We start from the raw sequence: 72089 nt of genomic DNA, 5'->3' as shown, positions 1-72089 counted from the left end.
CCATGGACTGAAAAGTCTCACAAACATCCTGAACATGTGCATTAACACATTGGTTAGCTTAATAACACAGTTTTGTTTCTCTTTAGTCTTTTCTGGTGTTTATGAGTAAATTTAGCATCCATGGAAGTAAAAGATTAGATGGTCTAGATCAAGGAATAGCATGAGCAGGTCCCAATCAGCATTCCCAACAGAGCTGGATGAATAATCTGCTCTGCAAATTTGGCCTCTTGTTCTGTTCTCCAGTTAACCACAGGCAGATGGTGATTTTGTTGTATTTATTCACTATATAAATTATTTGCTGAATAACTTCAGTAAACAATACTTGCTTGATAGGTTGCCCGTGAACAGTTCACTGAGGCTGCTCAGCACTTGCTCTGGTTCAATAATGTGTGAAGATCACCTGGGATCATTGCTGGGATCAAGCAGAGTCCTTACGAACAGGTTCCCAAAGGAAATCACTGTGATTTCAGTTTCAATATTCTCTTTCTAGGAATATTTTCCTAAACTTTCCTTTTTCCCAAGAGCATTTTGAAGGGTCATCCCAGTGGCCAGAATTATCCTAGGTAAACTAAAACAGAGATATGCCCAAGTACCCTAGTTCCCATTGCAGCTGCAGCCCTGGCCCTGCAGGTCTCCTAGGCACCTTCCTACCCAGGCCTAAGGCTTTTGGCTCTTCATGTGGAGGGCAGTCGCCATCCACCCATGGTTGCACTTTCTTTCCTGGCTAAGCAGTGATCTTACAGAATTTTCTCTGAAAATAATATTATCCTAACAAATGATAGAWGTTACCTTAAAAATAATAAGGCTGCTCAGCATAGTTTACCTTCATCTGGGTCCTTCAGCCTCTCTGTGACTGCTCATCTCTCCACAGGTCTTCTGGCACCTGACCTTCTCCTTTTGCTGGAAGAGGCTTTTAGATGCTGAGCGTTCCCCTGGCCTCCAGGTCCCTCAATGTAGCAAAAATATGCTTGCTACTTACCACTTAGCAGTGTTAAAAGACAGATATAGACCCTTGAATCTGGAATGTTATCTGTTGTCTGTCAAGTATATGGGCTAACAGATAATATCTGAGAAGCTGTTTAGCTTCATGCTTGAATTCTACTAAATCTGAGCATCAGTGAAATATTACAAATACTCTACTACTCTAAGACAAGCTAGATCAATAAAGTTACAGAGAAACTGCCATTGCATATCACTGCTCACATAACAATTGTAACTCTCTAAACGGGCAACCTACAATATTCATAAAGTTATTACATTTCCATATTTTTTGATTAAATACTCTTTACAAATCTCTTTTTATTAGTTATTCTTTACAAATGTCGTATATACATGAATGCAGAAATATGAGGTAAATCCAGGAGCTAAAGCATGTGATATGCTTGTTCAGCCTTCAGGATAGGATAGGGCAGGAACTGAATATAGGTCTACGGCTGAATTACCAACAACTCAGGTGTTTGCAGCTCTGTGTTACCTAAGCATGGATGTCAGACTGGGAAAGATCAAGTTACTTCTATGCTTGGAAGGCTGGGCTTGGAACTGCAAAGGTCTGGACAACCATGGAGACCTACCAGCACATTCTCAGAATTAAGCTGTGCAGTGTTTTTTTGAAAGAAATTTCACTGTTAAGCAGGGGCTTTTCATAATATCATATGCTAGGGTTCAATGATATAGCAAACTGCAGATGACGCTAGCATGCATTTGTGGAAAAAGCAGTTAACAGTTTCTCATTTCAATCTTTTCTCATTTGGATGCTACAGGTTAAGTATACAAAGGCAGGAATTTATACCACCTAGTTTGAGATGACTAACTAGTCTAATCTTTCTCTCTCTCTAATTAAAAGAGAAATTCAGACAGCTCCGAAGGAGCATTTCAAAGCAGGAACCTAATTTAGCTGCTCTAAGTCACACCCCAAAGGAGCTCTCCCTACCCCTCATTGATTATAGAGGGAAGTAGAGAAGATCAGCTACCTAACTTACTTACTTGATTAAATTAGATGCCTAAAATCATGTGCTACATGTGCCCTGAAAAGTGCCCCAGAACAGGAAGATTAGCACAATTTCCAGTGCTGTGTAAAAAACCTTGAACTGTATCCAACACAGATTACACAATCTTTCAAACTGCTACTGTTTTTTGATAGCTGACACTRCTAACAATTCACTGCACGAAATATTAAGTACCGTAGAATGCCTTAGCACCGAAGCAAAATAAAAAGTCACGATTAATACTGAAACCTTGTCTAAAGGTTTCTTTCTTAGTAGTACTATAATTCAAAATAGAGCAGGAGGGTTACAGAGCAGCATAACGGATGTGCTAAAAGGGAGAACTTCTGGCAAGTGTAGGTGTTTGAAATGGAAAAATTGGACTTAAGAAAGCAGTTTGCAACCTTGTTGGAGGATGAATCCTCTTTGCAAGACAAAAGACAATGTGAAAAAAGAGTAAATAAATACAATTCAAAATAAAAATAATAAGCATGATGTTTAAGCTTTCAGCTTCTATTGCAGCCTGACAATGCATCTGATAAGTTAACACAGAAAAAAAAAAGAGTATCTGYTTTTTCTAGGGGGGACTGCATTTTGAAATCACTGAAGAGTTTCTTATCGACTTCAGTCATACTGCCTCATGAACAGTCTTCAGGTAAAAACTGTGGGATGTAGCTTCATGTCCTTCAGAAGACATTAAACAGCAAGTCATTTGCTCTCATATACAGATACCACATAGCAGCTTTACTCTTTCTTCTACCTACTACCTCGGTCTACCTACTACTAGAGAAAAGTGTCTGGCCTAAGTTCAGCTTGCTGTGTTCCCACAGAGAAAAATCCTGTATTCTTAAGTATTTATGGACATGTACCTGCCTGTATTAGCAGAGACTCTAGAATGAATGTCTCAGCTGTTTCTGCTAATTGCGCGCCCGTTGGCACTGCTAAGACACTGTGCCCTAGAAAAATTCTCCCAAGTTGGCTCTGCTTTCATGGCTCTTCTCCTCTTCTTGTTTCACCCCTGCTGAGCTGTAGCTTAGAGAGGATCATTTTACAAAGCATCTCTCTGTTGACTTATGTGGCCACCAAGCTGTCTCCGTTCACTGGAGCTAAAACACTTTTCTTCCTGCTCTCAGTTCTTCAAGTCCTGTTACCAGAAATGAAGCTACAATGTCTAAGGCACTGGAGCAGTTGCTCCTGCCTGTGGAAAATGGAAGCACTAAACTGTTAAATTAACAGCTGCAAACAGCTCATGGAATCAGAATGAAAGCAAATGAACGTGACTCCAAACATACTTCTTCTGAGCAAAGTAGACCTCTGTACAACCCCGGACAGAGGAACCGCCAACGCTTGCGGCGCAAAGCAATCGCCTGGAACGCACTGCTGCAGGGACTATCATTCCCCATACCAATCCAACCCCACCTCTGAGACCAAGTAGTTTGGATAAAAACAGTTAAGGACAAAAAATCATCTTGCCACTGATGGAGAAACCTTAAAAAAACATTGTGAAACTCAGTTTGTTAAGCCCCACATTGCTGCTCAGCTGGGGGTATTTTTTTCTAGACCGTTTCACCCATCCCTATATGATGATATAAAAGTCAGCGCTTCATTGAACTTTCTAATAGCCAGGACATATTTCCTTTGCAACCCCTGTGCTCTCTCTCGCTATGAGCTTTCTTCTGAGCAGCATGACACAACATATTGTAAAGGGAAAATGATAATTAGAAGGAACATTCGAGCAGAGGAACTTGTCTGGAAAAATGCTTTAGTTAAATGAAGCGATAAAGATTGTTTTTAACTTAATCTGTTAAACATACACACTCACACACACACATACGCAGATCTATCCCAGTACGAGAATGTCTGTTCACCGTAAACTTGCAGTCTATATGTCGAGGACAGACAGACAGGAGCAGGAGAAATTAATTATCATTTTGAATTTGCTGTGGTTAAACTGAAGTACAGACACATTAAGGGCACATCAAGTACCCAAACTCCAAAGYGCCGCATGAGACACTTACGTGACCCACTTCTATCACTATTTGCTTCTAGACACAAACCAAGAAGACCACAGAAGACCACAGAGTGTAGATGTGCTGGCTTCATCTGCCACCGATTTGGGAATCTCTGCACACTGCACAACTGTACAAGGCACCATGCCTCACAGCCCCAGGGGAAACCGCATCACAGCCACGAGCACAATTCAGTTTGCATGCCTTAATGTCGCCATCGTCCTTCCTAAGGGCTAGCATTAAAACCTTTGGTATTTTCAGACAAACATGTAATAAACACACATCCAGTACTCATTACAAATACTGGAGAGAAMAGTAAATGGAAAATGATGCCCTGAGAAGATGAAAAAAATCTATTGTCCTGACAACCAATTTCTGTTTGTGTCTTTGGCCGGCGCAGAGGGGATGATGGGAGACAGTGGCAWGCAAAAACATGCAATTTTTCCGTTAAAAATATTCCCAACCATATTCTTATCTTTTTCTACAATACATTGTAGAAATTCTTAGAAATTTTATAGTTTTTCTTAAATGTATATATATGTACAAAGATATACATACATGTATCTCTATAAATCCCCCTTTATAGATAATGCCAGGGGTTCAGAGATCATTCAGTTTGACCATGGCAGCTTCTGAGTAGCAAAAATACATATTTGCTGTTTGATAAACATTAAAAATCGCCTCATACAGTTCTGAGTGTTTCTGTTTGCCATCTCAACTGGGTTCTGGTTTCTTTATGATGATGTTTTTTCYGTGTTTGAAGAAAGGCTGCCCTAGTATTACTTCTACATTACACTACAGTGCAGCCTGTTGTAGGAAAAGCCCATCTCTTCCGTTAAATTCTCTCAAACCACAGCAAAATCAGAGAGAGAATCCCTGAGAACAAAATCCTCACATTTGGACAGAGATTCCTGAAAGAAAGATCAGAAGTGCTTGCTTTGAAAACCATCTCTGTTTGAGGAYGGGTGTAAGTTAATCAGTTGTATTTTCCTAACCAGATCACCACAATACTAATATGTCCTACGCTTAGAAATGCTTTGCTATCTCTTAGAATAAGGAACTACACTTATTGTGGAGTAGGTTAATTTTGGTGTGCAGGGGGAGATAAGCATGGAAAACCACTTTTTTGGAAGCATAAAGACCAAATCCCCGYTGAGGAAGGTTAACACTTGAAACCTGTGGTGTTTAAAAAGCTACAGATACATGGCTGTCAGAAGTAATCCCAAGTGAAGGGGGGTTACAGAGTGCAGGTAAGGTGGCCAGAAGTGTTTAGTAGATAAGGTTTGTCAGGTAAATCTCCATCACGTAAGTCTACCAAAATGATCAAGCAGCTTCTCGTTGTAGAGCCTTAAGAATAAGCATTAGCAGTGCACAGCTGCTAATGATAAACAGAAGTAAGAAACCAGTCCTGAAACTGCAGTGAGAAAATGAAGGAGAAGGAGTTTTCCTACTGTTTGTGGCTCTGTCTGAGCTTGCAAAAGTTGTGCAAAAAGAAATTTGTACAGTAGTGTGGGTATCTTCCAAACAGAGACATTTTCTCTTTTTCTTATTAAAGTATGATGTCTTTTCTGGTAACCTTCTGCTTTCTTCTTTCAGCCCTTCATTTCATTTTGTCTTCAAACACAGAGAGAGTTCTTTTTAAAGAAGAGCTGTATTTCAGCTCTTTGTTGGGAGACATAGGCCTGGGCAGCATAACTCGTTTGTGCTCAGGCTCCTTTCAGTAACACTGTGAAGTCAGGCTGTGACAGGACAGCTGGTGGGTCAATGTTATGACCATTTTTTCTCACACTATTATTCTAAATCTTTCAGATAAACGTTAAAATTGCCAGTGTGAATAAGATTCAGYGACCATTTCACCTAGTGTCCTATCTCAGGCAATGGTCAACACYAGAAGCCTCATAGGAAAATGCAAAAATCCTGCCACCCAGGAAAGTAATTTAGTCAATCCTCAGTGCACTAGCATGTAAGTCTAAAGAAGAGCCACRAAGACTGTAACACATTCAGAACCACCCCTTGTGATTAACCATTACAATTTTGGATATTTTAACTATTGTCGTTGAATCTAAAATCATGAATATCTGCACAAGAGATGAAATAAGGCTGGCAGTCCTAGTTATATCTCACCCACTGCATTCTTCTACCCATTGCTCAGATAAAGTGCCTTGTCCCACAACACATTAGAGACAGAGTGCTCATTTATCATAAAGCCTGTCTACAAATCTGCTCTTCACATCTATGTAAAYCTGAATTCATTCCACTCCAGAAAAGAAATCAGGTCCTTGCATCCAAATGGGGAGACAGGATGATGCAGCAGTGCAAAGATGGACTCTGATTAACTAGTCTTTGAGTCCTTCTGGATGAGGACACTAGAGGCTCTCCTGCCTTGGGAAGAAGACAGTCATGGGAGAAAATATTCTCCAGCAGAATCTCTGTTGCAGACTATCAGCACAAAAGATTCATTTCTCCTTGTTGGATTTTACGTTTCCAGTAAATTTCGTGCAAGTGGAAAGTGTCACATTCATAGCCCTGGAGACTCAGGCACTATTTTAGAGGTTATCTCTTTTCTCGACATCACCTAAGAACAAGTTTCTCTCTTTTTCTATTATTTTGCAAGCTCTCTCACTACAATGATGTTCAAGTTCACTCTTTATGCAAACAAAATACGTTCACACATGAGAGGGWGAAATACTGGCTCTGCTCAGGTCAGCAACAACCTCCAATACCTTTAGTCATACCATAATTTCATAGTTGTGCTTCAAATGCAATTACTTCCTGTGGTTTAAATGTAATATAAGATTAGCAGCAGAGTTAAAGAGTTAACTGTCTCCCTCAGTTTGTTCACAAATGCTAGTTGTTCCCAAGAGACTCTTCAGTTCCTGCTACATATTCTCTCAGCTTCAGCAGAACTAATTTTCCTGTTTAGAAGCAAGGGTCAACAGCCCAACCATCTGAGTTGTCTTCTGAGTTGTAATGGAGTATTTGGGTGCTGCAGGATGGTCGAACTGACAGGAACCTCCTGTTTGTCCTGCCAATGTAAGTACYTGTTCTCAAGAGGAAAAGATACATTTTGATTGTTCAGTCTGGATGACCCACTCAGACCTTACCCTTCCTGCTCATGCGTTGCTTGTCTATGGGGCTTCTTGCTACAGAATGCTTTTGAATGACAGGGAATTTACTGTTTTGTCTTGTTTTAGTGTGAAGCAAGTAAAATGTGTTTGGCTTTCATCGTGTTTGAACTTACTTAAAATCCAAAATGAGGTTCAGGTCCACGCGAGTCCTCTTATGTTACAAATAATCAAAATGGACTCTTGAGACTTCTGCACTTCTTGACTTGTGAACTGGTTTCTGGCATCTTGTTGGTTTCACATGGCAGGAAAACATCCATGAAGATGGCAAAATTGCTAATAGGGCACAGTTAAAGCCCTAAAACATGACTATGCTCTTGCATCTGCAAGTCCCTGGCATAAAGGCAGCACATATCAAAACTACTTAGCAGATATTTTCTCCTTCTAAAATGACTTTTCTGTTCTTGAACTTCGGCCATTAATATTAGCATCTCATTCTTGGGAGCTCAGAATACTCAAAACATGAACTTTTTTCCAGAAGACTCTGTAGCAGAAGGTGCTGAGGCAGCATTCCTCCCCCCTGACAAAATTGCATAGYCCTCATTTTTAAGGACAGTATGTCAGCCAGCCAGGCTGAATAAAAYATAGCTTTGAAAATATATCTAGCAGTGTGGATACCAAGTCATCTCTGAAGGCTGAGAAAGTCCATTTTCTGCATCAATGACAAGAAAATAGTACACAGAATAGTCACTGACTTTAAGAGGAATAGAACTGGACCTAGCTTAAAAGGAATTTGCTCCAGATGATCAGTCTGAGCTTTTGATTTATTATTAGTTGTACAGCACTAGTGTTGTARCAGATACTATTTCTGGGTGAAAGCCTACAGGATGCCAAAGACATGTTGCTTGTGTGCATTCTCTTACATAATAGGAGTAAGCACTTTGCCACTCTGTCTCCGTGGCTGTACCAGTAAATATTCCTAGGTAACCATCAATGAAAAATTTCACACTAATTTAARCTTCCTCCTGTCCTATTAGGATATTACAGATTCATTCAACAGTAGTTAAAGAACTTCAGACCCATAGTATTCATTGTTAGGTTTGCTTTCTGGATGGAAAGTTAAAAACAAAATTCAAGTTCAATAGCCACTCTTCTTGCAAAACATATKTCACCTATAAAAAGCCATGACATAYAACTATGCGCTACAGCTYTTATTTACACTTTGTCTGCAGCTGGAAAACTAAACCCTGGAAATAAATATACCATTACAGAAAAGTTAAATGGAAAACAAGCACTTTCACATCAGAGGAACTTCTATTTTACCACCATCATCTCCCCCAAACCACTACACAGAAAATCCTCAAAAGGACTTCAGCTTTTTCTTTAGCCCARGTCTGCAGCACCTAGTCAGCTGACTCTAAGATACCATTCTTCCTTTCCACATCCCTTTCCCTCTAAAATCTATCTCTGTGATGTGCAGAGCAAGTAACTGTATTATGGTCTTTATTYTTGCTTCTAAGGGAGTCCTAGTTGGTCTCTTCTCCTTCCTGCACCTGGAGRGGCAGGAAAGTGAGCATTAAATCAAGATGTGCTCTTCTGAAGACAACACTCATTTTTAAATTTAAAGGATGAGAACTAATCACTCCCATTCTTTCCCTTCTAATAGGAAAAAGTCTGTACTAGACAATTTTTTATAAGAGAAATATTGGTAGATAGGTGAATAAATAGTAGGAGTCAACATAGTTTTTGTTGAGTCAGATTGTGATCAGAAATCTACTGGAGTTCTCTGAAGGCATTAATGAGGTTGTGAATAAGAAGGATTGGTCAACATAGTGCAGCTGGATTTCTAGAAGGCTTTCATTAAATTTCCTCACTAGGGGTCTTAAAGAAATGAAACCACCATGGGATAACAGAGCTGCTCATTTTATGGATTAATGACTGGTTATAAAATAGGAAATAAAAGGTAAGGATAATTCTATCAAGGGATGTTACCAGCAAGGCCTTAAAAGGATCTCTGCTAGAACGTCTTTTATTCAACAATTCTATGTAACCTCAAAATGGGGATAAACAGTGATATGACAAGTTGCTGATRATACAAAGGTATTTGCAATAAGTAAAATTGAAGTTCCTTGCAAAAAAGTGCAAAAGGCTCCCATGACACTGCATGACAAAAATGGTAGAAGAAATTCAGTGGATGGGATATCTATACACTCAACAGGATCAATTTATAATTACTTGTTTTCTTAGAGATTCCTTGCCAGCTAACCTGCTATTGGCCACTGTCAGGAACAGGACAGAGAGTTCGGTGGGCCTTTGATCCAACCTCGTAGTGCAATTCTTCCATTTTCATGACCACCACCTCCAGAATCTGCTTGCTGGGCAAACAGACTGCCTGAAAGGGATCTGGACTATAGCCAGTTTTGAATAGAGGGAAGAAGATTAAAACAATTCTGGATTTAATAACTGTTTATACCTTCTATAACAGTCATTATGCTTCATTATACCTTCAATATACCTTGCATTATACCAGCCTTGCATTCATTTRTTTGTAATGGTATGACATAACATCACATAGAAAATGGTCAAGAACTCCAAGTTAATAAAAGATTGCCTACCTAAATAGAAAAAAGTACGTTCTCATCTTAATAGAACTGTTGCAAGTTGCTGGCTAACTGATTGTTCTTAGCTGAAAGGAGGAGACTATGGTAGAGTCGGACATTGTGGGAAACTGGAGATGCTTATCTCTAGGGAGAGACATGGGGTCTACAAGTAAATCCAAGACGAAAGAGAGACACTATTCACCAGGACCATAAGCATGATATCTGCCTTATCTCAATTCTAGCTTTTTCCTTTCCTGTTGTTGTAAGAGGATTAGGAGTTTCTTGGAAGGTTTCTGGGCTGTGAAGGGCATCCAGAAAACATCCTTCTCTTACTCCTATTCAAATATCACTGAAGTCAAAGGGTCTCTTTCTGTAGCATCTTCTGTTTGGGGTTCAGTCCCCAGAAAAGATTACCCATGGAAGATAATTGTCGGATAGCAGTGCTATGCTCTCTCTTTCCTAACTCTGCTTATAGRGCCAGAGTAGCTGCCCATACCCTAAAGTCAAGAACTGTTTGCAAATCTCTGACCCTGTGTTAGTTCTTGCRCTGAATCTGCACACAGACTCATGACACCCATCTCTCACCCCTCCAGCACAGTTAAACTGATCAAACTCAGACCATTTCTTCAAAGCTTCTAYATAGTTCTGAGTTGTCTGCTGAAAACCACTCCTCTGATAGTTATCACTTGCACATTATTAATAAAGAAAGATATCATCTCTTTTCATGCCAGCTATMAGCTCCATCCCATGAAAGTCTGCTTTTTTCAGAGTTATTTAGGAGTGTGTGGGTTGCCTTGTCATGTTGGYTGGGTAATGAAAGAGTATAGAAAACAGCCTGAGACCCAGTACTGGAGACATGTAATTATTTCTGATATCAAGAGAGCTTGTAAGTTGGATTTTKTTTATTATTATTTGTGCTATGACAATTGTATCTGAGTGTTTACCTTTTAGCCTCATCTCTAATTTAACAAGCTAAAAAGATGGATGCATTAGCAGGGTTTCTAAGGGGAAAGGAGTGTAATAGAGTTTCTAGTATCCTTTGCTGCTACATGAACCTTTCTGAAAGCATGGGCCACAGACGCTTGCAGTTTGTCTGAGTAACTGTTTAAGTCTATTTTCATCCTGAGTTTTTTTTCTCACTGCTGGATGTCAMGCAACAAATGCAACGTGGCACAAAGCTGTGTTCTGATATGGCCCCTTTCATACAGTTTGAGCAAAAATATACATGTTTAAAGTCCAAATACAGCACCACTTTCATGTCATTGCAGCATAACAGCTCAACCCATTCTGAAGCCAGACAAGAATATCCCAGGCTCTAGAAGCCATGGGTTTCCCACAAGATAACTGAAATCTTCACAGTGAGTTGGCGCAACACCCAACTTCTCTGCCAGGAATTATCAGAAAGAAGACATCAATGTTGACATACAAATGCACATTAAATATATCAGTGATTTCCACAACAGAGGGAATACTACTCCGTGTATCTACTTACAGGGCAGAGATCTATTAACGCTTTCAGCTTCATCTCTGCATCCCATAAGCCTAACTGGAGTTCATTGGGGATTGCAAAGTTCACACTACAACGTCCACTGAGACTTGCAAACATCAGAGAAGGTTTCATGCAGTGTGAAAAAGGATGAACCCATGACTTTCTTTTTTTATCTGATACATCTCCTGTTTCTTGAAACAGACCAAAGACCTACAGAAATGTGTAAGCATGCTGGYGAGAATAGTCTTTTTTTCAGAGGTATTGTTCACCAACAGATATTGTTGGAAGTAATGAGGATTTTGTGCATTCACAACRTTCAAAGATACTTTAGGTGTCTCATTTCCAGCTGATAGGACTGAGCAGATGCTACTTTTAAGCACTTGTAACAATTTCAGTGCAAATTTCCTCCTACCCTTTCCTGTCTCCAAATTACACTACGGTGAGTTATCAGTTAGGTGACTCAAATGAGATAAAATAGCCCTACCTAGTTAAAATATTCTTGAAGTTCAGATGAGTTTTTTGCTTGTCTGTTTCTAAAAAACAAACAGAAAGACAAAACCTTCTTTTTAATATACATATTTTCCTTCTCAGGAAAAGATCCAGTATATCTGACTCTGGTGAATTTCCAAAATTGAAGCCACTCCACTACTGTAATACATCCAAAAATCTGCCCATTTTCACCTTCAGCCATCATCTATTAACACGCTCGGCTGTTACATTACAATAATGCATCTGGAAGGCGTCACTAGTTTTACCCTGGATTCCTGTTACGCACTTGGCTATCTGCAGCTGCACTGAATAAGGGTGTCCTAATTGATGGATTCTGAAGGTAAACAGCATACTTTAAACAAAATGCTCCAGAAAAAAAAGAGCTAATCATCCAGTTCTTCCCACTGAAAAGAAGAGTCCCTCTTAGACATGGTTTGGTCAGGAACTAAGGGGGAAGAAGGCCTCTGAGTAGAGAAAAAAGCAGACTGTGTGACTAACTACGGTGAAAACGAGCTCTGATCCATCGGGAGTGAGAGTCTGGCACTTGCCTCACCTTCAACCGTGCTGTTTCCTCTCCTGCTGCTTGAAGATAGCCAAGAGCTTCCTTTTTAATCAAGGACCATTGGAAAGTACCAGCAGGCTTCCACTCACAACGTGTTGATTGGCTTCCAACTGCAGTGACAATTGCATCCTGTAATCAAAATAGCAATCATTAATGGCACAATTATTCCCCCCCCTTCCACACACAGACACACATTCTTGTACCACTGAGTAATGACTCAGAAATGCAGACTACAAACAATGTGAAATGTATAACTGGCTCTGGGAAATGCTAGGACCCTCGGCCTCGCACCAGGCAGCTCTTCTTTCAGAATGTCAATTGTGCTCGCAAAGCAGGTGTTGATGACAGAACCTGCRGATCAAGTGACTAATTAGAAATGGAAAGGCAAATCTAAACGAATTGAGATGGGAATCCATCTTTTTATTTTCACCCAGCCTCTCCCCACCCCATCCGTGTCGCACCCATATTTTATCAGACTGGCTACCATTCTGCTGGGAGCTCCCTTCCAGCCGCTTTCCTTCCCCATCTCCATGCCATGCTCTGGGGCCACAGAGGAGGTAATATTTTTAGGATGTCTGATTTTTCTGGCTGAAGTGAACGCAGAACTGGGGTAGTTTGTTCTGAACCCACTTAATTGTGCTGCCAGCTTTTCCTTTTCATCTTGCACCCTCATCTACCTTCTGCTCTTTTCTGCTCTCTGACGCATCACTATTGTACTTGCCTCCCCCTCTTCTGTACCTACATCCAGGACATGGACAAGGTCTCTTCTCCCACTCTGGACCCTGTGCTCAACAGCTTCATACCTATCTCCTAGGATAGCCTTCTCCATCACTGGCTCAGGACTCCTCTAGCATAACTGCCTTTTCCCTTCCTTTTGAGTGTGAAATAAATCTCTGCAGAAGCATTTCCAGCTGAATGATGAATTCCTTTAACCTTAATACTGGCAAAGCAGAATAAACAAGTATAGCTGCTACAGAATCAATTAAGTGCCACCTTCTTCTTTCAGACTTCTGATTTCTTACGAGAGCTGGGTGGGCTTCACAATTTGCAGTCAAGGAAGAAATGAAAAAACTCCATGGATGCATTTTTCATGGGATCGTATTTGATGAAATAAAATCAAACAGAATTTTCTGCCAAATCTTTTCTGTTTTTAAAGAAATATTTACAATGAAAGTTAGTTTTTAACAAGTTGCTATTTTATAACATAGAGGTTGCAAAGTTCTATTCTGAAATGTCAAAAAGAAAAGTATTGACAGTCACAAAATTCTCCTCTTGGCTTTTTCCTTCCTACCAAAGGTRTACACTGAATTGAAGCCTATTTTGTGCATAATTCTCTTCCCTGTAATTTTCACGTTACTTCTTTAAGATCTGGAGTGAGATGGAGAGTTTAYGAAATATTATTCATAAATGAATCTTCTGGACAATAAAAATACRGATTCTATTTACTCTTCTGCAATGCATCCTTTGGAAATGCTCTCATAGTGTCATGCTTTGTTTCCTTCTTTCCCTTCTCAACTGATTTGCTGGTATCTACCAGTGGTAGAAAGAAGACTTTCACAGAGCAATCAGTATAAGACAGAAGCACAGGTCCCCATGTTACAAAAAGTGTCTTCTTGTCAGCCTGCATTAGACTGGCTATTTAGCAAAGCATTAGCAACAGGCAACTCTCAGAAGTTTGGCAGTTTCCTTCAGTTCATTTCAGATAAATATTTAAAGGTGTTTGTCTTTATTGCTCTTCTCCAGGCTTATTCTAATATGTTTGGCCTGGAAATCAGACAGAGGATTTTGGAGTCTCATACAGCTTGACAGAGCCCACAGATTAAACGTAGAATAAATTAGTAGTGCATAGCGCTTGCGCTCAGAAGCTTGACGAGCAGTGGCGTTTAAAGGAATCATCAGACTGGATTTAGGACCTAGAGCAAAAGGAAACGAGTAAAAAGAAGGCCTTGTTCGGCTGTCAGTCGAGCCCTGCAGCAGGAAGGAGGTCCTAAGATTTAACAAGAGGAAAAGTCTTTCCCTGCTTRTTTCTATTAATAAGTTTTTCTAAGCACAGACGCTTTTAATTTTAACAACTATTTCTGGTCTCTATCAGAGATTTCTGCCACAGATGACCATCAAGCAGGGCACACACCAACTCTCAAAGAGCAGAATGGCTCCCTAAGCCACAATTTTCCTGCAGCTGGACTGCTGGAAAGAGGGCCAAGATCTTCATAGAAGCAAATACTGCCTTACAGAGGTTTTGCCTTAAGGGGGAACTTGCATTGCTACAGCTACTCTAATCACTGGGTTCAAGGCAATTCCCAGTGCAGAGAGGAAAAAAAAAAAAAAAAAAAAGGATTTGGCTGGCTCCACTAGTACATGATGAGACACAAAAGCACAAACATGTGCAGCACCGCCTTTTTTTAAAGTGTATTATTATTAACTGGAAATAGCAGCCAGATCCATCATGTTCAGCATGCCCCACATCAACGCTTCACTAAACACTGCAGATTATTTCCCTGTAATTGCCTTCTTGAGCTATCTAGCAGCCTCAATTCATTTCCATTAAGGTTTGGGAGGATGAGATCATTTAATATTTCCCCATTCCTCCCCCCACCTTCTTTCTTTCCCCCATTTTTGTAAATTTAGCAATTATGTGCTCACTGCCATTCCTTCACTCACAAAAGTTAAAGTTTAGCACTTGATATGGCAGTGGAGCAGCCCAAACAGTAGTAAAGTGAAAAGACTGTAATTCTTATTATACACATTTGCTTCCCTACCTTGAAAGGGAAAAAACATTTGTGCCCAGCAAAATCACACAGCAGTTTCAYTTCTGTTACATCCATTAGCTTTGCACAGGACTGCTTGATGGAATGGTCAAGGCAAGTGAAATAACCAATAACCTATAGAAGAAAGTCCTGTAGCCTGATAACAGAACCAACATCAAATTTATAAGTCTGCTGATTTTTGCCTTTGGTCGTTGCAGAACATTAATTAAAATGTTCTGGATATAGATTAAGTTTCTGCACTCGGAAGTTATCATCAATGCTTCACCTGTCTTGAAATAAGAACCACATTTTTTTTTTCTTTTGATAAATGGATTGAAAGCGTTGCCTAGTTTCACTAAGTATCTCTATCTTCCCTCTGAGGATTTATTCCCTATTTTCAGCTCTATGTTGCTTCCCATGCCGTAACTGTGCACAAGGATTGTGCACCTTCTCCAGCCATGAAACAGCTCTACCTGCTCATATCAACAGAAATACTATGACGGATAGGAACATACCAGTTTTAATGCCAGGATCGTGTCCTCATAATAGCACAGATACCAAGTGAATGATCCTTGCATCAGACCTGTACAAATCCTTGACTTTTTGCCAATTTAGAGAGATTGCTATGTTGTCTATATTACAGTTTCAGTTCTGGCTTTGTCTCTACCCAGATATTCATTGTTGCTCTATTTTTGAGAATAGGATGCCACATGCCATGTTGCCATTTCCATTCCTTTTTCTAATTTTCTGCACATGAGCTTGTTAATTCTGCTTCCCCCCTCCCTTCTGATAACTGTTAATCTCATAAATGAGCTATCATACATTAAAAATCTTTCCTGTTCTGGCAATTATTACACTTTGATGMGGCAATCTTTTGATGTTCATTTTCATTAATTCCCTTTTTCGTTTTCATTAATTCCTTGGCAGACTCTGACCTGATCTGACCCCATGCTCCCCTAAAACGACTGCCAGACTGGCCCAGGAGCCCTGAAGAGTTCAGACAGGGCTTTTGCATTCTCATTTCATTACCCAGCTACGGAAATGCCAGGTAAAACTGGGACCCGAGCAGCTTGGGCTAATCTGAGCTCTGTCAACTCTGTGAACCAGCTGATCAAATCAAGAAGTAAAAGCCCACTTAAAAGGCCTGTTGAGACAGCTTGGAGAACTTTACATAATTTMGAGGATTTCAGTTAGTCCAGAAATGCATGTTCCATACTGACAGCTCCATAGGGATATGAACAGCAAAATKTATGTACTATCGGTATATAAAGAAGGCACAGAATAGGAAATGRGATTAACAAGGACAACCAGTAAAGGGATATGCTTTACCAGCCTGTGTTACCGTTCCAGTCCTGATTTCCCAAAGCAGCCATGTAAATCACACTGTGCGCTGTCACTGGGTTCACCAGCTTTCAAGTCACTGCTGCATCCACCTCTGAGCATGTCCCCAGAGCGCTAAGCCCCTGGATACCTGCTTTGTGGCTTTGCTGGGCCAGAGACCCTCGCAGGGCCACCCTGGGAACGTGCCCTCTCACCGTCTGGCTCTGCCCTGGCAAGGGAAGTGGGGAAAAGTGGGAAAGGGAGGGGCTCCTGGGCTTCGGAGAGGATTATGTAGGATTCACCTCCAAAAAATAATTATATAAAAATAAATGGCCTAACACAGATTTATGCAACACTTGGCTGGCTCCTAATTTTGACTTCATTGGAGGATATTGATTTACATCAGCTGGATGTCTGTCACTATATACACATATTAGGATCTAGCAGAGAATTACCAGTTCTGCCAGTGCTTAAAATACTCTGGGGATGAGGAGGAATTCAGGTATAATAGAACTAAAACATTAAAGTAAACTGACTCCTTGAAGCTTCAGAATAGAAACCCACCCTCCAAGAACAGAAAACACCCTGCAAGGACACAAAAGAAAGCAAGCCATGCTCCAAGTGTACAACTGCACATCATCCAGGGGGCAGCTCAGTTAAGGGTCTATGAGATTTCTCTGGCCTCAAAGCACTAACAAAGGTGTCAGGGATGTATTTAACGCAGGTTTGTACTGGTGAAAAAACATAGAAAGTAGATAGGAAATTAAATATTTTCAGCACTGAAATACATGTAGTATGACCAAGTAAAGACCAGAAAGGGGAGATCAGCAGAGGAGATCAAACAATCTCCTGTTTGATTCTTYTGTTTTCAGTGTACATTCTCTGGAAATACTCAGGATTTAATCATAATTCTGAATTCCCCTTATTAACAAAATCCACCCAGAAGTCACTTGATACTGGTATTCAAGGGATGACATAGGGATGGAGCCAGGGGATGGAGCCTACTGAAGGCTCCTCTTTCCTTCACAGTGCAGTACAGCTAAAGGGACTGAWGAGGTAGCAAAGCAAGGATCACAAGACTGAGTAGCTGCAAAGGTCCTTACACAAGGCTAGTCAAGAGTAAAAGACCCAGGTGGTCAGGMCTTGTGCCAGGTGGAATATGAATGGGGGAGGAAAGGTTGAGACAGCCACTGACAGTCGGGTTTTTGRTGGGGGTAAGGAGATGAGGATGTTATTGGTGCAGGTTCCTACCTGGAAAGATAGTCCTGTTGGAAGGTATGGGGGAATCTACAAGCCACTTAGCCCCACCTTCTCCAGGAGATCTGCCAGCAGAATCTGGGTCAGAAAAAAAGAAAAGTCTTCACTGTATAAATAATACACACAACCGACACAAAAAGGGAAATCCTGGAGAGAGGCAGAGGTCTTATAAGAGAGACACAGATAGGTCAATGAACAGAGCAACTTGGGGATGCCCCTAGAGAGAGAGAATGAGATCATTCCCTAGACCCTGCCATCCAATGACAGGAAAGGAAGGAGAAAAGAGTTGTCATTTCCCAAGGACAGGCGTAAAGGAGACAGAAAGAGGAAAGATTTGGTGGCAGGCATGGTTACACTCATCAACATATCCACCAGCAAGAGAAAAGCAAGCCATACTAAAAGTCCAAGCTTTGTGCAAATGGACACAGCTCTCAGCGGAGAGAGGGATATCCTCTATGCAGCAGGGGAAGACAGCTACCCAGGGACTGATGTCAATGCAGAGACAGTAAATAACATTTTGCAGAGTCAGGAGATGTAGGASACCTAGAAAGGCTTGAAAGATTTGAAAAACCATGACCAGCATGTCACCAAGACAGTGACATCGCTCAGGGCCCGCTAAGAACTAAGCAGTAGCTCTGGGAGGCATGAATGAACTTCTTCCCCTGTAGGAGACCCTTGGCCCTGAAGGCTCATGAAGACACTTTAAATGTTTCGCTGCAGATAGCTCCTGTCAAAATAGACTGAGGTGGTAATAATACGTAGCTTAACTGTCTTTCCTGCCAGGTCAGATCACAGAGTCATCCACGTCTTAGGCTAAAAGAGGGAGCAGAGAGACAGTGTGATCCCCTCCCTAATACCAGAGACCAGGTCCCTCGTGGCTACACAGTCTCGCACTGCTGCAGGCATCGAATGCTGCTGCTACCCTTGTCCTATCACCAAAGCTATCTGTCCCTTCCCACAGCTGGCCATCCCCTGCACTTTCTCCCGCAGCCTCAAATCTGTTCCCCTTGGAATACAGGGCACACAAGAAACTATGTGCAGCACTGAAGGCACAGACTGCTAGTCTTCTGGTCCAAAATGCACCGTTCCAAGCTGTGCTGGCAAGGAAGGGAGGGGAACGCAAGATGGCCCAGTAAAATTCCGGGATTCACACCTAAAATATTCTTTTCTGCAGCACTCTCTTGTTTCTTTCTTTAATGCAGCACCAAGGCTCTTCCAGGCCCAAGAATCATGAACCCTGTGTTAGGCTGACTCATCTAACAGCTAAGCGGAAGGCCATATTTCCACTGCATAAAAYCTTTTATTTAATTTTTTAAGGCAATCAATAAGCCCCTAATTATAATGTTCCCTTTCTTGTCCTTGTTCAAATCTGTGTCAGCCTGATAATGTCACCAAGTGGAGCTGATAAAAGTTTTACTAGTCCTTCAGGGCTATTATGCCAAATGAAGAATTGCTACATATTCACTTGCAAACAGCTGCTAATGTTTAATTTTTTACATAAAATGCTTTGGAAATAAAGATGCAAYGCACTGAGCAGCTGCTAATGCTCTGTTTTGCTTGTACACTGGCTGTGGGGTGGAGGGCAGTGCTTATCTGCAGCRTCACTGGTGCCATGCTAGATTGAACAGCACAGTGCAGGGTGAGGCCTCATCCAAACCCTTGCTCATATCAGCTCCAGCTGCTGGGCTTTCAAAGAGTCCTGGAGCTTGGGCTCWCACTGCAGAGAAATTCAATCTTAAATCTGCTGTTAAAAGAATGGAAAAAAAATCACTTCCTAGCAGAGAATGCTTTTTTCTCTTCTTTTGTTTCTGCACATAAAAAGAGAGAGATTTTGTTCTCAGTATTACAGGAAGCCCATTCTTTTTCTGCTTTTCCAAATGGTATTTTATTTCTTCTGATTTCACTTCACAGCTTTCTAGGAGGGGTCCAATGGCTTAATGAAGCTGGACATTGCCAGTGGTCTCCAGGCATGACTGCCTGGCTCACCTATTTCTCTAGCAGTACCTATGAAATYAAACCATCAAAAAGAGTGGAAACAAACTACTTACCTCAAGAGGATAGAAAAAGGGGAATTAGTCACCCTTTGAAATATGGAGGCTATAGAAAATGAGAATAGATGGGCTTTGATGTTAGAAGATGCTGGCAGTTGAGCTCAAATCCTAATAGCTCCTTCTCAAAACCTAGCTCAGATTGGCTTTCATCTCTAAAGGTCTGAAACAGTTTTGTGCTTCAAAACAGGAGATGTCTTTGGGGAACTCTGTTTAGAAGTGAAGCACAGGGAAGGAATTAGACTAAGGCAGTCACACCACCAAGTCCAGSGTTGCTCAGCCCGACAGCTGATGTAATCCAAATCCTGCCTCGTTTGCTCAAGGAATCGATGGGTTAGAACTTGAATTAGGAAGTGCAAGTTTGAGAAATGGCTGCTGATGCTCTTTAACTAAGAGGTGACTCTTTTCACTGTTGTCTTGACATTGCTTGAGCACAGCCCATCTAAAAGYATACGGCAAACAGATTAATTAAGCCTCTGGTAAATAAACTTACAGGTAAGGTTTATCAAATCAAGGCACAGAGCAATAAAGTGATTTATGCAAGGCTGGTCCCCTGAATTCATTCCCTGTGCACAACTAGACAACACTGTTCTCCAAGAGCACTACCACTCTATCTTGCTTTTGTACTGCAAAGCTCAGCCAGCTCACAAAACTGATTTAAAAAGGTCACTGCAATACACAAGCACTCTGGACCGCAGCCTGCTAGGTCTCTTCAGCAGAGCTGAAACGAGACAGCAGAATTTGGCTTTAGTGCCGTAAGGCAAATAAATATCTTTRAGCGTGTGTGTGTGTGTGYGCGCGTGAGACTGAACAAATTTGATTAGATTTGGTGTGACAAAATTATCAAGAAAACATTTGCACTGCCATTTATGCAGCAGGCTGCATGATGCAAAGTAGAAAGAAAACATGTTCAGCGTGTCAGGCAGCTGCATGCCACAATTAATGGGAAGAGACATGCGAGCTGGAGAATAATCGTACTCATTAACAGTGACATCCAAAACTAACATGGACAGTGTCTTCTCACCAAGGGCAACGGACCTGTCTGAGGCTCCTCTCACTCGAGCCATTGCCGCAGCRGGGCTCAGGGCAGTTGAGCCGATTGCCCAGCATCCTCCTTGCCCTGTGCAGTGCCCTCATCTCCAGCTCACAGGACAACATCCCCTGAGCATCTGCTGCCTCGGGGGCCAAGGACGGTCTGACTGCAGGGGAGGAGGCTGCAGGACACCGTGGTGCGCCACAGAGTGCAGGAACCTTTCTGTTCGGTGCTCCCACCTGGAGCCTGGACAGCCGAAGGGGAACTGCTGATRAGCCTGTTCTCCTAACAGTTTAAAATCAACTAGCCAGTCAGAGCAACAGATTTAACCCATTTGTGAGCAGGTACTACTTGAGGTCAAGGATGCTATCATTTTAGGATGTGAGCTGTTCTAATGGCTCTAAGAAATTTCAAGAGGAATGCTTTTTTTCCTTCTGCTTTGCACCCAACTGTGGGACTAGTGAGAGTGACTTATATCCAAGAGCACCTCTGAATGAAAAACATTAGAGAATAAAATCATTTTGCAGRTCTCTGCAATGGCTAGTTTTTGGTATAAGAGCTCTCTTCAAAGAGAGAATCTGCCAGACCTCAAAGAATGAGTATTTTGTATGATCCTGTATGTGCGTTTCTTCATCTTGAACCAGTTCTTCCTTTTTATTCCTATAAATACAATACGATTTGGCAGGGAGAACTGCACAGGGTGGAACTGAGTAATGGCTCTCARGGTTTCTATAAATTAAGAACAGCCGACTTGACAATGTACATGTCGTCTTTATCAATTTACTTCCCAAGTCCACGCCAAGCRTTCTGCAATAAACTTCCTGTCCGTTTCATCCCTAATCATGTGTAGCATAAATCCCACAGATCAGAGGCTGCTCACAGGGCTGAGGAAGGATGAGCCAGGGGCGTTTATCCTCAGACACGATTGTGTCGAGACAACYGTGTGCCTCTCCCCACCCTCCACCATAGTAAAGGAACCTCAAGCCAACGAATAATCAGGGTTTGGGTTTTCTTCTTCTCTAATCCAAATGCAAAGCATCTGGACACCTCCACTTGCTGTGCTGCCCACCACCTTTTTTCTTTCCACTTTGCTCACAAACAAGCTGCAGGTGAACAGCAGTTGCATGTGCTCAGCACTTTTCAGGTTTTATCCCACTATTTTTAAATACAGCACAAATGTGATTAACATATCACTGATTATCTCCAAAAGGATTCAAGAGGGAGAGCATCAGACAGCTTCAAGTCTTTCAAAATACTATTAAGGTTAAAGAAAGCTAGTGGGGTTTGGAGAAGTGAGTTGCAATGAAGAGAATTATTTTTGTACTTTAGAAGAGGCGTGGGATGGGAACAAATGTATGATCATACTTTGGCTCTTTGTTATCATGGAGAATTGTTAAATTCAGCCCTGCRTTTGAGTGTGAAGGCAGATATTGTAATGGAGATGCACTGAAATCTYCTCTCCTGAGCTCATGTACCACAATTCTTCCTTTGCTGGCACGGACCCTTTGCGCATGTCACTGCCTTCCGTTCTGCTTTTCTAGCCACTTGTCTGGCTTTTCCAGGTAGCCAATGCCTGGCTTGACCAATCTGTCCATTTTGGACAAACAGGCAGGCTGCACATGCCATGAATCCAACATGTCTCATGACAATGCACGCAAATACTTTCAGAGGCATTCAAATATCTACAGATCTTTCTGGATACGATGGGCTAACTCTGCAAATGCAGCACAGCATCTGCACTTCCATCTGGGAAACTGGGGAGAAATCTGGACAGGCATATGGGAGTCGCTATTTTTTAAATGTCCGACTTTGACAGATATGCATCTGAATTTTCAATGGCAGTACCCTTGGCTCACAGGGTGAACAGCATTTGCCCTTCTCTATTGGGTGAAATGGGATTTCAGACCAATATTCTCCTGATGGAAAGGCAAAGCTCCTCTATATCACGAAAGAATTTGTACTGCCTCTTGGGAAACCAAAGGCTAYGGCTGGGCAGCATTGCGTTGCCTTGATTCAGCTGCCTAGGAGCCTAGGATAAGAAATTCAGCCCCCAAAGTATCAGTGCTTTAGTTACACTTGAGTCTGAAAAGTCAGACCATATAATAAAGTGTGTAGACAGAGATGTTTCCTCTTCCATATAAACAAGATTTATTTCCAAATCATTCTCTTTGTAGCCCTTAGGATTTTTTTCTTGTCATTCCCTTGGCCTGTCTTCTTTTCATATTTCTTTTCTTTGTAGGTCTGAATTAACCTATCCTGATTTTAGCCAAGTGTGGTTATGTACATATGTGCATGCATGTACCTATGTACGCATGTATGCATCCCATTGCAAAATTTTTACATCTTTGAAATCTCCTGGAAATGTCTCCAGCAGGCATTAAGAGGCAGAAGCCTCCAGGAARGCTAATATATCATTCTAAGTATGATGTTTTTAGGTAAAGTCATTTTAGACATGATAAAAAGAGGCACATTTTCAAAATGTCAATGAACCCACAGGAATGGTGAGCAGCCCTTCAGGTGTCTGCCTATTTRCTGGAGACGGGCAAAGTCAGGTACCAAAAGTGTCTGACTCGAAAAAGTTAGAGTATAAATGATAGTAGTGTTTCCAAGCTTATGAAAAGGGAGGCAGGATTGGGAGGAGGGGAAACAAGTCTCTSACAAACCTATTTTTCAGAACCTGGAGTTCAGCTTGTTCCTGAGAACTGCAGGAGGGTCAGCACGGAGAGGTAATTGCTCATGAGAAATTCCCTCTGAATACGTAGGGACACATTAATGGCCAGCTAGGTAATGGAAGGTGCAAACCTCACACCTGGCTGCTGCTCAAGAAGCTGTTTGTATCAATTCCTGCGTCTCTATATATTTCTGTTACATAYATTAGTCCTTGGGAGGAATGTCGCCAAAGTCAATGGCTCAGCATCTGACTTTCCAAAGCCCAGCATCTCTCGTACAGCCACACATGGGAGACTTAAGAGGTAGAAACGCTGAGTATAAACACAAATATAATACGTAATTGCACAAATGAGACATAACGATCACTGTAGCTGATAACACATTCATTATGTTCCTGCTTCTGAGTGCTAAAGGGAACAGGAAGCCCACTTCCCTCCTCAACACCACAAATACAGAGCATTTTACTATAGCTTCCTAGCTTTTTTTTTTCTTTTTTTTATGATTGCTAGAGTAACCATTTGGAAATGGAACTCCTGCAACCTTTCATTATAAAAGATAGCAAGCCAAGAAGGTAGCATTATATATGGCATTTTTATGAAACATTAGGCACAAAGCGATAGCTGTATTATTGTGTATTAGAAAGCTCTGAAAGATGCTTAGCCAACATGATAGCTTGATTGCATGAACATTCAAATACATCTTTTTGGAAAGGAGATATGGGCTAATGGAATAGCTAATGGGTCATGTTTTGGCTGCTGAGGGGTTGATATTTAAAGCAGAGCTATGGCTGATAATTCTAGTTTCCTGAAAATATGGCTTAGTTTGTAAGAACATTGAAATATTCACAGCTATTTTCTAATATGCCTAGGACCTTATTCTTTTCCCACATGTAACACTGGTTTCAGTGCATTTATGTCTGATTTATATCAGTGCAAAAGAAGAGAAACCCCAGCTGCATATTTCTTTATATAGACCTCAGTTCCATAAGGTATTTAAGCACAATTTTAAATCAATCCCTATTCAGTGAAGACAAGTAGGTCTTAGGCTTTCAGTAAAGAAATATGCTTAACTGCTTTGCTTAATAGCAATGAACTACAAGCAAGGGCTTTAGCAGCTACTTTAGGTCAGCACCTGCACCCTTCCTGATGAACCTTGCTACAGAGGAAAGTAATTATATCCAAAAAAAAAGTGTCTGTTGTATGAAGGTASACTTACCTCAAGCCTGCAGGAAATGTCATTACCTGGCTGCAGCATCTCAGTTGAAAAATATTTGACATTAGTACCGATCCCCTCAATGCAAAAGAAATATTGAGGAAAGCAACATACCTAAATATTGGATTATGTTTTAGGAGGCTTCCCTAGCTGCACCTGTGAACACTGCTGTGTGAAAGGACGATCCTCCCTGAGGATGCAAAATTGAGGAACACATATGTGAATTACAGAGCTCACAAACGGGTGTTTTAGTAACCCCCCCCCCCACAAGCACATCCATGCTTTGCACTGCCAAGATACGCTTGCGCACTTTATAAATACAGTTAAAAAGCCAGCTGGAAATTTAATCTACAGTGTTTCACACTAAGGGAATGTTGACTATAATTAAAATAATTTATATTTTGCAATGGCAGCTTTGTAACGCTTTTCCTTCCGCCCAGGGCAGTGAACTGCAGCAGCAATTAGCAGCTGACATGACTGACAGAAGTTACAGTTTCAAAAGGTCAGAGACAAGTTTCCATGCTCGCAGTATCTGCATATTGCATCACATTTGAAAGGTGTTAAAACCTAAATAAACGGGTTCAGGTTTGCAACTGTCACATTGGCCCCAGGTACATGTTGACGGTACTGACAGACTCAACGCTCCTGTACAACACGCAATCCCGGAGGCACCTGAAGCCTCCTGGTGGAGCCCTTTACGGACTAAAGCCTGATGCATGTCCTTCCCCATGGCCATCTGCAAAGCCACCTACGCTGATGCCAGGCCAGCCTGATGGCTTTCTGCAGAGCACCGACGATGCAGGGGGACATTACCTGGGCGCAGCTTCCTTCCTCTTCCTCACATCATCCCAGTTGCTGGTCTCGGATGTCCTGTGCCCTCGGTGGGATGTTGGCTGTAGCAAGGGGAAGATCCGGCACAAGGGGGATTTGTCCTTGACACAGGGCAACAGAGCACAGATAGGAAGGGCCCCTTTTGCACCAAAATTAGCCAGCCCTTAATGCAATTCMTCCAACACAACCTGCCAGAAGAGCACAAGAAAAGCATCTGTAAATAAATGAACAAACACAGTTCTTTTTTTTTTTGAATAAGAAATTCTTCTAAATTAAATTTGATGCACTGATAGGTACTTAGGGGTTACGGTAGAATATTTCACAATATGCAAAGCTTTATTAAGGGCACAACTAACTGTGAATAACTGGGATTTATGTAATTACATCCAGACCTGAGCTTCCTTGTGCTTAAAATCACAAAGCAATTAGCAACACAACAAATAAGGAGCCCAAGCAAATGAATATATTAAGTTTCTAGTTCCATGCCCATGAAGGAAAATTTGAAAAGATAACTGGCCTGTAACAAATCTCTGCAGAACGCTTCAGCAATACTGCTCTGGATGGTAATTTTCTCAGGAGACTCCACCTGCACAACCTCAAGCCGGGAGGCAGCAGCACGGTGCAGCCCAAAGGACCTGAGAGCATGGGAGGCAGCTAGATCAYGGAGCCCACTGCGCCATAGCCCCCCATTCAAGGCTGTACAGAAAGTCATAAAAGTTAATATGTAAGTCATTGGTTCTCCATCTTCTCATTCATTTGGCCATTGTTGCTCATGTTCAGTAATGACAACGCCCAAAGCAAATTCTGCTTTCTGGTATGTTTGCTATAAAACTAGAGCAAATCTACTGTCCTCCACCAGGTTATCTGAGACTGATAGGAGTGTATCAGACAGGAAAGTCTAATACTTTAATCTTCTCATTGTTCTCTGAGCACTGCAGCAGCGAAAGTCAGCATGGGAAGTCTCCGACAGTTCTTGCACTTTATTTATTTATTTATSTTTTAACCAAAGTTTTCCCCATTGAGATCTCAATTCCCTTTCTTCTGGAATTGGGGTCACAACAGCAGGGGTGAAGGCAGCAGATATCTGGTTACACACAACGATGACAAYGCAACAGAAATAAAAGAAAGTGCTTGACGCATAACTCTAATTGTTTGAGCAGAAATGTACTGACCTAAATGAGATTTCACTTTGGGAGCTTCAGCCCAATTGCATCTGAACAGGGATAAAATTCCTCCTGCATATGGCAAGTCCCCTGGCTGGCGTGCTTAAAGCTCCACATTGCYTCCTCGGGCCCTTGGAGTCCAACATTAACTCTACAGAGTGCTGTTATTAGGGAGACAAGAACAGCTGTAAGTGTCTCTTAATGCTAGTGGGGAACTGGGGAGCACTAAAATACGGAACATATAATGCAAAAGGAAGAGGAAAACAGCTYCATTGAACTAGTTTAGGCCGCTGAGGTCTGTTTGTTTCAATTATCACTGGTACAACCAAGTCCCCTGAAATCCACCATTAGCTCCCAAAATGTTCTTTTATACATAGGCACACAGGTCTAGACTGACTGGATCAAATACCTTTTACTTTAATGAAGCTTTTTTATAGCACATGTTGGGGCAGATACCTAAAAGGGAGCGTGAGCACTTAAAAATAAATGGGTCAAATGTGTCCCCAGCGCAACTCAATGGGAGAGTATTCACACTTTGTTTAGAGCTTAGCTGCYGGGCAAGTAAAGCAGTACTGAAAAAAAGAAAAGAAAAAGAAAATCCAAAGAATGGAACTGAAGGAATGAGCTGCCTTGTCTCCCTGCCCAGCTTCYCTTCCACAGAAGCTCCGTACACGATGCTTGTGCTTTGCAGTGAGATACTTTCAGATAAGTCATTTCCTACCTGCCAGTGCTATTTACCAAAGCCCTTCTAGGAAAAGGGTTAAATTCATGCCTGGTGCCTCCATTCATGCCTCCACTGAAGTAGACAGAAAAAATTGGCTCCAAAGGGTAGCACAGTTGCCTGGTTTCTTTTGCCTGGTTGCTGCTACCACATAGGGAGMGGATTGAACTTGTTTGAAAAGCCCAGGATGGCACCTCAATTAAAGTTCAAAAACCATCAAACAAAGCCAAGAAGGCACAGTTCAAATCTGCTGGTCCCTTCAAGCATTTGACAGTACACTGGCATGAGCTTGGCTCTTTGCCCCAGGGAGGAAGGATGTGTGAGTCTAACCCGCAGCATAGCAAGATACGGATGGTACCGAGGGACTGTAGTTCAGAGATTGTGATGGCAATACGAGTGTGCCAGCAAATCCAGCTCCCTCTGCACGCTAACAGACAAGGAAAAGAGGTTCTCACTAAAACTGGATTTTTTTAAAAAAAAGATATCACATCTCATTATACACAATCCACTTGCAAGTCCACAGCCAATTCTGCTCAGTCTGGCTGCTTGGAAATGCTGTCTTATTTCAAGGATGAATTTCTCCACGCTCCTTCTGCAGACTTCTCGTTAGGCTCTATTTTGCAAGGTCAAATGACCCTTGACTCTCAAGACTTGTCTCCATGTATACACCTTTATAATGAACAGCAAGGTCTCCTTTCAATCTTCTAATATCTCATGAATAAAGCACCTATGCCTCAAGTCATAACTTGCTTCCCRTCCCCTGAATCATTTTCACAGCCTTCCTTTGAGGTCTCTCTAAGATCTTCATGTCTACCCTGAAGAAGCAATATCAGAACTGGAGCAGTTCTCCAGCAGTGATCTTCAGTCCTGATGACAGAAATCAAGTTACTCCCCTAATTCCATTTGATACTCTCTTTTCACCTACATCCAAGGTTGAATGCGGCCCTTCTGCTGAAACACTGAGAGCTCACATTGTGGCTAGTATCCACAGTGMCCCTAAATCCACCTGCGAGTCACCACCTTCCAAGACAAAATCCCTTGTTCTGTAGGTCCTTCCAGTAGTTTTCCTTCCCAGGTGCACGAGCTGAAATCCAGCAGTATTGAACCTCAGGAGTGTGGACTGCTGCCTCTGCGGCTGCTATCTGCGCTCTCACCCCACACTGCTTCGTGTGCATGGGAAGCCAGTAACGAAACACCACAGTTTACAGGTCAAACTATTTAGGTAAACCAGAACYGGTTTGAAGTTATTTCATCGTGGATTGTGGCATTTCAGTGATCCACTCCCGAAAYAGCTGAGCCATTCACAGAGTGGCAGCAAGCAGCCCTGCAAAAGGTGCAGATAGCCAGGGGCTGGAGCTGTTGCAGGTATCCCAGCCTAAGCCTCCCTAGCTTATCATCCTGGGCCTCGAGACTACAAGGGGCCATGGGTTTCTTGCTATTGAATGTACAATGAACTCTTCAGCTTCATGCATGGATGTGCATGGAAATTGCAAGCAGAGAGCTTCAGGGTTTTACTGGATTTCTTCCCTCTCTAATGATAAGGGGAAGGCCTTTAGTTTATAGGGCCTTTAATGCCCCAAGGACCGGGAGAAGAGAAAAATCCCCCTGTAGAACAATACAAACACAGTCAAGCAGTAAGTAACTCTGCTAAGAATTTTAGTAAACTCTTCCACAGACTTTTTTCGAAGAAAAAAGAACAAAATTGTCCTCCTGAGGAGACAGATTTCACTGGATAGTCTATTTGTTATGGTAGCTGATGCCCCTGTCAACCTACAGGAAAGCAAATGGAGTGATTAGGAGAGTCTAAAAACTATTGCTGCTAGTGAAAAAGGACATGGAGCAAGTATAGCTATTACTATTATGCGTGCTGATTCCACAGCACCAAAGTTATAATTGCTTGTTTACCATGCAGTTACCTTTTTCTCTGTTCAAAGCCATGACCAAACTTGTAATTTGTGCCCTGTGAATCACTACAGTGGCTACCAAAGGGAAAGAAAACCCTAGGTTGCGACAAGAGATTCATGCATTGGCTTTTAAACTCTGGAGACTCGGGTCAGTCTCTGAGTGCAAATTGCCTCTGCAGATCTTAATGATGGATGAAAGGAAGACCTAGATTATACCAACTGACAAGACCAGATTTTTGAATTTATAGGGTATCTGGGGAGGTGCCTGTACCTGTGTGTGCCCTAGTTAATGAAAAGGCATGCCAGGCACTCACTCTGCAGATGAAAGAGCAAACAGTTTCCCTTTAGCACTYCAGATTCTCAAACGAAGCACAGTGGTCAGGGAAACCTGAGGACAGATTTCAGGAGATGGTAAAAACTTCTGGGCTAAAGCACTGTTTGTAAAAGTGATATGCTGGGAGATGGGAAACGTGYCCACATTTCCACAAGTGGAATCTGAGTAATCCCTTAAATTTCCAAGAAGCAAAGACCTGCAGTTCTGTGCAGGCTTGCTGGATTTTTTTTATCAGTACTGAACTGCAGTCAGTTCCTTTTAGCCTGCAGTAAATACAGAAGATACCTCATTAGCCTAGTTCAAGGTGGGCAGGTAAGAGAAGATATATCCACTGATTTTAAGTGGAATAAAGAATTATACACAAACAGCAAAAGCCTGCAGCAGTTGCAGTCAAGAAAACAAATCAACCATTTATTACTTCTCCTTCAGTGTTTTTAAACATTTATGGAGCGTCATCAATAACCAAGTTAATTGTGAATGGTTGATGGTGTATTTGCAAAGCCTTCTTTAATGTGCAAGAACCAGAACTGCCGCGAAAGGGACTTTTCATCAATGACAATAATTATATGGCCTTTAAACAGCTTTCTGCATGTCTTATGGCATAATCCTGTGCAGCAAGTCATACTGGGCTTTGCATAACATTATTAATGACTGGAGCTGAAGAATGTCGAGCAAAGGGGAACAACTTATTTATTTCAGCATGCGTGTGCAGCTGAACGCCTGCTGTGGAGCAAGGAGGTGGCCACCATTTTCCTRGGGAAAGAATTGTCAACATTTGCAGCTGAGCAAACACAAACGCTCAATGCTCCCTGCCATTTACCAAGGAAGAAATTAATTCTGAGTGACCTCATTACTGCTGGTGGCACCTTCCTTAACTAACTATCCAAACAAAAAACAAGCCACATACTTGTGTGCTGACCTAGTGTCAGAAATGAAGAATTTGTCTCCAGACTAATTTAATCGTATCAGAAGACGGATGCCAGTATTCATTACTGCGACAAAATGCTTATTGTTTAATCACATTATCCACYAGCCTTCAACCAGGCTGAGACAAGTTTATCTGATGCTGACCTGCACTGGGGATCATATGGAGCTGCCTGACTCCAAGTGCTTTGTTTCAGAAGGATTCTGGAGTCTCCATGGGAGGCTGAACATCTGAAGGCTGCACCAGGTACTTCCTTTTACAGCCCATCTGGCTGCTGTGTTTTATCTATTTGTTCCCTTCCTTCCAGGTGATCCGCCTCTGTCATCTAGCTGGGTAGAAAGAGGGCAGCTGCAAGTAGCTATTGCACAAAAAGGAGTTTCTGATCCCTCTCCAGACCTCACTGTACCTGAGTAAACATCAGCTACCTTGCACTCCTTGTGCATTCAGCTTTGGYTGGTTGGCTGGTTCATTTGTTTTTAACAAAATCACATCATTTTTGGCCTTCAGCAATGAATTCTGCGCATGATGGGTACCATTCTACCCATGATAGGTATCGTACCRGCAGGAGCAACTCCAAATGTCTGGAAGCACATAATGCACCAGCCCATAAGAAGACAGCAACTGCTATAGTAGTTCAGACTAGTTGGACACTCTTGTTCAGGATCTGTCAGCGGCCAGAATCATTTGCTACAGAACAAGATGAACAAAACCAACATACCTAGAGAGAAAGCACTTCTCTAACGCCTGATATTTGAGACACTCTSCACTGAACCAGAGGCTACACTCGTCAGTCATCCCGCTATAACCACGATGCCAACAGAAGATTTCTGATAGATGTATTCAGATTTCTGAAGGCTTTTAAGTATGTCTGATGACTAACAATGCTCAAGGCACTGTATTTTGGACCAAACRGGGAAATACAGTTTAACACCTCTGTCAATACCTTCTTCTGTATTCCTGGAAGTCTCTTTTTTTGAAAGACGGCTGCCCACACCAGCAGGAGGGAAACCTCCATTTTCAAATGTAGTTCACTCCAGTAAGAGCTGCAATGGACTGTGCTAAGCTGAGCAGGGTTGTGGGGAAGGAAGCAGGCTTTATTTCATCATAAAATTCCATAAAACGTTAAGCTGTGTTGAATAAACTGGGAGTTAGGGAAGTATCTGCKTCTTGTTTAAGGATACATAAGCAGTGGTTTATTTTGAGAAAAGCATCACTGTGACACATGATTGGAAGAGGCATTCTCTGCTCCTGCTCATCAGGGGGATATCAGCATGTTAGAGAGAACACAATTTCCAAAAAGAGACCAGATGCCACCTCCTACTCCACARTCTTTCCACTTCTGACATTCCTTGCTGTACTGTCTCCTCTCATTCCCTATTCCTGCCATCATCAGTGAAAGAATTCTCTATATCTTGTACTACTTGAACCAACTTTTCTAAATCTCTCTGATTTTTTTTGTAAAGCATARCTTTGCTCTGTTCTCTACACCCTAGTTTCACTTGACTTTGGCTCCGGATGTATTGCACGAAAATATGAAGCTAATATGCCCAATTCTGGGCAAACTATACCAGCATAAATAAGAAACAACTCTAGTGAATTCAATGGAAGTGCACAGGTATAATTCAGATCACAGTCTGGTCTACCAGAAATTTATCCAAGTTAGCATTTCTTTGTCTATTTTGTAATGCAGTTAAGTAACCAAASATACAAGGAATGATGGTACATTAGTATGAGGAACTATAAATATAATTTTATCATAATTTTTAGGTGGAGTCCCATTCCTTCCTGAAGGTAAAATCCAAAAAACTTTTTCCCTGTTTTACAACTTCCTAGGTTAACCTTCACTAAGATTTGCCAGGCTTCCTCAAGACAAAACTACAGCTCACAGAATAGGAAAAATATTTTTAAAAAATTTTAAAATATTTCTAAAATGTTTTCTTTTCTGGTGACATATAACAGATTTGAATGTTCTGCTCAGCTCTGGTAAGGAATACAGAGAAAAAAAGGGAGCTAAGGTTTTGGCTAACTGATTTCAATGTGGGTAGCTGTATCCCACCAGTAATTCCCATAACTAGAGTGTAGAACATGAATAATTCTCCTACAAGCCCTGCTTAACACAGCTGTAAATACATAATTCTGTCCTGTAGACTGAGCATCCTCAAGCTTATAACTTCTGTTGGAGCTATGACATATCTTTCACAAAGACATTTAGTCTCAAGCTAAGAATTTCAAATGATGGAAAATCCACCTTCCTGCTGGCTAATTTATTTCAGTGGTTAATTACTCTCACTAAAAAATCTGCACCATATTTCTAGGCCACATTCGTCTAGCAACTGCTCTAGTGCAGGTTTTTAAATGAGTCCAAATGCATGCTGGAACAGGACTTTGGGAGTTAATTAATACTGTTTGGATAGCCAGACATTGGAGACATGTTCAATAAAGCTGACATTTATGTATCACTATCAATTCACAGAGATTAAATGCACAGAACTGTCTGTAAAGCAATAGACTCATGCATTTTTACACATTTCAGTAGAATTTCAATAATGTCATAAGGAATAATCCACTTCATTTCCACCAAAACCTGCTTTCTATAATTAAGGGTAGAACAGTTTTATATCTCATCATTTAGGGGAAAATATTCATTCTATAGTCCCTTGCAAGCCTGAGCTGAAAAACATTTATCTTACTGTTTTCATTTTTTCTCCATGATTTATAAATGTTGGTGTCTTCCCCTAGAGATGGGCATGAGTTTTGGTTTCCTGACATTGATTGATTCAGGGGAAAAAGTACGTAACATTTGATCTGACAAGATGCACACATGCAAGCCTTGAACAGATGTACCACTGAGAGGAGGTAATATTTTAAGTCTTGAACAGAGTTCTTTTCGGATCTTATCTGAATTCGTATTYTTCAGGAAATTATTTCAATTATGCAAAGAAAAAACAAGTACCAGGAKAAAAAGTCTGGAGAAAAAAGAAACAGATGATTTTGTGGTGGGAAGAAAACAACAGGAGCCTAGAAATTTACACTTGGATTATTAAAAAAAAATCAATACCATTTGTTCCTATGAATGACTCCCATTTACCTTTAATGAATTGACATACACTAAAGAAAAATCTTTTGTTCAAAATACTCCTTACCAGCYCCAACAAATATTTCTTCCTGTGTTTGTCTGCCTCAGTAACTGCCTGCTGTGCAGTGAGAACCTTTTACGTTTCCCAACAAAATTCAATATACCCACCACCAAATGGGAAAGAAGTACCATGTGCAAGCAGGCATCGAAGTAAAAATGACTTCAGCAAACATTCCTTTCTATTTTACTGAAAGTAACTGGCATGACCTCCAAGAAGCTTTACTCTTAAGTGAAACAGATGTAACTCTACKTAGCCTTCTAACCCCTACATATTCATTTCAAATGCAATGTTTTTAGAGGAAAACACTGCATGTATCTAATGGGGCTTGGGAAAACCACATTTTCCTTCAGCTACACCCTCAAAGTAAATCAGGAGTGTCGAGTAAAAAGGAACTAATTGTATTTTGCTTGCCTTCAGTAAGAAAAAGAATCGTTTCTCCTTCTTTGCTAGCCCCAAGCAACAGTCTTGGCAGCAAAGAATATTTTTTCATAAAGCGTAATGCAGAAGCAGCTCTCATTCACTCCAGCAAATCCTGTTTAATCCCTGGATTTGTATCATTTGCTGACTAGACTGAGAAATTTGGCTGCATCTAATCCTTCRGTTCTGAAGAAAAATGGCTTATTTAAATATTTAGCTGCACTTTGTCAATACCAGCGGGGCAGGGGTGATGGATGACAGCAATTATGCTGGGTGCATCTCCATTAACATACCACTTTCTCCAGGTATGGAGTCTGCCTCTCATATGGTTTGTTTAATGATCAGGACTGAAAAGGAATTTTAATGATCCCTCAGCAGCTCATATTCATTTGAGGCTGGTTCTTATTTAGTGTCATATAAGTAGCCACTGAGTCAGGATGATCAGGACAGTGGATTAGAAACTAGAAACTAGATATTAGAAACTCTGCAAGCAAGTTTTCTCCATATCTCATGACCCCCTAATTTGCAACAACTAAAACACACCACATAGTAACTAGCAGTCCAGCCGTTTTATACATACATATATATATATATATATATACACATACACACATACATATACATGTATGTGTGTGTATACAGATATCTAAGTGTGTGTGAGTGTATACATACATACACACACACATAAATACATATATATAAGTCTTTGTGCACCTGCATCTCTAAGGACGTCCCCAGCACACTAGGAGCTAGCGGTGAAACACTGACTCCGTGGAAGTGAGGGAGACACTTGCCAGAGTGGTATCTTGGGTTCGGAGACGGGCTGCTGAGGATGTCCTTGTGTACGCCCCAGGCTGGCTGCTTTTCAGAACATGACGCGCAAATACTTACAGTCCAGCGCGGAGATGGAGACCCAGCTCATGGCTGAAGAGCAGACATARAAGTGGCCACGTACATCCGTGGACACAAGTGCCAATGCTCTCTGGTGTCCTGGGTGCCAGAGGAGGTGAGTTGAGAATAAATCTGAAGCCACCCACTGGTTTCCAGGCTGGGCACATCCGTCGTTTGTATTAGAGCAGGTCCAGTCTTTCTTACCAAGCACTGTAAGGGTAAACAAACACAGAAAAGATTGAAAGATGACGACAACAGAGGCTATTTATGTACTTATCACAAAAACCTGAGTTTGACCTTCAGTTTTGTCCTGGACCTAAATCCTTTCTCTTCCTGTCTAGGCCAGGGGTCCTGCTCCTGCTACCTATCTCTATATGCTATTCATAATGTTGCTGCTTGCAATATTCATTTTTGCCTTTTCACAGGTTCCTGTATGTACACAGGTGTGGCATGAACTATTTCCCTCATGGTTGGTGTAGTACAGGAGCAGAGAAATGGTTGTTCTGGGCAGACTACRGTATGTTCAAACTACTGGGAAATCCATGCAGTAAGATGTTCCTCAGTTCCTCTCTCTGCCTCCAGTGTATGTGTATAAACCAAGTTTAGCCAATCTGATGCTCAGAGGAAAGGACAGCTAAAAAGAATTGAGAATTTTGCATATATAATCATTGTCAGGTAATATGCAGCCCTKTTAAAATATAACGCGCATTATACGTGCTCACACATACAGGCTGCACCGGTACATTTTTCCTGGCTCTTTCTTCTGCTACAAGTTACTGTTTGCATTGGAAAAGATCTGAACATGCGATGGGCAGTTTTAATCAGTCRGGCCATAGGCCCGACCTCCTTTCTCCACTTTAGCCTTCACTGCAAAGGAATATACAGAGGCCAGCCTAACACATAATTAAAYGCAGACAACACAGGGGATCTACGCGGCATTGCCATCCACTAATGGAAATGATGGATGCTCCGTATTAACCTTGCCACAGCTGCAGCCCTGCAGACAGGGGAAGAAGCAGCTGTGAGAGTGATTCACTGAGGTTAGCTCTTGAAAATTGTATTAATATTTCATTTGTCTATGCGAACAAATCCCTCCTTCCCACGCTGAAGGGGTGGACTACGTTTCAGCRTTCGGCGAGCGGTATGCTCCCTCCAAAGCTGAAGCCAAAAGGGTGAGCACCCACTTGTCTCTTGGCTCTGTGGGATATCCTGGTGCTGCCCAATCTTCTCGTGGGGATGTTAGCAGGTGAAGCTGTCTGGAGTCCTGTGGATTTGCAGCCTGGTAGGACCCCTGGAGTCAGGCTCATTAAATCTCAGGAGGAGATCGATATCTCCACCATGACAATGTCAGTCCCAGCAGTTGGCACTCTTACGCTGATTTTTTGATTGATTTGTTGACCACAGTTCAAAAGAAAGAAAGAAACAGATGAGGAACTGATCATTCACTACAGACAGACCTATTTGTTTCACCCTTCACCACCTATAAATCGTCTATGAACAGGTCACTAAATCCTGATTTATGTCTTACTCAAAAATACTTAAGTGCTTTATTAAATCCACCTGAGATTTCCTAGAGCAGTCTGGACAGCCTGGCRTGGTGACCAGCAAACCTTGCACACTTGGTGGCACGTTGGACATGCCAGGCTCCGTCCAAACGTGGTGAAGGCTATCCAGTGAGAAAGCTCTCTAGCACTGAGGGATCTTAATAAATATGCAGGCAGCCAGTTAAAGTGAAGGACCAGAAGAAAAAGGAAAGGCTGCAAACAGTCTTAGCACGGTGGCTTAGCTGGAGCTCAGGAAAGGAACACTTTCCGGGTTCACCCCTGGGGCCAATCAGTGAAAATGAAGTTTTCTGCAGCACAGAGCCCGTGCTGTCACTCGGTACGCGGAACCAGCGCTGTGTTCAAGGCGAGCTGGCAACTCGCACGGCGTCAGGAGGGGAACACTCACGGGCGTTTCTCACGGCTGCCGTCCCATCGCTGGCTTCCCTCTGCAACAGCACCCTGGTTCTCGTGTTTGCCTTCCTGGACTGGCTCCATTCAACCGTCTAGCTGCAAGGTCACTACTCTGCTGTAGCAGAGAAGAGTGCTGTTCTTCTGACAAGCCACTATAAGTCTCCACTTGGTTTCTCAAGTTAAATACAGTCATATATACACAAGCCAGGGCAGCATCCAGGGACATCCACTGTGACAGGCATTTTCCAAGGGCAGCAGTGTTACGAGCTTAGATCTTCTGGTTCCAGCAGAGCTCCTGGGSACTGCAAACCTCCTAAAGATACGTCCAAAGGGATTTGCAAGAAGCCGCAAAACATCTGTGCTCTTACAAAATCACTTTGTGTTCACTTACTGCCCTGTTCCCTGACTGTTTTAACTTATTTAAGCAAGCTCTAAGTAGCTGATGAGAGAGAGGGGAAAGAGGAGCAGAGGGGTGAGAAGAGACAGAAGCAACCAGGAGGCTTTGGGGAAGGGCCTCAGATCAAAAGCAGAGRAGGACTGATGGATTTGCAGATTACAACGCTTTTCTGAATGTTTACGCTCCTTTGTACATCTCCAGTCTTTTTTTTTATGTCAGTCTCCAAAGTGTTAACTTTCCTTGTCTTTTGCCTACCTACAGGCAGCCTAATTTGCAGTTACCTGCTGACAATAAATAATTTAGAATGCTACAGAGATTTTGTACTTTTTTAACTTCCTGAGTAGTCGTTTGACAACGTGCGAAGTGGGAGCYGAGCACAGCTGAGACTGAGAAATCTTGTTGTCCAAGCGAAATGTGGGTGGCAGAAGCGGGGAATCTGGGAAGATTCAAAAGCAGCTTGTAATTACCTCTGAACAAGGAGACTTGAGGAAGACCAGCCTCGCGCGAACCCACGCAAGTACATTTTCTTGCTGCACAGAGCGTGGGTAGAATACGCCTTGTTCGGTTTATGCTGCAAATATAGAGACACTCAGGTTTGTTTAAAGCACAGATTTGGAGTTTCAGCTCTGAAGARGAAAAACTTTTGCATTTTAACTGGGAGAGTCAGTGACAATGTGACTGGAAACTGTAACTGTTATAGCTTCCAACTGGTAGGGTAACCACCACTTTGAATACACAGCTGTGACACCATGAGATGTTAAAGGCAGACCAGGAGTACCTCCAGGTGAGGCTGATATGACACCTATCTTGTCTTGCCAGCTAAAGGGTCTCCCCACAGGGAGTAAAGGGTTGTACTTTTACTGCAGTACAACCAAAGGGGACCACGAGTCTGGATCTAACAGCTTTTCCTGCTGATGCTGCACCTTCTCCACTGACCACCCAACCAACGCAGGAAGCAGATAAACTCAAAATGAGGCAGAAGAGATAAGGTGTGGGATTTGCTCCAATTTCAGTGATCATCTATCACCGGGAAAAATATCAACAGCTGCAACAGAGCCCAAGGGACATGGAGGTAAGGAAGGACCACTTGCCTCAAACCAAAGGCACARGAAAGAAAGCCTGTGCGTGATCTTCCCTAAGGTGCCAGCAGCCTACTACATTTTGAGAAGGGCTACCACCATTTTATAAACTGGGAGGACCACGTGCCTCCCTGCGATGCAGAGCAAAAACTGAGAAGGGAAGGTGGGAGAGCGGCAGGAGACTGCAGGGGTGTGGGGAGGATGGCACCGAGGTGGCCGGACTACCATAGCACGCTCAGCTGGGAGCCTGCCTTCACAGCCCTGGCAAGGAGCTGCAGCTGGACAACAGGCAAGCCCACCTTGCTTGGAAGCACCTGGGGGACCGATGTTCGCACCCCAAAATGATGGAGTGGTGACAGCCTGATGGACATCTGCCATACAGTTCACCTCTGACTTCCCCTTTCTGCTTCACTTCCACCTTCCACAGCTCTTTTTATACATTTTTATTGAAAAGTACACCTTTGCTCTGCTCCCTGCACACAAACTTCACCAATCCTTAGCTTCAACGCYACTGTATAAAACTATGAGGTTAACGGGCCAAATTCCAGGCTGCCCATAAAACATAAAAAAAGAAGCAAGCCCAGCAAAGCACCTCCCGCTTCTGAAGCGTACACAGCAGACAGTGCTAGCACTGGCAACTTCTCCCACCAATTTCTAAGCTATTCCAGCATCAGACAGGTATTTTCCTTCCAGTTCATTCGCAGCCCCTCGACGTGTTTGAAAGACACGGGGAGCGAGAACAAAATCGTGGCATTTCTGTTTAGAGAGTAAGACACACGTCAAAGCACCGGAGGAAATTTTCACGGCTAATAGCCCCTCGGAGGCGGAACCGCAGAAGGAGGCTGCAAAGCGACGTGTTTCTTGTTTCCAGYTACCTGCCTCGGCGGGTGCCTGCCACTCCGACCGCACAGCCCTGGCCCCCAACACCGGGAAGAAACTTTGGCAGGACAACTGCAACAGGTCTGCAAGTCCTGACGTACTTTTGTGCAGTTTTGTTCCTGGATCAAATGCGTATTTTGAATCTGAGTGTTGTGGGCTTGGGAATCTGTCTACTTCCTGCCATTGATGATATGAAGGAAACCATGTTTACTTTCACCTAGATTTCTATCAGAGTTTTTCAAAACTTTTTTCAGAAGCATGGAATTACATCACAGTTCAGTGARTATTTATTATTAAGCAAACAGTTCAATTCAGAGTGCCAGCTTCCCTGTTGTTTTGCAATATAGACTGTGAAATATTGTCATTCGGGTACTACTTTCTTTGCACGGTTTCATTGTACAAAACTTTTGACCCTATTGAATTTAGCTCACAGCTTCTCATAGGAAAAAAGACATAAGACAGTGGTTTAAAAGTGAACCTGAAAACTACCAGAACATTATTCATTTGTTTAGATGAAAATACTAATGAAATTTTTCCAGAACAGCTGATGGTTATTTATAAGCAAATTTAAAAGAAGGAGAGAGAGAGATGAAATACCAGAAGAACTTATTAACTTGTTGACACTATTAGGGAAATAGCTACATGTAAAAATGCCTGAAAGCTCCTCAGCGAACCACTTTCAGAAGCAGACATTAACGTTATGAACACCGCAGCAATGACAGAAGGTGGCTCTTGCAGATGTGGTGTTTCCAACTGAATTGTGGTGCAGAGCACTATTTATGAAGACGTCGGCAAATACATGTCAGAGCTCTAATGTGGATGTTTTGTTTTTAACTGGAAATCAAAAAAAAAAAAAAAAAAAAAGTTTGTTCTCTCCCAGCCTGCTCCCAGGTACTTTTCAAGCCAACTAGTTATATTTAATAAACAATCAGTACTTTTTGTTACAGGAAGTTCAGAGTAGAGCCTTGTTCAGAATGGCACAGAAATAGCAGCAGCATCTTCTGCATTAATTAGCAGTAAGGTTTAGCCATAATTGGTCTGATTTCTCATGTTTATAATGGCAAGAATAACCTTTGCAGCACTGGGCTGGATTTCTGGAGGCACAAAGAGCGAATCTGCTTGCTAAGTTTCTGTTAGAGCTACTCAACTGGTGGAAACGAACGACAGAGAGAGCAGAAATGATGGGAAGGATTCCCTCCACCGGAGTTTGTGATGACTGAAAAACCTCAGTCCAGAACAGAGCCCTCCCTTGCCTCTCAGCTCTCCCCAGGCATCAGCAAAGGTAAAGCTCTTTCTTTCACAGCCACCTACATTTTCCTCTGCCCTCTGAGAGATGACAGTGGTTTTCCAAAACATGGAAGAACATAACAGCAGAGAGATGTAAGGAGAGGAAAACGTGGGACTGACACAGAAGAAGMGGAAGAATAACTGAGAAACAGAAGGCATTTGCCTTCTGTTGATGGTGGTGCTCATCATGGGGAATACTCAGTGAAACCCTGAGGGACTGATCACTTCTTGAAATTGGCCTGGGTAGGCAGCCACTGGAGAGGACCCATTTAGAGTCTGATTATTATAGAAAGCCACTTTTTAGAAAAAGAACKAATTTGGTTTTATACTGTGCTTTTCATACCCCAGTCATTGCAAAGCACCTTGAGAAACGAGATGCATTATAATTTATGACTGCTGGCAAGCAGAGGAGGTTTTATGTGCACAGTGATGCTGCACAAGCTGCCTTTGATACGAGAACTTGTTCTGGGGCCGGTGTACATTGCATTTGAAGACGGGAGCAAGGTAATTTGTTCTACTGCCCCTTCCAAGGATGTTTCTCACAGCCCTGTGCAGCTCCAATAGTAAGAAGTATACGAGCCAGTCCCACCTTGGGACCAGCATACCTGTCTGCTGTTTAAGGGATGGGGAGAATTAACATGTCCAAACTAGGGGAGGTCCAAAATGTTGAAGCCTAAGCATCCTGTTGGGCAAGCACAAGTGTCCAAGATCACCTGATGGAGCAGTGTAAGTTGCTTTTATGCCTGGCTGGCCTGACTTCAAGTGCTGATCTAATCATTTCCATTAATGAACATCCAGCCATTTGCAGGTAAGATGGCTGGAGGCAGAATCATGGGTTTGCATTTGCAGAGAGAAGCTCTTCTGTCTCAGTGCACGTTGTTCTGGCATGTGCAGGCTTTTCCAACAGGAGATCTGCATGACCTCGAGCTCAAACCTGGAATCCCAAATCAATGTGCTGGAAGCAAGGCTGTTCACCAACTCAGACTGAGCTGTGTGAAGCAAAGCTACATATGAATATAACAAGGAAATTTGTTATTTTGTGTTAAGCTCTTGGTGATTTCTGCTGAGTTTAATCTGATGTGGGGTTTCATCAAACTCAAAGTTCAGGGCAAACATGGCAGAAATATGCGYGAGGAACACTGCAAGCCAGAATGATTAGCTCTGTCTCAGATGAGGAGAAATGCACAACTTGTGCTCTGCAGAGGAATGGATGTAAACTATGATAAGGAAAACCCAGCAACTTGTTTACAGTGAGTGTTACCAAAATTATGTCAATATTTCTCCCACCTTTTTGTCAAAAGGAAAATAAATCCCTTCCCCACCCCTTAGCTTTCAAAACATCAGCCAGCTACATCTCCTCTTGAAATGYCAGTTGATTACATGTTTTAAAGTGTAAATACAAAAATAAAAGACCTCATTTTTGTTATTGAAATTCACATAAAATAAAAATACTACAGTACCAGCCCATTATTAGTGACTCTTTCATTGCAAACCACAGCTTGGCCTTCACTCATTATTGATGAAAACTGGGCTGCTTCACAGCCTTGCTCTGCAGGTTAGCACAGGGGAACTCTCACTGTGTCACATGCACAGGGGTTAATTAATACTGTCTGTGATCTGTGATTAAATTTGTCCTAGAAGATCACTGTACCTGACATGCCCAGGTCCACGTGTTATGTACTCCCTGAAAGGGAACAAAATTACAGTGGATACCTTTCTCTCTGTTTCAGTAAAGCAAAACAAGTAATGGAGTTGGGTTTTTTTTCCTAGAAAATCAGAACCTACTGTAATAACTCTCTGAGCAGCCAGAAAGTTCTCCAGGTATATTGGTTTCTTGAACTCTCTGACATAAATCCCAGGGGGTAATTACAGAACACAAAAATAAGCCACAAATCCAAATTAATTAGCATCAATAAGAAAAACAAAAGGCAATAAGAGTTTTCTGCTCTCCCCATGTTATTTTCAATGTCTTTGGGACATCTRGAAACCAGGGAGGGTCAGACCCAGAAATCATCATCTCAGGATGAGGAATTTGTCTCAGAATAAAGTTTATACAGGAAACCCTCCATTTCAAACCTGGGTAAGGGATTTACATGGAAAATCAACAGAGCAGAAAACTGAAGTCAGCCTAGATTATCTCACTTCAGGACTTCTGAGCCTASAAGAGCAGATTCACTTAAACAACGCAAGAGCTCAGCTTTCAATTTGCACAGCACAAGCACCATACAGGCCATGCCAGTGGCACACACTGTTGGCAAGAGTGGAAAGCGGAGTTGGAGCTCTTGTTCCCATCTGCACTAACCTTCTGCACTTATTAGTCCATGATACCATGAGCACCATGTTCCAGACTGCAACTTCTTTCAGCTGTGTCCTCTTGGCAGTAAAGGCCCTGAAAAGAAATGAGCAGAAATCTGTGCAGTTTTACTGTCCAGTAATCAGCATTTTACAATAACCCCCTTGAGAAGAGAACAAGCTGGGTGCAGTCTCCCTTTGCCAACCAGTTTATCGGTAATTCAGTGTTGGAAGTGGCAGCATATCCTGGCAGCAGGACAACCAGCCCTGTTTTTGCAGTTGTCACAAATTTCCTCTAAATACTCACCTTCAGCGGGGGAAAAAAAAAGAAAAAAGAAGAAACATTGAGCAAAAGGAGCTGTAAATACCCCCTGAGCTGATCAAGAGACCTGAAGGTGGGCTCAGTGTTTTACTGCAGACAGAGCRTCTGTTCCCTGGCACTGGCATCTGAAGGACAGTGCTGGAGCACTTGCTCACTGCTCCTGGTATGCAAGATACCAAGCAGAATGAAACACATTGTGTAGGACCCTAGGCCAGAGCCTCTGTCTGCGTGAGTCTCACTGCTGTCCTGGCTGACAGTTCTTCAAAATGCATCCTTGGCTTGCTTGAGAAGTCCAGGACGAATGATAGCAGGGAGTAAGTCTGTGACCCCCAGCACCAGTAAAATGTCTCCACCCTCAGCTAGAGAAGTTGCTCACAATAACTGGGTTGTAGCCTTGCAGCTGAAGGAAAYGTGATTGCATTTATTAAGTCAGTGTAATCTTCTAACAGTGCTTTGCCACTAAGCTGGCACAAAAACCACAAGGACCAGGATTGTAACAAGCCTSCTCTAAAGGCAGAAGAGTTTCCATTTGTCTCCTTTCAACCCGAGGGAGCAAAATTAGTCTAGTCTGGAGTCAGCAAAACGCTGCAACGTCTCTGTGCTGGGCTGGTTCAGCAGTTACAGGGTAGCTCCAGTCTTTGGTGGTGATAATTCAGTGAGGTATTTTTCATACATCGATTGCTGAGAYTTCTTAAAGCAAATCATCACTGAAGTGCCCAGAGCAGTGTTCAGCCAATCTGTCTACATATCTTGACTTCAGTATTGCAATAGCTGCTTATTTATCAGCCACGATCTAATCTGGTCCTTTTGTTTACTGCTATYTATTGTAAGAATAATTCTGCAAGCTGGTAGCTATAACAACCTACTGTCCTGTCTTGTCCTACTGTCCAAGCAGACAAAGCACAAAGAGAGGAAGGAAAACCAGTTATCCTTCTACCTGTAGCGAGCAGGCACTCCCCACTTTCAGCCCCACACCTTCCTATTCCTGGTCAGATGCAAAGGACRGGAATGCACATGTCTGTTACTGCCATGCATGCTCCTTTTACAGACATACAAAGCAAAAAATCCTTCAAATACATCACCATGGAAGCTGAGGGAAGACATAAAAGACTGCTGGTACTAGTGCTAACCTTTAAGCACTGGGACCAAGCACTRTACACTGCACAGCTTGCAGTGCACCAGTCCAGGAGAACATTTAACTTTAAATGGTGATCTGGTACAAGACTCATACAAACGCATTTGTATCAGCCTGGGCTCAAAGACAGTGTATTAGAGAAGAAACTGTTATACTTCCTTGAATGTTACAGAGCTTCTCTAGGGATCTATCAATGCATTTTGGAGAAATGCAGTGTGCCTCATAGCCCTCAGTTACACATGTGCACACTGAGACAGAGAGGAAGTTACTTGATTTTGTCCACACAAGTCATTYGAGAACAGAACATGGGTTTGTGGGTAGCCCCACGAAGTGCAGGGGCCGTGGGATTGTTCATCAGGCTACTTTACGCCCATTTTATATGGAACAACACTGAATCATACTGAAGACATGAACAAGAAAACTGACTGGTGGGGGAAGCAGCAACCAATGAATACAGGCCAGAAAATTAGCACCTAAGTCCATCCTTAGCAATCACCAGCAATTACGTAATCAGTCATTTAAGTCCGGTAGGGTGTCCATCAAAGTGCCCAGCTGACGCCCAGAGATCTCCTCTGTCACACGGCAAAGGAAGGCAAAAAAAGAGGGAGCAAAACTATTGCAATCTTGATTCTTACCATGCTCTCCACCCTGAYACCTGACCAGAACAGGCAGTGTATAAAACGCCATCTCCTCTAACGCTGCTTGCACAGCATTATAGKGACCAGATAATTAATGTCCACATTGTGCAAGACTGAAAAGAGATTTCAGTTTCTTCCTTTCTTGACTTCTAAAGGGCAAGAGAACACCTATCTGCAGTTTTAGTTGCGTGCACTGCTTTCCTGAGTCAACCCTGCTGCAGCCCAATCTTTTGTTTGCTGCAGCACAACTCCATGTAGCTGTAAAGCGAAATGTCACTCCACACAATGACGCCACACRTCTCGCAAGCGTCTCTGCCTCTGCCTCTTCGTCCCAGCTGGCAAAGACAGGCCCTTTCACTCGGAGATACAACACAAGTATCAATAAATCAAAATGTCACCGCTGATACAATACAGACATGTGAGCAGGCCTCTTTCTCCAGGTCTACTCTGGCATTACATTCCCTGGTGGTTGTACAGAGCTGTTGAGAACAGCTGCTGCTCATTTTTGCTACCTCTACCATAGACTAAGTTGCAGACTTTAGGAAGAACAGAAATCAAATGGCAGCAGGAGGAAAATATATATATATTGTTGTCTCTAAACTGTTTGCACCAATGTAGTTTCTTCTTCTTTTGTGACCAGATGCAAAGTTCATCTTCTGTTGATTATTGTAACATCCTCTTTCCCTCTCACTTTGCTCTCTCCACCTCTTTCCTTACATCTCGGCCCTATTCCCTGCTTATTGTACTTTCCTCTTTTTTATGTATTGTATATGCCTTCCCTGGTGAGTGTCTAGTTTTGAAAGCAAACTCATGATGYTACGTAGTCCGGGAAGTTGTATGAGCCTGTATTCTTTTGGCAACGCCAATGCTTTTAAAGAGGCAGCCTCGTTTTCATTAAAGCAATTTGCATTGCATTACCCACATTTGCATTCAAATGCACTTATCTTGATCCTAAAACATAGGTGTATTTGGGAGCAGATTAACAGTATGTTTGTAAGTAGTTTAAAATACAGCAATCATAAAAATTCCAGCAGCTTTGCAAAAATGTCTTGCTGGGTTTTGCTGCCTAGGCTCTGTGCTAGTCTGTACACCAGGACTCCCAAGCTGTTTGCGATAATGGAGCAAGGCCATTTTAGAAGAGCTGTCGCAGTGGTAGATCATACGGTTTCCAGTGAATTAAGCAGAGTCACATAAATTTGATTATCCCTCTCTCAGTTAGTGCACCTAAAAGTGTCAGGAGAGAGTTACCCAGCATCCAGATCCTCCCATTAAACCATTTTGTAAGCCTAAATTTCAAACAGGGTTGACCAAATTAGGAACTTCATTGCTGCCTTTGTACATCCCTCCTCCATCCCTAGGATATCCAGGATAAAAGCTGCCAATGGCCATTACCTGTTTTAGGATTTCATATTCATGTGTACTTATCAAAGTCTTTGAAAAWAATAATAATAATAAWARAAARGTGTGGAAAGGCCAAATTCCTAGATATTACGATTCTCTGGATTTTTGCACAAGCAAGAAGACACAATTAAATCTATCTTATTCCTCTTTAAATCTAAAAGCTCTCCTTAGCACTCCAGTGAAGCTGTAATTCCTGTCAGTATCCTCTAAAAATACACCTCTATCTAATCTCTGGAYACAAAAATTTAAACAAATAGGGAGTTTGGGACATGCAAAAAATATAAAACATCAAAATTGATCCTATTCTCCGCATAGCTCCCTAGGAGTTTAAGCCYGGACCTTCCAACCACAGACTGGCAGTTTTGCACGATGCCTCTCTTAGCCTAATGGGAGCCCAGTTTAAGATCATCTCTGAGACTGGCTAGAGTCACTTAAGCTGTTCTGCTCATGAATGGAAAGATTTGCTGTCATTTCACTGTGGCGTTATATTAAATAACAACACTATGCACTCTCATCATCCTCCCCTGCAATGCTGTGCACTACAAACACAGTGCCACGAGCATGGATGAGGACATGCATATCCACAGGTAAAAACTGTGGGGCAGGGAGAGAAAAGAGAAAAGGGAAAGGCAGAAAGTTGGAGCACAGCCAACTTCATGATGCTCTCTGCTCATGCAAGACACAAGGAAATATTATCGAAGATTAATATGTGAACTGTGCAGGCCAGGAATTGTGGAGGGGAAAAAATAAAAGTACAGTTATACTATGATATGATAAAACCTATAAATCAATGCACATTAGCAAAGTATCAGATGCACAAATAAATTGGCAGAGACATCATACCACTTTCACATAGGTTAATGGGGACTGAGCGAACCTCTTTTCTGTGAGGCATTTATTGATCCCAAAATTAAGTCTCAGATGTTTCCCTGGAAAAAAAAGCAGATTTCATCTCTTATTCATCTGGTGGGTGATTTTTTTTATGTGAAACTAGTATGATATCTCAGGACATAGACAAAAACCCCTACTGCGATATGCATTTCTGCTTTCAGTTTCAGTGAATTAAAACATATATATATATAAAAAAAAAAACTTAACAAAAAAAGTTTTCTAAAAACATTTCAGGACTGCACACACTTGCCCGAGCAAGCAGGCAGCAGTATCATGAAGACTTGGCATAAGGCCTGCATCACCTGAGATGCACAAGAACATCGTCTGGAGCTGTTTKGGAGCGATCTGGATACACGTCTTGAGTATCTGAAGGAGACGGTGAGAAAGCAGAGGAAACAGCTGAAGGCTGTCTTCTTGCCCGATATAATGAGCACTGTCCAGTGGCTATAATCAGTTGCTGCTAGCGCAGTGAACACCTTTTTTTYCCCAGGAGCAAGCATGCACAGAGAGATGCTTGTGTTTCCTTAAGGCAATGGAGAAATATGATGATCCTAACCATGTCTACATAAGGCAGAATGGTTATTTCCTTTAATTTTCTGTTAAATACTCAACTATTTAAAGCATAATTGGGAGGCATCCACATGGAGAGACAGCATTTTACAGAAATACTACAGAGACAACACAAAACAAAGCATTTAAAGGTCATATTATAGTTAACGTAAGTCTGATTTGTTTTCCAAAACTGCTGAATCTCTTCTTCTGGGAGTTCTTTTAATTATATTCATAGTATTATTTTTCAGAAGTATATTATCTTTCCTATAATACAAAYGCACTTGATCAAAAAATTTGTTTAATTCTTGATAGGCTCAGACAGTTAACCAAAGAAGTTGTGCCTTGTACAACCTGGGTGCAAACTAGAGGGAACAAACAACACGGGACCTCCCAGCTGTGTTTCTGATAATGCTTTTAGCAATGATGATGAACAAAAACTTATGGAAAAGGTACTGTTCTGTCCTTTTAGAGGAGAGAAAGATTCAGGTTTGATGCTTCCTGGATTTTTTTTTTTTTTTTTTTTAATTGCAAGGTACCAAAATTTAGTAGTCACTTCTGGACATCTTAGCTTTGAATTCCAGCCAAAGAGCCTCCAAGGGGAGCACTTGGCAAGGGAGCTACAAGGAACTTTTATTAGGAAATATGTCACATTCTATAGCCTTGCCCCAAAATGCTATAGAAAGGGGCTTCAATGGTTTGGAAACTCCAGCAGGACTTGAGATTGATTTCCATCTCTCTCAAAATTCTTGTATAGTTTGAGGCATGTCACTCAGGCTCACTGCGATGCAGCTTCTCTTTGCAGAGGTATCCCAAGGATAGCTAAGAAGTTTATGAGCTGTTCAAAGGCTATAGTGATAAAGGCCATGTGAGAATTTAATTGGAAACGTCACTGTAATGGCTGGTGTTACTGTAGGATGCCAACATATCGCTAAATTTGAAGGAAAGGTAAAGATCTCTTTCCTTTTAGAGYAACACTCAAGGGCATTTCTGGATGCCTCCCTACAATGTGACCTCGGACCGAGAGAGAGACTGAGCTGACAAGTTCAGATCTGGAGGCAATGTTCTGTAACATTACAACTGTTAAAAGGCAAGATTTCAGCTCAGCATTGTAGGGAGAATAGGAAAACATTCTTCTCTTATGCATAAAATGCAGATGATTGCTATTGTCAGCAAAAAGCAATTGTGAAAGTGTCATTCCAGCATGTTATACTTATTTTCCAAGAGATTGGCCAAAAGCCCAGGAAAGCCAGGAAGAGCTCCCCAGGATCCAGATTCATCTAACATAACTCCAGCCACTTAAAACAGCTTGTACAAGTCACCTAGGCTCCTTTAGCAATTAGTGGGGAGAGGCAGAGGCACCTCTATGGGCACACTATCCTGCCCTCGCAGCATCAGAGAATCAGCTTGAAGAAGGTGCCGGAYCAAAGATGACTTGGGATTTGCAGCCATCTCTCATGGAAGCTCTGGCAGGTGGACTTCTTTCCCGTTCTAGGTCACTCCTGTGACAAGGATGAGAAAATAAAGCTCTGGCAGGAGTACATCACATTCACCTTCCTCAGCTACAGGGAATACATGGGAGGTTGGAGTAAGTCAGTTTAATTTGAAATCCACTGAAAGCAGATACATTCAGGAGAAGCAGTATTTTAACCTATTTATTTCTTTTAACACYGACATCCAGCACAGAAAGAGATCAGTCTCTTTACTGCACATTGAAACAAATGTGGCCATAGTTCTCATAAAAATGCCTTCTGAGCGCAAGTTAGGCTTGTATTTAGTACCTCTAAGTTGAATTTGTTTTCAAGGATGCTATTGCATCCTATTTGGTTCCCAGACCATTTACAAGAACTCGCCTCTGAATATTGCGCACACATGTACCATAAAACATGCAGCTCTGTATGTTCAAGATTATCCAGTTGAGAAAAGCATCCATTTTCTTGTGAAGAATCATCGTTTTTCAAGTTCTTGAGCCATTTAGATAGCTGGAAGTAAGAAGCAAACCTTAATGCCCAGAATAAAGTCTTCTCCTCGGAAATCTAAAAATAGCAAGTAGAAAGACACTGATTTAGACCAAAACCCTACTAGGTCCCAGGTAAAACTTCTCCCAGGAGGACTGAAGCTCCTGGTTTTCCCATCCAGTCATTGCAAGGGCATTTTTCTTGCAGTAGCAGCCCAGGTAGCAGTGAGGCAACTCGGAAGACCTCACACATYAGCAAGCCTGGGAGGTTCTCTTGGGAAGGCAACTGCTTGCTTGCACAACAGGCCTKGTATATTGCTGCTTCTTCATCCTTGCTTTATTTCTCTCTTGAAGCACTATTTCCACCTTTAGAACATGGACATTTTTAAAACAGCCAGCGTACTTTGCCTTCACCCAGTTGCTCTCATCTGTCATGTGGTCAACTCTGCAGAGCTGCAGTAATTTCCTCTGAGAGGATGTAATCCCTACTTTCAAATCCTTTCTATACCTTCACTGGACTTACAGCTGCCTGTACAGAATTGCTTCAAGTCCTGGGGCCTTGCAGCAAAAGCAGGGGCCATATGTGTGTGGGTGTGTGCATGTGTTCATAAAACCTAAGATGCCTCCCTCAGGATCATCTTGGATGAAGCCAACAATTTTTTTATGGGATGGGACATTTACCTTGTTTATTGTCATCCAAYGGGATATGCCAAGTGCTCTTGATTCCCCATCCCATGCCTTCCTCTCTCCACTCCAGGCAGCTGTAGTATCCTCAGCCTATTCCCTATTTTGTATCTGCAATTTGAATTTTTGTCTCCAGTACCTCCCAGTAACCTTGGTGAACCTTACCACCTTGCACCTGAGAGCAGCTGGCCTCAGGTCTTCTTCTTGGGATATGGGGCAAGATACCAGCATTCCCCAAAATATAGGCACTACCTTAGCTGAAATGAGAGGTCCCTGCACCCGGGGACACAAGGTGCCCTGCATCACAGTCAGCACAGCCCCGTTGAGCAGGTTTGCTCATCCAGTAATTGCTCCCAGTCCTCTGCAGGTGAGACAGCAGGTCGGACCTCCGCAGCCCTGTGAAAACATCCATGTTCTTTATTAATAGCTTTTCTCCAGCTTGCACCTGTACTAAACTAAGCTTATGATTGAATGTAACTCTCAGGGACAAGTATTGCTCAACCCCAAACTGCCCAAGCCGGGAAATGCAGGACCATCCCACAGGAAAGCTGTCACCCCATTTGCTCTTAGCAGCTCCATCSATTTTTAATTCTTGGCGTCATGCTGCCTATATTTCCACATCGAGGAAACAAAAACAAACTCCTAAAAGCCACATAGCAGAACCGAGGTGACAGGAAAGACAATGTGTAAACCAGTCGTAGACCTTGAACCTTCCCTCTCTTCTCACTCTTTTTTATCCCAGATGTAAGTACCCCGGATACAGATGGCAGAGTCCCAGCTGCAAAGCAGTGGGGTTTTTCCACATAGCCCTCGGCTATATCCAATTCTCTGTTCTTTTTGTGCCTCAGCCAAAGCTGATTTGGTAGACAGAGMAAGAAATTAGTTTCTCCTGGCTCTGGCAGTCAAACATAAAAACAGAATAACATAAACAATATTTCAGCATTAAAGATAGGCAATTATGGATTTTTTAGTTCACAAGGAACTAAAAAATAAAAGTTTTTCTGATCAAAGTGAAAGTATTTGATTTCTAAATGGCCTGAAAAAAAWTTTAAAATAAAGCTGCAATTAGAATTTTTTTTTCCTGTTTTGGCTGAATGCTGTTTTCACTATGCCATTTAAAATATCAAGCGAACCCTCCCCAAATTACTTTAAAGAAAATTTCAAAACAGTAAAGCATTTTAAAACATCAGAATATTCTGATTTCTTCTCTAATGAATAATTCTGCATGGACTGAATAGTTCAGCATGGACTTTTGAAGCATTGGCTTTTGTGAAAATGAAAATCTGCTTTTTTTTTTTTAATGTTTTGATCAAAAATGTTCACTCACCAGTAGAGTCCAACTGGGGACATGGCTCTCAGTACTGCACCATGTACCATACTCTTTACAGGACATGCTATACACTACCATACATTTTAGATCATACATCCTTCACAAATCAAGGAAAAATTAGAATATTGTTTTCAAAGACTGTTTTACAGGGACTTATCTTTCGCTAGAAATGAACTATACGCATGTCACGTCTACCCCTCACAYGGGCATTACCCACAGGGGAGGGACAATTTCAGTGAAATCCCTGTGAGTTGCCTGTAAACAACTTTAAGCAGCAAACCGATATTCCAGCACTGTTACAAAAGTGCCCTCTTTCCTGCGAAATGTTAAGCCAAGGTCAGCTGCTTGAGGCTCTAAGAGGTGCTTTGAGCAAAATGTTTCTGACCTATGGACTCCTAACCAAATTCCAGTTGTGGCTTGGGGCAATCTGCTTTTCTACAGCATTCTGTTGTCTATTAAGCCAAAAAAGTTCATTTTTGTTCTCGGTCATAAATGGCTTCTTGTGTTTCAAAGTGATCTTTCATAATTGCTATGGTTCCTCTTAGCTGTGCTCCAGAGGGAAGGCAGTAATTTTTGTATATTTTTAGTGTAAATCAAGAGTAATCCCCCTGACTTCAAGGGTGCATAAAAGCAAAGTGAGAAGACAATTAAGTCCTGCTGTTTTCAAAGTGCTTTGGAATCTTTGGGAATAGAAAGGTGCTATATGAACATTAAGATACTATATTATTTATTAGTGTATAATAAATCCACGTAGCACAGTAATGCACGTACAAAGTCTAAGTACTAGGCACAGGTCGGTAGGCTCTCCATATGTCTGCTTTCTCTCTCTGGAGAGCTATGCCATGTATAACGAGAAGTGAGTAACAAAATAAAAATGTGTAAGGGCCAATAAAAACAAGCTGTTTTTTCAGCCCTTATAACTGAACAGTTTGTTTCTATGGCATCTTCACTTAATACTTCCATATTTTCTTGCTTCACAAGTCCACAGAGTAATGACGGGCTACAACAGAAAGCTTCTGCACAAATTTCAGAATGCCTGAGTCAGCCACTTATCTTCATTTATCCTCTTTTGATGTTTTAAAACAAAACAAAACAAAAAGCATTGCAATTTCATAATCCTAAAATAAACAGACTCCTTCCTGCACCCCCCAGTTTTGCTGGAAATAAAACTGCATCACACTATTCTCTGGCATATCCTTATTACTGCTTTTATCCCTAGTTTACATTTGGTGCCAGGAGTCATATTGATCTTAATGTTAAAGCAGTGAGAGCTCATATTTAACAACTAAATTATGCTTTATTTAAAGATGTCAGAACACCAAACACAACAGAGTCTTCCTTTCCCAGTAGCTTGCAGCTTGTTCTCTGTCCTTCTGGTGCAGAGTCTTGCTTTGGAATAGGGAGACCCATGCATAGACTCTGCTTTCTTACAAAATAATAATTCTTCAACTAAGTATTTCCTAAGTGCTCTTCACCTGGCAGCAGACACTATAGGGATGTTTGTCTTCACCCTAAGATGACTATACGTCTGTAACCATAACATCACACTAACTAGATGGAAARTAGCAGTTTAAGAATGAAGATCTTCCACCTCAAAGCCACAAATGCAAATCTTACTAGAGCTGCTAGTGAGCCTATGAGAAAAAGGTCTTTTAAAATAGGAACTAGCTTTTYGTTTAGCCTCAGGTACTGCCTGTGGATGGTGGCTCCAGCTCCAGCCGCAGCCTGAATATGCAATCACAAACAATTGTCACACAATGGGTGCTCAAGGTTCTGCATGWACATGCAGTGGTGGCCTCTGTCTCCTTCTGCGTGCACAAATGTTACCGCCAGGACACTGAATAGCTCTTTTGCTGTTAGGAAATTGAGGGTGAACATGACAGAGGAGCTCCAATCTCTACTCCAAAGATGCCTTCCTCAAGACACATCTGCCAGGCAACACAGGAGTAGTAGTATTGTAAAGGTCCACAACTACATTGTTTCAGTAATGAAGCAGAAAAATGTTAGTTTAATCTAGGTCTGCACTTGGCTGACRGGAATACACTGCATTAGAATGTGACAAGATCACTCCTTCCTATCTAAAATAGGGCATTGGCAGAACTCCGGGGGCTTGTTTTTGTGTTAGTGTTGTACGATATTCAGCAGAGTGAGCCAGTAAAAATCCTGCCACTCACATATGCTGCATTTTACAAAAGCACATTGGTTGGAAGGAGCTCTGGAGGTCTCTGGTCCAGTCTCATATTCAAAGCAGGTCAAATTAGTTCATGTTGCTCAGAGACGTCCTGGGTTCTGAATGTCTCAAAGCATGAAGACTTCAAAACTTCTCTGTGCCCAGTTCCAATAGGACTACCATCTTTATAAGYCTTTTTTTCCTAATAGTTGATTGGAATTCCTTTTTGCCTCTCACCTTTCCAACATGCACCTCTGAAAAGAGTCTGGCTCCATCTTCTCCATGTTCTCCCATTCGGTAGTTGTAGGCAGCACTAAGATCTCATCCTTACCATCTCTTCCTCAGGCTGAGCAACCCAGCTCTCTGCCTGTGTCATGTGCCACACGCTCAAGCCCTCCAACTAGCTTGGCGGTCTCTGCYGGATTTTCTCCATGCCATCAATGTCTTTCTTGTGCTGGGACGCAGTACTCCAGAGAGTGAAAGACAATTTACACAAATGATCTTTGTCATTTGAATAGCCACAAAGAGCAGCTTCAGTGCCAGAGGCTCTGATGAGTGGACAACATCATACAGACTGTTCAACATTTCAGGAGAAGTAGGCACCAAACCAAACAAATGTAAAAGTAACAATGACATGTGAATGTTCCAAAACATATAAATGACTCACCTCATATAACTAAGGTTCAGAATTTGTCTCCTTGTTTGGAGCAGTCTGGACTCTTCTTGAATATCTGGGCAGCCACATCATATTCAGGAGAGCCAAGCAACTGCTGTGATTTTTTTTTTTCCTGTGCCCTGCACTTCTGCACATCTTAATATTTGCTGTGCTTTCTGGAAATAGCTTCCATTTTGTATTCTGCTCAGAACAGCTAGCAGTGGAGACATAYGCTGTGCTGACAGGAAAGAGATTGTTACAGCTGGAAAAGAAAATAACAGCACAAGAGGAATATCTTCCTYGAAGAGGAGTTCTTTCCCTTAGAACATTAACAGGTATGTACTCTGGAATAGATTCGTTCTTCATTTGAAATCAAGCACAAGCTTGATACTACTGCCCGTCACTGTGCTCATCTCCTACCTCTCCAMATAGAAGCAGTTTGCATGGCAAACTCTCCAATGGACTCCATGGGAACCTGTTCCCACCGGATTCTGTCCAGCTTGGGGCAGCTCTGGATTTTTTATTGAAGAATGAAGAAGCTGTTGTCRCTGTCTACACCATTCAGTAATATCTTCTTATCTCTCCTATAGGACATGTCATTGGCCAGCTTCTTCTGAACAAGAATGACTTTCCTCCTCTCCTCCCAGCTGCACACAGAGAGGGGCTGTTACCCACCACTGCTCCGAGTTTTGCTACATAGCAGMGACTGCAGCCATGGGAACACCGAGCCATCTATGCCTGGGATCAAATATATATTTTACAACRACGCCTAGGTACAATCCTGGCAAATGATATGCAAATCATCATCATAGCCACTCTGCAAAGGAGTGTTGTGCTCCAGCTACTTTAAATATTGCATAAGAACAACCACAAAACAAGTCAATCGGTTAATCACTAAATTTCATTTAGTTTGATATGAAGCACTGAATGAAAGTGGTAATAAGACAGAGGAAAACACTAGCATTAACAGAAGTGAGTTCAAAAGGTTTCGAATCAGGCTGGAGGTGAATTCTGCAATACATCCAGCTCTGAGGAAAAGTAAAAGTTTTTGTTTTTATTTGGTTGTTTTTATTTGGTTATGGAAAATCAAGGCACATATATTCCTGGGTTTAAAAAAGCAGCTGCATCAGATTTGGCTGACAATGAGGAAATGGGAATTGAAATCTGAATTGTTTTAAAAATCACAGTTTATGATGCATGTTTTCTTATAACACATTGTTTTTCTGTGGAGTCTTCTGTGTGCAGTCCTAAAATCCCTTTTCATAAATAAAGCCATCTGTCTCTTTTGAACTATAGCAGCTGTAATTTTAAAAGTCAGTATTTGTTAATATCTAAAACTAATTAGCTCCAAAGCAGTGAAAATCTTCAGCATCTGATGCATCATTCAGCAGTGCCTGACAATTGCTGTATTTTAAAAAAATTAGTCATAAACACCAATTTTTATGAAAGATAYGTTGAGCTGTGGATGGAAAGACAGGGATGAGATTAAGAAAGGAGCCTAGAACTCAGCTTCCTTTCCTCTGACAAGCAAAATCTCTCTTGGGATCTACCAGGATAGAAGACATTTGAATAGATAAACTAGTTACTTGATTTCTATGTGTATGGTTAGCTTCACTTGCAGTAAGAAAGACAAAGGGGAAGAAAGCATATTTCTGAATAAAAAAGATTGCATAGATTTGCATATCATTAGGATCGCCAGGATCTCAAGTTCTGCAAAGACAAGACTCTGGAAGAGCTGGAGCGCTGTCAGTAGAAAACCGGCAGGGGAGGATAAAGGAAAACATCCATCATCAAAAAATCTTTCCAGCAAGTTGCATTTTTCAAACGGTACATACACAAAACTTTTATGATGCTTAATTGCCAAGATCAAAATGGGTAAGTATATTTTGGTGACAGAAATATTCTCTGGTGCAAAATGTTTTTGGMGCTTCTGAAGCACTTTCCTATAGTACAAACAGTTCCTCAGGAGTAAGGTGAAGTGCCTTCCCTCCTGCCTGCTTACCTTTGAAGTAAARCAACTATCCAATCTGCATTTCTTTGAACCAAAGTAACTGTGCAAAGATGATCAGYGGGGCTAATGCTTTTGCAGACCAGAAAGGATGACTGAAAAGAGAAAAAAAAAGTAGGAGTATAAAGCATATAGTGCATCTATTGATTTTAATATACTACATGTAAGAGAGAGAGCTYTTCCAAAATCAAATTCCAGCTATATGACTCTGTGACATAAATTCCTAAGACCTTGCACACCTACAACTTAGCAGTAAGCTTCTAAAACCTCTGTTAAATGTATTGGAAGAGAAAATAAATCCAACTTTTTCTAATGGTTAAGTGGGAATCAGGACTGTGTTTTGGTTGGGATTCAGCAAAACACATAGCAGATTCCCAGTGAGACTAACAAGACTTTAAAATATTTGTAAATGGTTTGTTAAACTGGATTTTGTTACAAGACTTTTTAGAAAAATCACTACTTTCTAACTCTTTAAGCATCTATAATATGGAACTAATACTGATATATGATAGCATCGTACCTCCTAGGCAGAGATCTTAGGTATAAATATCATTTCTTTAACCTCCTCTGAGAATCCTCAGAAGGAATTTCTTAAGAAAAATATAAGACTGTTCTAAAATAAGGATAAGACTCTCAGCCAAAGCAGTAGAACCRAAAGAATGACCCTACTTGATTTCAAAGGACTTTGAATGATAGCCTAAAATGTGCTTATGAAAGGTCTCTGAAGAAAAGGAGAGCGATGAAAGGGGTACGTGTGTGTGCGTGCTGGTGTGGGTGCATGTGGGCATGTGTAGGAATGAGATTAGCTATCAATTCCATCTAAATAGACAACCATAAGCAATTCTGGAGCAATTAGGGAGGCTCAGGGGCTTAAAGCAATCCTTATCATTCCAAGAAGATGCAGCAGGGCTGAGATATTTATTCCTGTCTTTGAAAATGGCAGATTTTTAACAAGGGAGAAAGGCACAGTTAAAGTGGTCTCCTTCCTTAAGCTCCATTTTCTTAATGCTCTCTGCTTTCCATTTGCTCTAACTCTTTTGTAGCACATTCCTTTTCTCACTAGGAAATAAAGGTTCTTATGGAGAACTCCCAGATATGAAAAGCAACTGCATATCCACCTACTTCCCAATGGATTTTGTCAGCGAAGTGCCCTGCTCTGTTATCTCATGTGACAACACAGGGTGAGGACAAAGGGAGCAAACAAGGGTGCATTGCTGCTTTTCTTTCCAACCTAGTCAACAAAGCCTTCTACAAGAGGCTTTCTGAAAGGAAGGAAAGGCATTGCAGAAGGTTACAGCTCTGAACTTGACAGCAATATGTTTTGTGTTTGTTGCTTATGCCAAAAATCTAATGATCCAGGTGAAGAAGTCACCAAAAGGTRGCATTCATCAACATGCCACAACTGAGGCCACCCCCTCCTAAACAATATCCCTCTGAAAGAGTAGAGGAGTCCATTAGTCAGCAGACGGCACAGGCTAGACCACTAGCACCTCCTTGCTCTGCCACTGTTTCCTATACGACCTTGGAAAAGACCTGCTGTTTCCTTCTCTGCTCCCTTCTTAACACTCTCCTGGCACCACAGCTCTGAGACTGCTGCCTCTGCCTTGTATCTCTCCTTCTATTTGTCTTTATTCACCTGCAGTCCCTATATTTTTACCAGAATACAAGGTCTTTGGAAGGGGAACATCTTTTTGTTCTCTTTGTACAGTTCTATTAGCTAAGACTCCTGATCTCTGAATAGGGCTACCACCCTTTGAGGCAGCAATACAACTAATAAATCAGTGTTTTCCCTTCTCCAAGCACCCTATTATCTGCAACTATAAGAAGCTTACTTAGGGCTGTGAATTACTTCTTGATCTTTGATAAGTTCTAAATACAAATGGACATTTCTTTTGCTTTCTAGAGCCACCAAATTGTATACACTGAGTTTGGCACTTAAATTCTGGCTAGATTTCAGAATAAATTTGRTGTAATCAACTTTACTTTCCTGGTACAATTTAGAATACTGCCGTGTGCTAAGTTAAACCTTCTTGAAACCAAATTGTACAACCTCATTTAAGGCAGTTGTAGTGAAACTTCAGTTGATTGAAGCACTATCCGTATCACAGCCACTCAGGCTGGCTTGTGCACACACTGAAGAATGTGACCCAAAGAATTTCCTGTAAGTTGCAGGAAGGTTATGGATAGTGACTGGTGGGGYTGTAGCTTGCTTGAGACTTTAAAAGTAAAATGCAGGAAAGCAAGGAAGCATTAGAGACAGCCAGCGAAATACTGTGGGAGTAAGACCTCAAAAAATCTAAAAGGGAGTCTAGTACAGTGGGGATGCAGACTCAATTAACTGTGAGATAACACTGTGATGAATACGATTATTACAAAAGACAGTACAAAGCTCAGCTTGCTACAAGTCAACTCTCTCAAAAACAGATAAGAGGAAAATAAGTTTGTAAAAAACAAATTTGTGGCCCACTAGATCTCATCTTTCATCTGGCWTTGCTATTAGCAAGTGAAAAGCCAGTAAGCAAGTAGCAGGTAAGGCTACTTGTTGAACCCACAGGAGTCCAGGACAGATAAGTAAAGCATCACTTATCACTTAAAGTACAACAGCAGGGACGAAGAAGGAGGGTCAGTTTGTCTGCCTGTGCTGTACCTCTTCTGTACGTATAGGGATTTCTATCTCTACGGCTGTTAATACAGCACCTTTCAAAGACAATGAATTCTCTTTAAGATAGAGAAATAATGAGGCTGTTTTCACTCAAYGCTGCACTTAGAAAAACAAAACAAATAATATTGTCAAGATTTATAGCAAATACATTAGGAAGGGCACTATGACATTTGTATAAAGAACTCAAATGGACCCACAGTAGAAAGCACACTTTACTTTTATGATATTAACTTTAGGGTATGAAAAGGCACCTCATTAATGATTAGAGGAATACAGACGAGCCATTACAGCCTATCTATCCTTACAAATGATATACAGGGAGAACTAAAAGACAACAAATTACACGCTGTGATGTTCAGCTGCTTTTTTTCCCTCCTCACTTATTTCTCTCTCTCAGTTTCACAGCTTGAAGAGGCCAATTGAAACTTATATTGACCGACTGCATATTAACTTAGCCAAGTAACTAGCAAAGCCAGCGGATGGAGCAGGCGGCCGATGGCGGCTACGGTCACGGTAACACCCAGAGGCTGGGGAGGAGCCCGAGGCCTCGTGATGCTGCCAGCACTGGGGCTGACCACCACCGATCGCCCTGTGGCCCGTTTCCAGTCCCCTGTCTGGTTCATCGGGGAACTGCTGGCCGCTGCCGCAACAACTGCTTGCATGCGGCACCACGTACCTGATCGGCCACCGGAGAGGACTTGCTGCAAGAGAGCGTCCTGATGAACCATCCTCGCTGAACTCTGCTCCAAGGGGGTGTTTGGACTCCAGGGTTATGCTCTGAAAAAAGAGGTTTTATGCTCTCCATAAATGTTTTCGTTTCAGTGTCTTTAGTCCTCCTCTGTCCCTTACGTCAAGTACAGTAATCATTTGGCTGAAGTGACCCTGATCATGGTGTTTTAAAATAATATACTWCTTTGCACGAACAAGCTAAGTGCACCTTCACTCAGTTCTTGCTGACAGATGAGTGACCTTATTAACTCCCCAAGTCACAGTAACTACGTCCATCTTGACCATTTGGCCTTATGCTAAAAGACAACCTGCTCATCACAGAATTTCCCACCTGATGGTCAGAAAGGAGGAACAGAAGGAAGATAGGCGAATAGAGGGATAAAGCAAAATTAAGCGACTCGCTTAAGGTCCCCTCAGAGGTCTGCAGCATGGGCACAGCTGAGCTCAGAGCTGAACACCAGCTCAGGTCTCACTGTCTAGAAAATTCTTCCTCTAAAATTCAGGAAAAGCAGGCACTCCACCTCAGGAGGCAAGCTAGCATTTTCTGTTTAAGGGGGTCTCGGCTGTACTTGCTGCTCAAAAATTGACTGTCCTCCCCAGCACCACTGCTGCTGGAAAAGTCCTCCCTTTGTGGTGGCCTTTGCCTCTACCAGAACAACAGGAGTAGAAGAAATTTTATACTCTAATACTGCACTAGGAATAACGCAGGAGGAGAACACACTTCCCATCTCCTGCAGGGCAYTGTGTCTAAAAAGGAGAAACCTCGTTCCCTGAAGATATTTTAGAGCAGCRCTTTCTTCCTTCTTCTTTCTCAAGGAGTTTCAGAAGCTCTCCAGATCACCACAGAGTGCAACAGGGTCAAAGCCATGGCAAAAATGGAGAGAAAAGGGGACCACAATGAAGGCAAATATGTCGGGCATATGAACGGCAAATTACCATAGCAATGATTCATTTTACTGGTAATCAACCAGCTCTTCCAGGGGTTTCACAGGTAGCACAGGGCTCTGAAGACYGCTTGGTATTGAGCCAGCAGGTCCTTCAGCAAGAGGAAGGGAAGGTGACAGTGGAAGAGAAAGTTTTTCCAATACTGCCTTATCCATGATTGGGGCACAGCTGATCTCTACCRCAGTGTGGACAAAGCCCAGTGAGGAAGCCAGTGTAAGCAACTTGAGGAAGGTTAACCAGAAAAAAGGGAATCTTCCCAAGCCAGGCGAGCTCACAGCACAGCTCCAAGGAAATAAGCAGAGCCACTATATCCCACATTATGCATCAGCCTCCAGCTGGGATTTTTTTGGGGGGGAGTTCTTACAGTGACTATTAACACCCGAAGTTAAAGCAGCCTRGAGACTGCTCTAATGCAGCACGGTGAGACAGTCAGGGCAACCTAGCACCCATGAGAGCTTTACGTTTCCCTCTACAGTTCCCTTGGCCTGGAAAAGGCACACTGATACCACAGACTAAGGTCGATGGTTCCCTAGGGCTCCTTGAAAGCTGCAGTTGTACCGGCATCTTTTGAGTTCACTGCCGACTTCTCCATTGCCTAGCCACATAATTCTCCCTTTATGGAGTTCCTACCTTGGGGGAAAATGGGTTTTTATTGCAAAGTCAAAAGGTAATTTTTACACAGACTCCATTACCTGTTTATAATTAAAATCATAAAGTCCCTTTGTAGGAGGCTTAATAACTTTCCCCCGCACCAGAGGAAGTTTTCATAAAAAGACTCATTAAAAGTACTCACATCTAATGCTGTAAAATGAGGGGGAAATATAAAATTATTGGGGCTTATTTCAGCATTTAAAAAATAAGGCATTTTTTCCTCATTCATTTTTATAGCTCAAAGTGATACAAAAATGGCAGGCCAATCTTATCCTTTCTAGTCCTTGTCTGCTCTCTTTCGTCTCTTCCAGGGGATGATTTGCCTCGAAGGAATGCCTGGGCCTTACCAGTGTTTGAGCACAAGTTGTGAGAGAGCAGCTGTGATTTCTGACCTTGAGACAGCTCGGGGAGGTTCGAGGCTGGCAGCTCCTAGGAGCTGCAGCTTCCTGTTTGTTTGTCTTGACCTCATGCCATTCCCAATCACGACAACACGGGGATAATACGAGCACCATGCATAAATTTCTCTGAAGCTTTCTGTCATTTGGGACCCTGGAGGCTGCTAAAAGTTGTGCTTGGTTTCTGAAGGCTATTAAAAATATGCATCTTTGCAACACTATCAACAAGACAATGTGGCCTTTAAAAAAATGCATATAGAGTGAGCTAACATGTTTTACTTTGSAATAACAACTGGTTAGGAATGTGGATATGGCCCATTGCCAGATCTTGGCTAACAWCTGGTAACATCTTAAGTTTATAATTTAAATGGCTGAAAGAGTGTGCTCACTCCTTCCTCACTTAGATAAGCCCAAAGAACTTTAGTCACAACCAGTGCTTCAGAGAGGGAGACRGTCTCAGAGGTCTTCTCCCTGGCCCCTGGCTGTATTTCAGCCATCATCATTTTCGACACAGTGTCTGTTCCTCTGAGTTACAGAACAAAAGCTGGACCATCATGCATCTTCTCAGCGAAAGCCAACATACCAGTTATGTATCAGCTCACACTTCAGGTATCCTCAAGCTAGGACACATGCCTGTCCAATATTCTAGCAAGAGACCGCACTCGGAGGTTGACTACATCAACCACACTCGGAGGTCTGAAGCTGCAGCTCCCCAGAGCCATCTAAGCAGAGGAGACCAGGACAGCTACCAAAAGCATTTCCAAATCAAATCCCAGGATATGGTGAGATGTATAAAGAGTGCAAAGATTTACGCAAAATAGTGAGGGCCTTTACAGTTGCAAAATTAAATTTAAAAACGAAAGAAAACTTACTGTATAAGAATTTAAAAAATGATTACACTCTCAGTCTGATGTGGTCCTGAGCCAGTCACTGTCCTGTGAGAGCTGTGTTGGTCTTTTGCTAGATCTGAAGAATAAAAACAAGTAAGGAAAAATAGAACAAAAAACCCTTAAAACTACAAGGCATCCCCATCTCCCCCAAGAACCCCAAACTTCAGGCAAAGCTTCTAAAAACAGTTATTGGAATTGTACTAGCAGTTTGATCAACATGGATACAAGAGCTWCAGACATCTCAATCAGAGAGCCAAGCTCTACTCTACAACTATCTTTATGTTTTCTGTTTTATTGTCCCTTCAACCAACCTTATCTGCAGATATTTATCCTCGGAGTTTTATTCTTTTTCTCTGGCCCTAAATAATACATCCTTATCATCACAAGCACTTGACAATGTCACTTTGGCAGCAAATTACATGTGCAAACGAGATAAAATTGGTTAACTTAAGTGGTAGCACAGTGGAGGTCAATCCCTGCTCATGCCGAGCTCACAGGTTAATATGTGAGTGTCATCGTTCCACCCTTCAGCACAGGAGAGTTGATCTAGCTCAGTCTGGTAAAGTCCAGTCCCTTTGGAGCCTGGCACAAAATGGACATTACCTTTAACAGCAATAGAGTGAACAGAGACTCTATGAACTCCGGAAGTTTGCAACTATAATTTTGGGAACAATGCGCTCTAAACCTTGCCCTGCGCACAGGCTATTCACTATACAGTCCTGTTCAGCTACAGAACTGTTACATCACTTTATTCCATCCTTCCCAGTCAATGACTGATTTTCTTTAATTTACCTTCATTTCTTGCAATCATGTCTCTAATRTCCCTTTGACTTCTGTAAATTATTTACGGTCAGAAAAGCTGAATCACAGAGAATCGAGGTTGTAAGAAACTTTTATTTCTGTCAAAGAAATTGACTCCTTTTAATTTAAAGCCTTCCTGCATTACTATTTATCTTATCCCTGTTATTTCAGGTCTTTGTTCCACATCTGGGCCGCCACAGGTGGAGAGCCATGTATCCGGCAGAACTGTAAAGCAGTCTCTTTGCTCATCTTAGCTGCTTTGACCACGCTGCTCACCTTGCTTTATCAGTGCAGTTCTTCAGAATTTCTGACAAAGTGAAATATTCCCCCTTGTTGCCCTCTTTCATTTTACGCAGTAGTACTTCATATGCCTTTTTCAAGTTGTAGCAGCCTCTCAGTTCCCTCCCTGCAGCCACCTCTTTCCCGTTTCTTTTTTCTCCCTTTTCCTTTTTTTCCTAACTGACACTCAAATTCCACTTCTTTCTTGAGCCTCTGGTCTTTCCGTTTCACCTTTATGTCACTGTGGTACACAAGCAGCTGTTATTATGTTAATCTCATCTGACTGTTTCCTCCACTTAGCAACCTTCTTCCTCTTGCTAGAAGGATTTACTTTAAAAACCCTTTCAACTCCCTTCCTCCCTGCAGTAGTGTGGCAAACAAGACTTACTTCATTACTCAGGTCTTCTTCATACAGTGACTTCTACTGGAAAAGAGGGTTTCTTGATTTTGTGCTGTGCCCCTTGGCCTCAAGAAATTTCTGCTCCTTGAATGCACAGTTTTGCCACCCGTCCACTTTATCTCCATAAGCCTTTATCTCCATAGCCAACGTTACAATGGTCCCATCTCTTCAAACTCCCTTCAGCTGGAGCAGCTAACTGTTGGCAGTCAGCATCATCTGGTCGCCCTACAGGGGACCTCTTTGCTCTGGGACGGCACAAAGTGATGGAGAGCAGGGTGCCCAGCACCTCCGAGGGGCAGCAATCCCTGCCACCCTCTTAGGGAGGCAGAAAGTCAGGTGCTCCCTCAACAGCCAGGAGACATTTCCAATGATGGTTGTAAAAAATGCTTTCCATCTAATTTATCTGTCCTTAGTCATCATGAAGGCACCTAGTAATGTGAGTTTGCAGCTTGCAGTTCTTTCTCTCACTATTATTTGTAATTCACTCTTCTAGAAACTTCAAAGTAATTGGCCTTAGCAGATTTTGCCATCAATTCCTCTCTCACTACTCCCTAACTCTCTTGTCTCCTCAGCCTGTAAAGCCTGTGAGGAAGAGGGCAATGCCTCCCTACATGTGTCCTGTGTCTGATTCAACAGGATCTGGACCCTCGTAGGGCTCCTGAGCAGCAGTGGAGAGACAGTCAGGGAAAGCCCCCTTGCAGCACCCACTGCTCTTGCTGTGCTYTAGGTCTCACCAAGCAGAAACTGAAGTAGGCAGCTGTGTTTCATTCCTACCTGGGTACCAAATCTCTGACAGTTTCTGCCTGAACCTCCCCACCTCTAGCAATATTGTTCCTCACTATGCTAAGGCCAGCAAGGTCTGGCTTTCTTAGAAGGGTCCTGAAGAATTCATATGAAATTACAGAATTGTGTGACGTGTTAAGTTGCAAGAATGCCGTTTATTAACTGCACGCCACACAAAAAATCACAGTGGGAACAGAACAAACATTAGCTGGGGTGGGGGAAGGTGTAACTCAGAGACAAGCCAGGCAAACCAGTCATAGTACAATGCTGCTTTTCCTATGCGTTATTTGTAGCTAGTACATGTAGGCTTGCTTCAAAAGAAGAAGAATATTAAATTTAACAAAAGACAATAAACACTAGAGTCTGAAACCATTTGAAATGCTACCCAACTGCTGTCATTATGTATGAGACAAGGTCCAGCTTACCAGAGGAAATTCAAAGCATTTTAGTTATGGACCTGACTTCAGCATTTGACTCTTGCACCAAAGGTGCCCCTCTCACCCCAGAGAAAACACAGCCCACACATTCACACGCTCAGCTCCCCTCAGGTCACAAATAGCCACATGCAAGTATCCAAGGGTGGACTTCGCTCATCAAATGCAGGAGGCAGCACCTAGTTCAATAAGGTTGATATATCGTTTACAACATGCTGTGAGATATGCAGTATCACACCAAAGCACAGCAAAATAGAATACAAGACAGGTATGAAAAATTGCAGACACAGTAATAATTTGTCATAGACTTGCAATGAATTTACCAAAGTTGGAGGCAATGGAACAACACACTGCTTTTGCGTCTTCAAATCAGTTYAGACACTAGCTTCTCCATTTCAGTTTCAGGACGCTTAACAGCAGTGATAACTAATGAACAACACAGAAATGTCTTCTCACGCCTTTTCACTCCCTGATTCTACCATTCAGTTAGGAGAAAATTTTCCCAACAAACAGTTTATTGATTGTCCATTATGCTATTCTTTCTCTGAAATTGGTAGACTCCCATCCAGACATCAGGCACGGCACAGCAGAGTCCAGAACCCAGGTGCAACTTTTTATCTCTGAAGCCAATGACCAACATCATGTTGTTTAACCTTGCTGTAGCTCCCCACTCATAACAGAAGCACAAGAGCAACTCCAGTCTCTAACTTCCCTGGACTTTGATGTAGATTATGAGCACTGAGAAGTAAGGACCATGTCTGTGGCATGGTCTTAAGAGCACGCCTGATACAATCGAGCAATGATCTAGCTTGGGGACTGCAAAAAATGGCTAATGTAAAACTATAAATAAAAATAATAGATCAAGYGTAGTGTAATTTCTGTATCATGCATTCTGCCTCCTATCTGGGATGGATCTGTGGGGTTTTTTTTCTCTTTTTTTGGAAAGTTTTTCAGACWCTTGTAGTCTGCACTGATACCCACTCCCTCCTCCAGAAAATGGCTTCACACGGTACACTGGATCGGGCTCAGCTCTGCGAGCAGTAAGCTAATCAGTGAGAACTGGAAACACCACAGAAACACATGTGTGTACCAAAACATACACATAGCATGTGCTTTTCTTTTTTTTTTAAAAAAAGACCAAGCACCAAAATCTTTATAGATTTAAATAGACTAAGTGCTTTTAGACTTAGAAATTAATGACACTCGCTACTAAATGAACCAGTTTGCCCAACCAGTTGTCCCAAGGCACCTCACTCCTTCGCACGCAGGGAAGGCCAATCCATCCTGCCATGTTAACTACTACCCTGTGATCGCACGTCGAGTGCAAAACCTGCCCCCYGGTCTGCTAAACCCAAGCCCACTTCTTTAAGGACTTTTTTCTTTCATCCCAGCCTCGCACCTCGATGAGCACCTCATCACTTTTGCTCTTGAAAAAGCAGGCGCRCGACTAAATGAGTAGGAAACAGCTCGTTTTTCCCCACGCACAAGCAAGAGGAAGGCAGAGCAAAACAAGCAGCTTCCTGCAGGAGCCGCAGCCGCCTCAGCGCACGAGGAGCGACGCGCGCATGCAAATGGTGCCTAATTAACTGCTTAAGGACAGATTAGTTGCCACATGGTGCCAAGAGTGATGGGTGTGCTCCCCCGGCAGAATTAATCGATTACAAATGTGCCACCTCAGGAAACATGCTGCCAGCAAGACGAGCTGCCTCGGCCGCAGGGGAGCCGCGGGGCCGGCGCGCGCGTCGTGCTCTCGCGTTGCCGCGGCTTTCCTCTCGCTGCCGCGGCCGAGCCGCGCTCGGAGAGGCCACCGACGGCGCGAGCCCGCGGGCATCGGCCCGCTCGAATTACAGGGGCTCCTGCTTCGAYGCTGCCTTGACCGAGCGGCTCCAAGCGACGGAGACGCAACGGCAGCCTGGAGAGGCGATCGGCGCCACTAGCAGTAAAAAGCAATTACTCCGTGGGGCAATGCCGTAACTCAACGACTAGGTCAAGASGTTGACTTATGAGGATTTCACATGAGACTTTGCATATTAAAGGACGCCAAAGAGGGAGACGGAGTCGGGCCTCAGTATTGACCTCTTTCTCTACTCTGCCTGGATGCTTTTTGGAAAGAAAACCCCTTTCCGTGCAAATCCCAAGAAAGACACGGGGGAAGACAGTTCGTCTCCTGCTGCTGGCCTGGCCCACCCAGCTGGACCTCACTGCCACTGGGAAAGCTGATTACGCCCTCCAGCTCCCTACTCGGTGTAAGACTAACTGAGGAAAACCAGCCATGCTCTGCCAGCTCAGAAACCTCCATCGGCTCATCGAGGGCTTGGCCACGCAGCTGGTGTGTTGCCAGACACGGAGAAAGGACGGCGAGGGATCACACCTGTCAGCAGCCACGAGCCATTGCATCGGCCGAGCTGTGTCTTTCAGCCCGTGCTTCATCCTGTGTGTGTTAATCAGGGGAAACCATTTAACCTCCTTGTTTCTCATTGCCTTTCCTGTAAAAATAGATTATTGATATATCCCAAYATTGCATGGTTTGGCACAGATAAATCCAAAACTGGCCCTTTGTTGCCATGGTTATGGGACTCGGCATGCGTATCGGCACGTGCGAGGACAAAATGCAAATTGTAACCCATGCAGATTCCCTCTTGCTCAACGCACAAACTGCAGCACGTGAAGGCCTGAAGCAAAGTCCCTGGAAATCAATAAAAAGGCTTCATTGCAGTGCAGATTAGTCTATTAAAGTCTAATGTTCAATATTTCCTCTGGGAATTCCCCAGGCCTGCCCAAACGCACTAGCCTAAAAGCAAGCAGAGCGCTACCCCGAGTGCTGGAGCAGCAGATTATACTGCAAGCACCATACCACTGAGGACAGTATTATAACGAARAGCAGATGACAGAGCAGTCACTGCGAATGTCAAAAAGGTCGAGTGATCCCATGCTTTCTTAGAAGCAATTTATAAGGTGCTTCAGAAAGATCTGAAATAGAATAATCTTGAGGAGGAATTAAGAGCTCTCATTGTACTCCTTCCCGGACCTCCGCAGGAAAGCCAGAAAACCGAGGAGATGTATCAAATGTTAAACACGAGCAAAAGAAACTGTCTTCCTGCTTTCTCCATCTTTTCCACTCYTCTTTCCAGCACAGCTTTAAATGGCTGCCTCATCTTCAGTCTGAGTCTCATAACACTTCTTTACAGGCACAGAAAAGTAACATAGCAAGCAGCCTAAAAATGCCCATCTGCCTCCTAGTGCCACTTAGCACTTGAAAAATAAGGAACCAGTAACACTAAATGATGCAAAAAGATAGCATACAATTACCTGATGCTGAAAACGGAATCTGACCCACTGAGGTCTCTGTTTTTGGTACAGCTCTGAATTTTTATCTACGCAAGCCTAAGGAGCCGAAGAACTGAGAACTGTTGGACTATAAGAAAAACCCAATTTATTGCAGAGACGTTAAGGCAACTGTTAAACCACAGCCAGGAGACATCTAAATATTGCATTAGAAAGGGCCAYTGAGCATTACAGCAGCACCAAAGGAAGGGAAAGTACCTAGAGCACGAAAGAAAAATTTCAAGGTAGGAGACTTGCTCCTGCAAGAGGCTTAGCCTGTCCTGCACACACATAATGTCTCTTTAATAGAAAGTGAATTTTTGTTTTAAATTCAGCCGTTGAAAAACCCTGTTCTGCACAAAGGAGCCATTATATAGAGCAGGTGGAGAGCCAGCCCTGCACATGCTGCACATCACTTCTCAATTATTTGCAGTAATTGCAGCTGCAAGTTTGTCACGAGTGGGATCATGTAGTGGATCTAAGTAGACAGAAGTATTAACAAATGGAACCCCATTAAGCAATGTCCAAATATCAAATACCTCCAAAATTACTGAAGGCAGGCATAAGATTAGTTTCGGGGGGGGGGGGGGGGAAGTTATTACAAGATCAGTGCAATCGGGCAAAACTTGCCACTCTCCATACAAATGTAATTCCACTGAAAAGCTTCACATACAACACACTGGACCGCACTTAAAACACTCTTTGCAGAGAGAAACAACAAACACTTTTTTTGAGAAGATAAGGCCTTTCACAACCCTCTTTATTATCATTACTCTAATTATTTTGGGGTGGTTTTTTTCTCCTTTCTGCATCAAGGAATATGAAAAATAGAGAAAGAAAATGCAATACAACACTTCCTCCCCCCCCCTCTCTCTTTTAAGGGAATGGTTAAAGGCTCTCTTTTATGAACGTAAAAGTAAGATGCTAAATACAGACAGTCAAGAGATTGTCACTTATATTCARTGTTTTTATAAAATCCAGTAAATTATAGAAAAGCAAGGTTCTTCAAAATGACCTTTTAGGTACTAGACAATTTATCTGAAGTGGGAGAAAGAGGAAAAAAATCAAGAGGACTTTCTCGTGATAGCATGAAGTGCACTTAGTAAGAGAAAGCTGTTGAAAACACTTATACTCTATTTTAGGCCTTTCTACTGTTGCCCATCACCATGGTATCAGAACAGATGAAATGGAAAGTAGATTAGCAAAACCTTGTGGGGTTGCTGTTTCTTTCTCATTTTTGGCTTATGCAGAATCCCCTGTCAGGTGTGTTTGTCTTCTGTGAAGGTGAAAAAAAAAATTCATTTTCCCACAGTGCTGGATAAGAGAAAGGATCTGCAGCAATTCCTCAAATTGGCCAGACTCTGGATTTGCCCATTTTTCTCTGGAAGTTTATTCCATAATCAGGGCCCTTCTTGCACATCAGATACCTACACTTAAGAATCAGACRTCGGTATTTTAGAATTTCTGAGGATATCACTTTGAACATTTTGGTGTCTTGAGATGTCAAATTGTGTTTTACAATAAATACCTCATTTCTAGGTTTGAACGGGTTAATTTTCGCACTGGTAATTCTCTGAAATTACTCCACCGGGTGTGAATTCATAGCACAAATTTTTGATAGCTTTTACCAGAATAAAAACCCAGTGCCTGTCACATTTCCGTGTCTCTCCTAAGATGACAGCCAGGACCATCACTGTCACAAGTTGCACAATGTAGCTATTATTGCCATGAATATTACATCGCAAATGATAGGATTTTGTGGTCATCTGGTTGAGACATGCAAAATTCTGTTTGAACAGAAGTAACCATGAAACATTTAGAAAGATTACAAAAAACATAAAAGAGATGAAAAAGCCCAAAGTAACGGAAGAGAAAGAAAGGACTTGGGGACACTCTGCAGCACAGCCAGCACACTCACACAACAATTCCAGAACTCCAGTCCCACGTCAGGTCATCTAATCTGCATACATTCACATTGCTACACAGTCCTGGAAACCAAACTTACGTAAATAAATTATTCCACTGATTGCAGGGATTGACTCAGTGCACTACTGGTTGTATGCTGTGAATGCAGAAGTAGTGTTGGGAAGTCTCAACAGCAAGCTCAACAGCTGCACAGCGAATCTGTGCAGGCAGAGCCGCCGCTGCCTTCTCCTCTTTGCAACCCTTCTGCCAGGCCTTGATTGGCAGCATACAGAGCTGTATGCAATTTCCAGGAATTTAGTAAACTAAATTGCTGGTTTAATCCTCCACCCAGAAATCCTGGAAAATTAAATCAGACTATCTGATCTACAGTAAGACTTCAGTATACTGGTGCTGTCTCTGAGCCCACAGATGCCACACGCTGCCTGCACAGTGGCAAACTGGGGGTGAGAGGCCACATGGCATTGCCCCAAGCCACCACAGCACCTGCCCCAAGTGCCCGCAGTCAGCAAGGGCGCCCCATCTCCATATTCAAGACTCCAGCTACGTAGGAAGGTTAGGAGGTAGCACCATTGCCATGTCTCCAAAGGAGTGAGCCCTGATCAAGTCTTCAAGAAAAAGGTCTGCTTTGGGGGGAATCTCCACAGACATGCACCAAACCATCTTTGTGGTGCCCTCAGAAGCGCTGTGGGCCCTAGAGGAGGCCAGTTCCTTGGCCAAACACAATGTTCAGCGTTTCCTATCGCCTCTGCTATGCACACAGCACAGTGACTTGACACGGTCTGGGTCTAGCCTGGTGGGAGGCAAGAATTTCTTCCTGAAGGGGCCTACCAGTCCACGCACTAGAGAGGGAGACTGAGGACAGCAGTTACACATTGCCAACATCTAACTTTCAGGCAACAAAGTTTTATATTGCTTCTAGATTTGTGGCTTCTTAGCCAGAGTTTTGCGTAAGTTTCTTGACAAATCATAGAGTTCTTTCAGGTTACACCCTCTTAAATACCACTAAAATCAATAGCCACCAAATACTGTTTTCACAGAACACGGAAGCAGCTGATTACTATAACTAATATACTCAGAGAAACCATTAACAAACCAGTATTTTGAAAAACCTTTTAAGGGTGCTATTTAGAACAGTTTAGCCTAGGGTTTTTACCTTTTTTGGCACTACATTTAGAAGTAGTGTCTATTCAAAATAATTACAAAGCTGGTGTAATTCATTCAGAATCACTTCAAAATAAGTGTGAGCAGAAAGAACTTCAAAAAAATTTAAAAGGAATGAAATCAATGTCTTGAAGATAAATGTAACTGAAAAAAGTATGAGACAAAATCATTACTCAGGGAAGACAAGTTAAATTACTACTGCTTTGATGCTTATGAAGAAAAGCATCTTGATAACTTCAAGTAAAACCAAGATATCACCATTATCATTGAAGAA

The sequence above is a fragment of the Rhea americana genome, unplaced genomic scaffold, assembly GCF_003343005.1.
Source record: "Rhea americana isolate MKP2758 unplaced genomic scaffold, rheAme1 scaffold_4, whole genome shotgun sequence".
Lineage (NCBI taxonomy): Eukaryota > Metazoa > Chordata > Aves > Rheiformes > Rheidae > Rhea > Rhea americana.
Note: the sequence above shows the minus strand (reverse complement) of the source record.